This window comes from Rattus norvegicus, chromosome Y (genome assembly GCF_021556685.1).
Source record: "Rattus norvegicus strain SHRSP/BbbUtx chromosome Y, alternate assembly SHRSP_T2T, whole genome shotgun sequence".
NCBI lineage: Eukaryota > Metazoa > Chordata > Mammalia > Rodentia > Muridae > Rattus > Rattus norvegicus.
Window position 1 is genome coordinate 30,090,434 of NC_141555.1, and position 72,089 is coordinate 30,162,522.

Sequence of the window (72,089 nt, forward strand, 5' to 3'; positions counted from 1 at the left end):
GTGCTTATGACACCCAGCAATATGTCTCCTGTTTCCCAGTGGTTTTATGTCCCTGCACTCAGCCATTCAATGTCAAAAAAAAAAAAAAAAACAACACTCTAACATATAGAATCCATACACAATTCCTTGTCTTTATAGGTTTTCAGGAAATAGTAAAGATAATATGCCAAAGGAGTGAGCTGCTTATTAGATTTAATCCATAATTCTCAATTCACAATGACAAATAGCAGAATGATCAGGAGAGACAAAGATAGACAACACTTGAACAAATAAATTAATATAAGAGCAAATTAATGATGACTACAATACACTCATACACTTAGGTAAAGGGTCATTTGGTGACATCTCACTAGAACCTTGATGTCTTTTACCAGCAGCAAAAATTGACCATCACTATGAGTTCAAACAGAAGGTGCTATATCCAGTATTGCTTCTGGAAATGACTAAATAGTTCGCAATTTCTATAGGAAATTTAGACCAGAGTATCAGAGGGTCTCAAACTCTGATTTGAGTTTCTTTGCTTGCTTCCTAGTGGAATGAGTCAGGTTGCTCTCTTGGAAGAAATCTGCACATATCAGGGTCAAAGTCCATGATTAAATGTATAAGTTGCTCAAACTGGTTAGTATTACAAATAGATGATGTTGTGGCTTCACAATCTTATAGGGTAAAAATCGAAAGACGACTTAATATGACCAAGGCTTGGAGGGAAACATTTTGAATAGACTAATTCTAAATGGAAATTACCAGATTTCATTTAAAGACAAAGTATACAAGAAAAAAAAAAACACATCCTGGTTGACGGATGCAGGGGGAAACAAGAATGCAGTTTAACAAGAGTAAAGAACATGCAGTTAACTAGGTCATTTTGACTCTCATTTTCTAGAAGAGAGTTGTGTGCTCTCTCAAAAAACTTTTCAGAACAAGAGGTAGAAACCAGAGACAGCTTCATGTGGGAAAAGGTGGAGAAATCTTTGCCCACATACTCAATATAAAAAGAAAATAACTAAACCCAGGCAAAATGTCAAAGGATGCAAATCCATCAGGTATGGAGATTGGTATCTAATGAGGTGCTTCTTATGGGTGAAGAAAATAGGACAGGGTAATGAAGAAGGTATTTTACACATGGTAGTCTTTATAACCATAACCAGTTGTAGAAAAATGATTAATAATTGAAATCAATAATTCCTTTGTATTTTGTTAACAAAGTGTTTCTATAGGTTTTTGTGTTTTCTTTCATCAATTTGTCAAGCAATATAATATCAATTACGACAATACCAAAGGTTTTCATATTCATTTCAAATTTGAGATCCTAAAAGAATGTGTCGTAGAACACATTTACAACGATTCTAAATATATAATGTGTTTGAGATTGTAGACTTGATGATTACATCACATCACTACATCTATGTTTGGGTTAAATATATGTTGCATTTCTATTTGTATGTAGGATCATTCTATTTTATCAAGGCACCATTAAGCTCTTTTTATTATTTTCTTTACAAATTATTCACAACATAAGGTAATATGATGTTGTTTCAAGTTGACAAGAAGTAGACTATTTTTGGTTGCCTACTTGACTACAACTGGAATTATCTAAAATCTATAAAATAATGGGTATACCTTTGAGGGACTTCCACTTTCATTGAAAGTGAGAAGATCTACTTCTAGTCTGAATTTTTAAAATAAAAACACACTCCTTGAATCCAGGTATTTAATTCAGCTACAATGTGTGCAATTCCTCCTATTGGAAGCCTATATAATGACATGGAAGAAATAACTTATTGCTCTTATCCTGTTTGCTCTTTCTAGCAAGTCTATTTCATTACTGTCATTAAATCTTTTTTGACCTTTATTAACATGAGTATTTCTTATTTACATTTTGATTATTATTCCCCTTCCCAGTTTCTGAGCCAACATCCCCCTAACGCCTCGCTCTCCCCTTCTATATGGGCTTCCGCTACCAACCCTCACCCCATTATTACTCTCCCCCCCAACAATCACGTTAACTGGGGGTTCAGTCTTAGCAGGACAAGGGTTTTCCCTTCCACTGGTGCTCTTACTAGGCTATTCATTGCTACCTATGAGTTTGGAGCCCGAGATCATCCCATGTATAGTCTTTGGGTAGTGGCTTAATCCCTGGAAGCTCTGGTTGGTTGGCATTGTTGTTCATATGGGGTCTTGAGGCCCTTCAATCTCTTCCAGATCTTTCTCCAATTCCTTAAACGGGGGTCCCGATCACAGTTCAGTGGATTGCATTGCTGGCATTCGCCTATGTATTTGCTGTATTCTGGCTGTGTCTCTCAGGAGAGAACTACAAACAGGCTGTGTCACCCTGCATTTCTTTGCTTTAACCATCTTCTCATAATTGGGTGTCTGTATATGTATTGGCCACATGTGGTGCAGGCTCCGAATGTGTGTTCCTTCTCCCTTTGTTCTAAATTTTGCCTCCCTATTACCTGCCAAGGCCATTCTTGTTCCCCTTTTAAAGAAGGAGTAAAGTATTCACATTTTGATCATCCGTCTTGAGTTTCATGTCTTCTGTGCATCTAGGGTAATTCAAGCATTTGGGTTAATAGCCACTTATCAATGAGTGCATATCATATGTGGTTTTCTGTGATTAGGTTACCTCACTCAGGATGTTATTTTCTAGTTTCATCCATTTGCCTATGGATTTCATAAAGTCATTGTTTTTGATAGCTGAATAGTATTCCGATTTGTAGATATACCACATTTTCTCTATCCATTCTTCTGTTGAAGGGCATCTGGTTTCTTTCCACCTTGTGACTATTAAAATAAGGCTGCTTTAAACATAGTGGATCATGTGTCTTTTTTATATTTTGGGGTATCTTTTTGTTACATGCCCAAGAGGGGTATTGCTTGGTCCTAAAGTACTGTAATGTCCAACTTTCTGAGGAACCTCAAGACTAATTTCCAGTCTGCAATCCCACCAACAATGGATGAGTTTTCCTCTTTCTCCACATCCTCGTCAGACTTTGCTGTCATCTGACTTTTTGATTTTAGCCATTCTGACTGGTGTGAGGTGAAATCTCAGGGTTGTTTTGGTTTGCATTTCCCACATGGCTAAAGATGTTGAACATTTCTTTAGGTGTTTCTCAGCCATAAGCCATTCCTCAGCTATGAATTTTTGTTTAGCACTGAATCCTATTTTTTAATAGGGTTACTTTTCTCCCTGCGGTCTAACTTCTTGAGTTCTTTGTATATTTTGGATACAAGCCCTCTATCTGTTGTAGTATAGGTAAAGATCTTTTCCCAATCTGTTGTTTGCCGTTTTGTCCTAACCACAGTGTCCTCTGTCTTACAGAAGCTTTGCAGTTTTATGAGATCCCATTCGTCGATTCTTGATCATAGAGCATAAGCCATTGGTATTTTGTTCAGAAAATTTTCTCCAGTGCCCACGTGTTCAAAGCTCTTCCTCATATTTTCTTCTATTAATTTAAGTATATCAAGATTTAAGTAGAGGTCCTTGATCCATTTCAACCTGAGCTTTGAACAGGGGGATAAGAATGACTCAATTTGCATTCCTGTATATGCTGACTTCCAGTTGAAAAATTTCTTGAAAATGCTAAATATATTTTTTTTGCCATTGGATGGATTTAACTCCTTTGTTAAAGCCCATGTGAGTATAGGTGTATGGGTTTATATCTGTTTCTTCAATACTTTTCCATTGATCATACTGCCTGTCCTTGTATGACGTCATACAATTTTTATCACTATTGCTCTGTAATATGACTTGAGGTCAGGAATGGTTATTCCCCCAGGACTTCTTTTATCGTTGTGGATAATTTTTGTTCTCCTGTGTTTTTGTTTTTCAAAATGAATTTGTAAATTGCTCTTTCTAACTCTGTGAAGAACTGAGGTAAAATTTTGATGTGGATTTCATTGAATCTGGAGATTGCTTTTGTCAAGTAGCCACTTTTCAATATTAAACCTCCAAGTCCATTTTCATGGTATATCTTTCCATTTTTTGAGACCTTCTTCAATTTCCTTCTTTCAGACATTTGAAATTGTTGAAATACAGATTCTTTGTTTGCTTGTTCAGAGTCACACTGTGGTTTTTGCATTATTTGTGGCTACTGTGAAGGGTGTCATTTTTCTAACTTATTTCTCAGACCCTTTATCCTTTGATAGAGGAAGCCTACTGATTTGTTTGAGTTAATTTTATTTCAAGTCACTTTGCTGAATTTGTTGATCAGGCTTAGTAGTTCTCTGGTTGAACTTTTCAGGTCATTTAATTATACTATCATATGATCTGAAAATAATGATATTTTGACTTCTTCATTTCCAATTTCTATCCCTTTGACCTCCTTTTGTGGTCAGATTGCTCTGGCTAGGACTTCAAGGAGTATATTCAAATAGTAGGGAGAGAATGTGTAGCCTTGCCTATTTCTTTGATTTAGTGGGATTGCTCAAGTCACTCTCCATTTCGTTTAATGTTGGCAACAGGTTTGCTGTATATTGCTTTTACTATGTTTAACTATAGGCCTTCAATTGTAGTTCTTTCCTAGACTTTTAACATGATGTGGTGAAGAATATTGTCAAATGCTCTCAGCATTTGATGAGATGATCACGTGGTTTTATTCTTTGAATTTTTTCATATAATGGATTTCTTTGTTACGTTTCCATACATTTAGCCATCCTTGCACTCCTGCGATGAAAATACTGGATCATCCCATAAGGGTTGTTTCGGTGTGTTCTTGGATTCAGTTTGTGAGAACTTTGTAGAGTATTTTCTCCTCAATATTCATAAGGGATTTTTTTCAGAAGGTGTCTTTCTTTGTTGCAATTCTTATATGGTTTATGTATAATCATATTTGTGGCTACATAGAACGATTTCGGTAGTGTTCCTTCTATTTCTGTGGCTGTTTTGTGGAATAGTTTAGACAGTATTGCTGTTAGGGTTCTATGAAAGTCTTTTACTATTCTGCACAAAACCCATCTGGTCCTGGGCGTTTTTTCATTGGGAGATTTTTAATAACTGCTTCTATTTCTTTAGGAGTTGTGGGATTGTTTACACAGGTTAAATTATCCTGATTTAACTTTGGTACCTTGTATTTGTGTAGAAAGTTTATCCATTTCCTCCAGATTTTCCAGTTTTACTGAGTATGGGATTTTGAAGTAGGATGTGATGATTTTTTTTTAATTTCCTCAGTATCAGTGATTATGTCTCCTTTTTATTCCTGATTTTGTTACTTTGGATAAACACTCTGTGCCCTCTGTTTAGTCTAGCCAAGGGTTTATCTGTCTTGTTGATTTTTTCAAAGAACCAGATCTTGGTTTTGATGATCCTTTGTATGGTCCTTTTTGTTTCTACTTGTTTGATTTCAGCCCTGAATTTGATTATTTCCTACCTTCTATTGTATTTGCTTTTGTTCTGTTCTACAGATTTTAGGTGTGCTGTCCAATTGCTAATATATGCTCTCTCCAGATTTTTTTTGGAGGCACTCAGAGTTTCGAGATTTCATCTTAGCACTGCTTTGATTGTGTACCATAATTTTGTGCCTTCATTTTTACTAAATTCAAAAAAAATCTTTAATTTATTTCATTATACTTCCATGACCAAGTTATCATTGAACAAAATTTTGTTCAACTTCCATGTATTTGTGGGCTTTCTCTAATTATTTTTCTTATTGAAGACAAACCTTAGTCTTCTTGTATCTGTTGAGGCCTATTTTGTGACTGACTATATGGTGAATTTTAAAGAAGCTACCATGAGGTCCTGAGAAGAATGTGTGTGTGTGTGTGTGTGTGTGTGTGTGTGTGTGTGTATTTGTGTGTGTATGCTTGTTTTAGGATGAAATGTTCTATAAATATTTCTTAAATCCATTTGGTGAATGACCATTGTTAGTTTCTCTATGTGTCTTTGTTTCTGTTTCCATGATTTGTACATTGATGAGAGTGTGGTGTGGAAATCTCTTACTATTATCATGTAAGATGCAATGCGTTCTTTCATCTTTAGTAAGGTTTCTTTTATAAATATAGGTACCCTTGCATTTACAGCATTGATATTGAGGATTGAGAGTTCATGGTGGTGGATTTTTCCTTTGATGAATATGAATGTCCTTCCTAATTTTTATGGATATCTTTTAGTTGATAGTTAATATTATTTGATGTTAGAATGACTACTTCATCTTCTTTCTTTGAACCATTTCATTGGAAAATTGTTTTCCATCATTTCACTCTGAAAAATATCCTGTATTCAGAAAAATGTTGGGTCCTCTTTATATATCTTTTCTGCAGTTAGTCTATTTTTTTGGGGGGGGGAATTGAGTCCATTAATGTTGAGAGATATTAGGGAGCAACAATTATTGTTTTCCATTATTTTTGTTGTTAGAGCTGGAGTTATGTTTGTGTGGCTATCTTCTTTTGGGTTAGTCAAAATTACTTTCCTGAGGTTTTGGGTGTATTTTCTCACCTTGTGTTGAAGTTTTCCATCTACTATCCTTTTTAGAACGATATTGTGTAAATTTTGTTTTGTCATGCAATATCTTTGTTTCTCCATCTATGCTATTTGAGATTATTGCTGAATATAGTAGACTGATTTGGTATTTGTTTTCTCTCAGGGTTTTTTGTCATATATGAACAGGATCTTCTGGCTTTCATTTTCTCTGGTACGAAGTCCGGTGCCATTCTGATAGTTCTGCCTTTATAGTTTCCTTGACCATTTTCTCTTACTGCTTTTAATATTTGTTCTTTGCTTTATGTATTTGGTGTTTTCTCTATTATGTGAGAGGAGGACTTTCTTTTCTTCTCCAATCTATTTGGAATTCTGTATAATTCTTTTAATATTTATAGGCCATTTCCTTCTTTAGGTTCTGGAAGCTTTCTTCTATAATTTTGGTGAATATATTTATTGCCCCTTTAACTTGATAATCTTCCCTCTCTTCTACACTTACTATCCTTAGGTTTGATCCTGTCGTTGTACCTCAGATTTACTGGATGTTTCGTGTTAGGGGCCTTTTGTGTTTCACATTAGCTTAGATGGTTGTTTCAATATTTTCTAAGGTATCTTCTGACCCTGACATTTACTCTTCAATCTCTAGTATTCTTTGAGTATTGCTTCAACTCCTACCTATGTTTTCTATATTTAGGGTTTTCTCCCTTTGTCCCTTTTTATTGTTTCTATTTCCGTTTTTAGGGTCTGGATTATTTTTTCCATTTCCTTCACCAGTTTGGTTGTGTTTTCCTGTAATTCTTTAAGGAATTATTGTGTCTCCTTTTAATGGGCTTCTCCTTGTTTTCCTGTGTTGTCAGTATTTCTTTAAGGTCCTTCAAGTCTTCTAACATCACGATGAGCTGTGATTTTAAATCAAAATTTTGCTTTTCCAGTATGCTGACCCCCATCTAAGGCTTGCTGTGGTGAGGGAACTTGGTTCTGATTTTGTCAAGTGTACATGGATTCTGCTAGTTAGTTTCATAACCTTGCCTCTCGCCCTTGTTTTATCTGTGGTGTTAGCTTGTCTTGCTGTCTATGACAGTGGCTAGAGACTCCTGTAATTCTGTCTGTGGGCACTCTGGAGACTGTTTTTTTTTTTCCAGTGTGATTTGTGTGTGAGAGAGACCTGTGTCAGAGGGTCAGCTATTGGCACAGGCAGAAACCAGACAGATCCTTTCCTGGACTGCTCATAGGTTCCTGGAGCTCATAGGGCTCCAGGCAGGTAATTCTTGGGCTATGAATGTGAGCAGAACTGGTGGTCTCCACTGTGCTCTCAGGACTGTTTGCACTCTGGGAATCCCACTTTCTTCCTACGTGTTGGTTTTTTTTTTCTTTTTTCATACATTCTTTAACTAACTAGCTAAATAAGTAATTAATGTATGCATGTATGTATGTATGTATGTATGTGCTGTGCCCAACCTCGACCAGTAAGGAAGACAAGACCACAGGAGAGATCTTCTTCATGCAGTTTTACTCAGGAACCTTGATACAACCTTCTGACCTCTATATATTCTGATTCTCTCTACTCTGACTCTCTCTCTCCTCTCTCTCTCTCTCTCTCTCTCTCTCTCTCTCTCTCTCTTTCTCTTGACTCTCTCTCTCTGTCTCTCTCTTTCTTCTGACTCTTTCTCTCTTCAGGGAACGCCCTGCACCATACTTAAATAGCTACCACTGGCCATTCCTAGCAAGCCACATGGGTCATGTAGATAGGCTTTCACTATGGGGAAGCTAGCGCGCCAGGCAGACATAGCCAAATAAGGACTTGTTTACTGCAAGGAGCACTCACCATTGGGAGGGTGGAAGGCAGAAACCAGCGCCATCTTTGAGGTGCGGCCTGTCGCAGTTCTCTACATGTATGTATGTATGTATGTATGTTTGTGTATATGAATGTATTAATTTATTCACTTTACATCATAGTTGCTTCCCCCTCTTGGAGTTCTCCTTTCATATATTCTTTTTTAAAGTATTAATTAATTAATTTATTTATTTATTTATTTATTTATTTATACACTCCAGATTTTATTCCAGTTCTGTTCTATTCCCTGGAGAGTTCTACATCTCATAATGACTAAACACTGCCCACCCCATCACACCTCTAAACTTCTTGGAGTTTCCAGTGTCTTGAGGGTTAGGAGCATTTTCAGCTCTCCACATTTCCTCCATCATTTTGAGAAAGGGTAGGATACCCTATGAATATTCAGTCACCTTGATACATCAAAAGTCTGTAGGTCTAGCTACTTCCTCTCCCACTGAGTACAAATAACATAGCCTAGTCAGGGATGGTGCCAGGGTTGCAGCATTAGGAAGATTGAAATTCGCTCCTTTTATTTAACCACAGATAGGTATACCTACCAACATCCAAATACAGCTACATCGTAGTTACTTTGTCTTTGACTCATGGAACCTAATTGAGGAGGCAGTGGAAAGAATACCAGATCATCTACTGTAAATCATAGTCCCCTAGAAAATGACAAAATAGACAAAAGCAATAACTGTAATATCAATGTACTTATGAACATGAAAAGGAAGAAATTTTATGTGGAAACATGTTTACACCCCCACATAAAGCAGAAAACTACCAAGAACTAGGGACAGAAGAAAATTGACCTATCTTTCAGAATCAGAGGGCTAATTACTGGCTGTAGAATGCAATGTGTTCAACCTTGAAATCAAACACAAACCAACACATATTTGTCATTTTAGAGCAGTGGTTCTCCATCTTCCTAATGCCATGAATATTTAATACAATTTCTATAATAATGAGTCGCACTAAAACATTTTCAGTTTCTCCTTCCGAAGTCTAATTTTTCCACTGAAGGACCAGTCCAACATGGGATCCATCCAACATGGCCACCAAACCCTGACACTATTATTGATGCCTTGTTGTGTTTGCAGACAGGAGACTATCAGGGCTGTCTCTTGTGAGTCTATACTCAGAGCTGACTGAGACAGATACTTATAGTCAATCATTGGACTGAGACACTGATCACTGACAAAGACTTAGAGAAAGGATCGAAGGAGATGAAGGTTGTGGAAAGCCCATAGGAAGAAAAACAGTGTCAACTAATGTACATCGCTGAGAACTACCAAAATCGAATACACTATCCATTGAACATTTATGAGCTGGCCTGTTTCCCCCAGCACATATGTTTCAGAGGAGAACATTGTTTGTCTCCTGTAAGAGAAGATGTGCCAAATTCTGTAGAGACTTTATGTCACAGGGAAAATTGATGCAGGAGAGGGTGAGGAATGTGTCATTCATGAGCACCAGTAATATTTGGGGGAATACCCTGTCAAGGCATATGCTAGAGGTGATGGGTGAATAACTCCCAGAAAGTGGATCATGGAGAGCAAAGTTTGGAATTTAAGTAAATGAAATAATTTAATGAAAAATTTCATCCTGATGTACTAGCCACAGGTTGACAATTTGTTTTAAAGCCTTTTGCCAAAACTTAGAATCTAATCTGACAATGTAGAAGAGAATTAACAATTTAGAGATATGCTATAAAGAATAAATTTTGAAACAAAAAAGTATAGTTTATTTTTTTAAATGGAAACCTGTAGGTTTTTTTTTTATTTTAATTCAAATACACGTGGTCATAACTCAGGGAACAAGTGATAGTGTTGATTCTAGAAGATTCCAGAAGCCACCAAACTTCATAATCAATATTGACTCTAGGAAAAAAAAGGTTTCAAATCTGAGAGAATCTTTGTTTTTACTTGTAAGATATTCTCTAATCTCTCATGTTAGTCATATGTTCACTGTTTAGCAGAAGATTTTTTTTGATGAACTTACAGGCCTCCCATATGCCTTCTTCTTACAGAGATTACAGGCATTTGGCAGCAACTGAACCCAGCTTCCTAGAGAACACTTATGTATTTGTGGCTGCTGCTTTTTTTCTTCTTATGTGATTTATACATGGTATTGTTTGTTCACGTTAGGAAGTACACCTGTGCAGTGTGCAGTTTCAGGCCAGAATTAGTTAAGGATGTTTGGGTAGAAAAATTGAATGTTTAAGATTAGTATGAGTTCTTGAATTTGAGCCTAAATTTGAATAGTAGAACTTAACTTTGGAGAAAAAAGAAGTAAATCAGAGAACTTATTCATAGAATTTTGGTTGTTTTTTTATTTATTTTCTTTTCCCTATAATTTTAAATCATGTATATGTTGTGGAGAGAGATTGATGTGTCCATGGGTACATGAGGATTAAAGTGGAAAATGATAACTAAGAAGTGTATTAATAGAATCTTGTGAGCCCGCTAAAAAATTCCCTTCATTACCAAACTATCTCCCCAACCCAAAACAGGAAACATTTGAAAATATTTCTATTCATATTAAAGGTACAGATGCTCACAATTACTAAATGGATCTAGCATCTCTCAGCTCAATTTTTACATTGTTTCTCATTACCCATCCTTGCCTCATCCTTCCAATTGAGAAAATTATGATCAAGTACTGCCTTGCCTTCATTGATCATTGTGCTTCAATTATAAGGAAATTAAGAAAACACGTCAATCATATTATTTTGTGCTTAAGACTCAGTCCTTAATTTGAATCAAATTTGTCAGCAAGTTTGAAGTCAATTTCTGTTGGTGAGCTAAAACACTAACCAAAGCAATTTGGGGAATTTTAGTGTTCATTTGGCTTCCTACTTATACTATGATGTAGAGAAAAGTTTGTTTGGAACTATACACTACCATGGAGGAATAAAAATCCCTGTTCAGCCTGCTTTTCTATACTGCCCAGGGCTAATGGACTACAGGGAGCATTACCAACATTTGTTTGTTTATCTACTGCATTTATCATTGTTCAAATAAATACCCTAAAATTAAGTACACAGTCCCTCCTCTCAAGTAAGTCTAATTTGTATCAAGGTGAAAAAATTAGCCAACACAATATTTTGCTTATGCTTTATCAAATGAACCTGTGTGGATACATGATATGAAATTCACAAAGCAGAAATAAAAAGGTATTAAGTTAAATTAAAATCAATGAAAAATAAGAACTTGGTAAAAAAGGCATCTGAGGAAGAGACGTTTGGATAGATCTTTAAAATATGTAGAAATGTTTTGAGAATAATTGCATCCCGTGTGAATGTTCATCAAAAGTTGAACTTGGGGACAATATGCTAAATGATTAAGTACAGTTCCCCAAGAAGTTATTTAACACAGTTATGGATCAAACTAACAAACTTACTTTCAGCCAGGGACGTGTGACAGTGGCAGAAAATGGGGATTACATTTTATATCTGTATGTACAACTTGTGTTAGTCTCCAACTAGAAACATTACCTCTAAAGACTAGAATTGAACTAGTTAGAAATTATATTACATACAACTAGAGGAAAGATGAAAGGAATAAAGATGAATGTATGCTCTCAAATGTTTTTCCTTCATCCAAGGCACAGGGAAAAGTGCAACAATTGAAGGGAAAGATCTTGAAAATCAAAGAATGAGGAAGTTGGCTGTAAATACAAATATTCTGAAAGGATCATATGTAAAACAAAAAACTTTAGGAATATGTCTCAAAAAGTACAATCTAATGAAGAATCATTACGCTGTGTATGCCTGTTTGGAAGGTAGTAAGCTCAAAAAATTTATCTTAAATAACAATTAATAGGGAAATATATATATATATATTATGCATATATATATATATATATATGGTAGCATTTGTCATTGCAAAGGAAAAGAACAAATATTTTTCATGTAGTACCAAGTAATGAGTTATCACAATATAAATGCAAATTTAGATGTTATCTACAGCTTATATTTTAAAATGTATATGTATATAAGATACATATATGCATTCAGTAATATTGATTGATATATGAGCCCCTGTGCATTGTAGGAGTGCGGGGAGAATTACAAATGATAAGTTGGAATCATGAAATATAAAGAAAAATGCAATTAAATTACAGCCTCAAAAATAAAGTATCAAATCAGTGTTAAAAATAAAGGAACAAGCAATATTTTGTGAAAAATGACGCCGTACATCACCAAATAATGTTGGCAAATAGCAATGGGTTTATGTTTGTATTTAACTCTTTGTGTATGTAATATTAAACTGAATAGTATTTTGTTACTCCTATTTTGATACAATGTGTAATGAGATTCTTCATGTAAAGTGACTTATTTGTTCCTCGACTTCGGTAACCTAATAGTGATAAAGTTATTGTGCATTACTATATTTTCATTATTGTTTTTTCGCATAGTGAAATGCTGCTTTCATTTAACGTTCAAGAGCCTTATAGATCAGACATAATCTGTACATCACAATACTTTTCATATACTGTACTCTTCTTAGTATGTTATTGGATATTCTGAACATCTTTATAGTACAGTTTAACGGTATTCCAGTAAGTCAGGACTCTGTGATATCCATCAAGAATATCCAAAGCTGTAACTGTGCTCCACACTGTACTATGATTCAACCTTGTTTCTGTTTTTAAATCAATGCCTTTTATTGCATTAGTGATCTAAGATACTCCTATTCCCATCTAAGGCAAATTATTAATTTGCTGATGTCTTAGTTTCTGTTGCTGTAACAAAACACCATGGTCAAAAGGTTATGAGACAAGTGTTATTTCCTTCTATCTCTTGGCCACATATAATTGAACAATGCCAAGATAAGAACATGGATGCAAGGAATCAACAATATTCCATGGAATAATGCTGATTACTGGCTTTATCTCCATCCTATCTACAGTCTTCTTTCTTATAATTCACAGAACAACTTGCTTGGAGTTGGCATTGCCTAGAGGCAGCAGGGTCACTTTATAATAATCCTTAATTAGGAACATGCCTTAAACACATAACTACAAGTCAAAGAGATAGTAGCTATTCCTCAATTGATATTTCCTGTTCTCAATATGTTTAGGTTTGTGAGAGCTCATTTGCCACCAAATCTTACTAATTGGTATCATTTTAAGCAATACTGCCCTGCGGTTTAAATACTGTCTGTAGGTATACTGCTTAAACTTTTTTTATGATTAAGGAATACCTTTGTTAAGACAAAGTAAAACAGATAAGTTGAGTATCATCTAATATTTTGAAAGTATCAAACTTTAGATAAAGCAATTTATCTTTTTATTTCTGAAGAAAATTTAAATCTGGTCAAACTAAAAGAACATAACATTTGGGACAAAGGTACAACCTAGCAACACTGTGCTAGAAGCCAAAATAGAGAAAACCTCCACAATTATCATAACCTTCCCCCGCCTGCTGTGGTAGACAGGGAGGAAGGTGATCCAGACACTGTAGAACACCAACATACTGAATGTTAGGAAGTTGTCTTCATTGAATCTGTCAGGAAGGTTCCTAGCCAAGAAAGCCACAGTGAAACTCCCCAGACCCAAGGAGCCCAAACATCCCGAGACAAAGTAGAAGGCAATGATTGTGGTTTTTTTTTTTTTTTTTTTTTTTTTTTTTTTTTTTTTTTTTTTGCAAATAATGATGACTTTCCCATGTACTGATAGTATATCTCTGTCAATAAAGGGAGGACATGTCACCAACTAGATACCACAGAGAGCTAGTTGGATTAGTATCCAAATGGGAAATGAGAAAGTTATTTGCCCCTGTTATCATCATTCTTCTTACCCTTTTCCCTGGAGTAGTGAGCTTGAAATCTGTAACCACAGTTATTGTTTTGGCCAACACAGCGGAAATAACCACTGTGAAAAATACTCCAAAAGTGGTCTGCTGTAAGATGCAGATGGTCTGGTTGAAATGTCCAATGAAGAGCAATGAGCAGAGAAAACAGAAAGCTAGAGAGATGAGCAGGATGTAGCTGAGAATGTGGTTATTGGCTTTCACAATGGGAGTATCCTTGTACTTCACAAAAGTGACTAGGACTCGAATTGTGATGGCCGAGAAGGACAGGGCCATGCAGCCTAGAGCCATCCCCAGTGTATCTTCATAAGCTAGAAATGACACAGTTCTTTGGAGGCACTGTGTTTGCTCTAAATTTATGTATGAATCATCTGGACATCACACACACTGTTCCATATCTGCTGGCAAACAACGATAAACTCTTATATATTATCATATTCTGTAGTTAATATTTTTGTTTGTATTATTCAGAGGATATATAAATAAATAATTTGATGTTGAGCATCTATTACATTTCTTACTGATATAGGGACCATTAACTTAATATGGATTTCTGTTCACCTATGCTTTTAGATGGAACAGATTATCATCACAGAGAATGGAACAAAAATGCTTATTAAACCAAGAAGAAAGAAAAATGTGATTAATAATATTTATAATCTCAGATTATATTATTCTTCAAACCATAAATTTACTACAGACAGACAAAATAATTTGCAGATATAGTTGTTGATGCCATTTCATGTAAGACACTATGTACTGTGCTTTGAGAGTTGTGCACTGTGTCTGTACCTATGCATAGGCACCAGAGCATATAATTACTTATGCAAAACCCATTCACATAAGGGAATATTGTCCTTGAAGAAGACCAAAGAGAGATCTCATAGATCTGTGCATATCCCTCTTGTTGTATAATCTCTTTTTTCCCAACTACACAGTCCATGGTTATGGATATTGATGGATAAGGTGTGAAGGTTATGGGTATTGATATTCATCCTTATTTCCTTAGGTAGACAGTGATTACTGATAAGCACTATCCCATGTGTTGCTGCATTCTTGAAATATCTGCCCTTGTTCAAACTTTTAGAAGAAGTCTTAATCCTTTAAGCCATGTAAGGTATTAAAATATATTTCATTAAAGAACAACTGTTATCCTGAGCATCTGGTCTTTGTCAGGTAATAACTTGTGTTATAGAGAGAAAGATTGTGTACTGATAATATAGTCAATATTCTTTGTACAAACGATCAAAGAAGAATAAAGATCTGCAAAGATTATGGTTAAAATTATTGTTTTTAAAAGTGTTACACTGGGTTGGGTATTTAGCTCAGTGTTAGGGCGCTTGCCTAGCAAGAGTAAGGCCCTAGGTTACGTTTCCAGCTCCAAAAGTAAGAAAAAAAAAAGTGTTACACATGTATGATACCCTAAACATTTTCTGCATAATATAAAATCAGTAGTCACTATATTATGAGAAAAATGAGATTTTTGTATAAGAAATTGCAGTTTATTTCCTAGGGTGCAAAATATATTGACATTATTCAATCATTATATTCTGAAAACTGGAGTTTTAGGTATTCATGTAGGCCATATCATATTTCTTGTTTTGAAAGAGACTATATTTTTTGTCTATTTTTAAAAAAGTATTTTCAATACTTTTATTGAACAATTTTATCTTTCATGTAGACATGTACCTTTATCGTTGGAACCGTCGTTATCTGGGCACTGGACACAATCAAAGCAGCAGTCTCCTGTTTCATTCTGATGGATTTTCCTGAATCAAGCAGTACATGTCACACTACACATGGAGCAGGGATCCTGAGGCAATGCACACACACACATACACAAACACACACACACACATATACACACAAACGCACACAAACACACACACACACAAAAGTGTGTGTCAGTGTAGTTAATGTATATATAATATATACAATGACACATAGATTGATAGATATGACATTATCTGTCTTGGCTATAAATATTCCTCTGATTATTATCATATATTACTTTCCAGTGCACTGGAATTTACACAATATTTACCATATCATGTAATATTATATGTAGCATGTCAGTTATAGCAATTAAATTATTTTTCTTCTTAAACTGGTTAATAGAAATGAAAGGTATTTGGCATCAGTTTCTCTCTCAAGATTTATAAGTAAAAAATAAATTAGAGCAGTGAGTTGTATTGAGAGAGAAGGTACGCTTCACCAAGAAAGAGTTGTTCAAATGAATAAGAACAAAGTATGTTATGTAAGACTCTCATACAATTAATGGACTTTTTCTAAGTTTAAATGAAAATCTTGAATCTCCATCCCATTCCCCTCTCTCAGCTTTTATGAGGGAGCTTCAACACCAACCTTCCCACTTTGGCATCCCTACTCTAATATTCCCCTATACTAGGGCATCCAACTTCCACAAGATCCCTCCCACTGATTACAGAAACAGCAATCTTGTGCAGAGGAAGGGAAACTGGGAATGGGGATAACATTTAAAATGTAATAAAATATATTGAACAATAAAATATATAAATTAAAAGTAGCATTTGGTCTTCATCTCATGTTTACTATTTCAGTGCCTCATGTTTTAAATATATATAGATTGAAAAAATAACCATTGTGGCATATCTACCAATGTTCCTACTGTGGCCCATTCCAAGTCTTCAGATATATGAAGTTGTTGAGTCTGTGTGAAATAAGGAAAATAACTTCCTATTTTGACTTTTAATCCAAGGCCTTGTGGAAAATTACAAATGATGTAAATGTCATATTCTACACACTGATTTTCCCTGTGATTCATGTTTACCAGTTCTCCAACGGGGTTACTGAATACACTGGTTTTCACTGAGGAAGCCACCTAAATGAGATGCATCATTAGATGATTACATATGCATATCAATGTAGGCAAAGCTGAATTGAGAATGTACCATATTTTTTAATGTCTTTCAAACAAGACAGGTGTGTGAAACTAATCACATGTAGTAAAATACATTATACCTCCTGAATCATTAAAAATTAATATACTAATTAATGTTTGATTTTAAAACATGCTCGAAAAAATAATTACCAGAAAACAAGTAACATGGTGTGTGTGTGTGTGTGTGTGTGTGTGTGTGTTTATGTGTGTGTGTGCATGTTTGTCAAAATATTATTTAGGAACTGAAGCCACCTATGTAAGAAATAAGTAGAAGTCTAAAATTCTAGAAGTTGTGGAAATAAAGAATGGTAGTAGGTATTTTATATGCATACTGTATACATATATTAAATAAACAGAAACTTAATAAAATGTGTACTCATAGTCATTTGCGATTTCATAAATAATTATTAATTTAAAAGAATAACTATTAATCAAAGCACATGTACTTATTCTTGAGAAACTATTCTTGAGAAAAATTTTCTACCGTAGTCAATACTTAAGGTTTTCACTCATCTCCTATTTTAAATTTGACGTCATGTGGAAAAATGTTGAAACACATTTTCACAAAATACACTGATATTCATAAAAATATATTGTCTCCTATTAAAAGATCACTGTGCATGATATATGTACATGTAAAAGATTCATTTGAGAGTGTTGCAGTGTTGAGATCTTTAGTCTAATAGAATAATCTCTAAAATATATGTGAGCTTTTCAGGGGCATGAGAGAGCATATTGATATATCTAATTATAATGAATACATGAAGCTTTACCTGCTGACAGTCAATGAACAATCCTTTGGCTTTTGCCAATTTCTGAGACTGTACTTGTAGTAAAATGAATTCATGGTAAGTGTGGGCCACAGCATACACAACATTATACAAATTGTAACCATCTTCACTCAGGACCATGTCAAATGTGCGCTGTGCTAAGCAATGTATTGTTGAAAGTAAAATAATCCATTTTAACATTGTTCTTTGAGATTGCACAGTTAAAATGATTACACACCAGCATAGACTGTGAAATGTCTACTGGATTCATAGACGTGTTTATTGTTTGCATAAAATTTCTGAACTCAGCAACGTCACTGTGGTGGTGTACAAAAAGGACAATCCCATGAAAGTAATCAAAGATGAAATCTTGTATATTTGTGATAACATCCCATTGCGAGGTTGTGATACAGATTCTCTGAGCACCTAAGTTTCCCCATCTCCTATAGCTGACTTCTAGAGTAGAGTTCATTTCATCATAAATGATAACAATTTTTGCTTTAGATGTCATAAGTTGTTGGTCATAAACCTTAACCCTTGCCATGTATAGTTGCATGTTTTCTGGGATCATATTCACAAAAGCTAAACAGACCGCATGCCTTTGCATTTCTTTTCTCAAGTCTGAGAGAAACTGAGTACCTTGGTCATCATCTGTAATGGCCATTCCTATCCAATTCCATTTACAATGAAGCATCAGGGATGTCATGCCATGGGACAAACACTTGTCCTTTGATGCCAACTGATGGAAATAGGGAAACTTGTCATTGCCACTCAGGTTAGGGTTAAATGGTCCAAAGAAAATCAGAAAAGTCTGTAAGAGAGGATGAAATATCCCCTGAGAAATATTATTGTTAGGATGTTTGGAGTCATGTACAATTAATGTTACTCACCATTCATAACTTAGTTTAAGGATAGAATGATTACATTACAAATATTATATATTTTCCTATTATATTCTAGACTATTCTTCACAAGTCTGAGTATTCAGTTTTGCCTGTTAGATCAGTAATTTGAACAACAGATTATTAATATATATATATATATATATATATATATATATATATATATATATATTTGTATGTGTGTTTATGTATGTGTGTGTGTGTGTGTGTGTGTGTGTTGTGTTCGTGTGTGTAACAGCATACTCAAAAATGCATGGGGTCCAAGTTTTCTTGTAGGCACATGTAAAGGTAGTTTTAAAGTTGTTAATTCATACAGTGTCTCACATTCTTACCCTTGGAGCTTTGGAATTAATTGCCAGTTTTAAGAATGTTTTCCATAATGGTCCTGTAAGCTATACATACATGTTGTCTCCAATCTACAGATAAAATTAGTAAAATCCAAATCTTTGCTTGATTGTGAATATACTTAATTCACAATTCACAATGTATCTTCACACATACCAAAAATGATTTAAAATAACAAAGACATGTTGGATAAAAGATGAGGATTCTTGTTGATCTCATCAGTAGCAAAAAAACATAACCAGAAAAAACTCCTATTTTCTTTCTGGTATTCAAAAACTAAGCATAGTGATGATTAAAGAGGTGTTAGAAACGTAAAATTTCAATTGTACTATGATAAATATATTTGTCCTCCTAGATTTTCTCTGTTATATTGATCAAAAAAGTAAAAGAAATAGTAAACATCAATATCATACTGTTAATAAGTTTAATATGTGACTGAGTATTTGCATGACTAGACCAAAAAATATTCTAGTAAAAAATAGAATGAAGCTAGGCAGGCTATTTCCCTATTCAGTGACAACTTCAGAATGACAGGAGGGGCTCATTTAAATAGCATTTATAAAGCACAATATATGCATATTCATAAGTGTATATGTAATAATAATAAGTGGAAGCAAGTACAACAGACCTCCCTACTCCCACCCATATATATTTCAGTATATGAATTTATGCACAACTTTTAAGACCAAAATAAGATAACCTTTCAATAGAGGCCTTTGATGCGTGCTCAGACAGGAATCATCGACAGATATTGGAGGATAGGCAGTGGTGCAGTTTCATCGCACTTAAATTTTGCCAAAGGTGGGAAATGCGAATTCAGGGCAAATGAGAACTCATATTTCACCATATGTTATCCACAGAGTCAACAGATATTTTATTTTCCAGCTTTGTGAATTAGAACGCAGTTTAGTAACACTAAGCTAAACTGTGACATATTTGAAAGTATTAAAATAGTGATTGATGTTATAATTATTTTTCAGTGGTTCCCTAGGTTACAGGGAGAAAAACACAATGGAATCTGACAATTTTTTGTCAGAGCTATATATTTCTAATTCATGACATTGAAAGAGACAATGTTAATGACTTACCTAAAATTAATGTAATTAAGAAGTTTATTATAAAATTTTTCTTCAATAGGTCCTTCGATTGTAAAATGTATAAAACCACAGTCATTTTGCAAATCTCCATCATTATCTTCACTATTCTTTATCCTCCAAAAGCAATTGGGTTCAGTCAAACTGCACAAGAATAGCGAAAACTTCAGGAACCAAAAGGCAACAGTGAACCCACACAGCATCTTCATGTCTGCTAGGATCTAGCCTGGAGCAGCTGTGAAACCTGTTTTTTATGTGTACAAACATAACACCCACATTTACATGTATGTGTTTATTCTAAGACTTCTGCTGTCTGGAGATTCACTCAATTATATTCAAGAGTTCCTTCCCATTCATCCTATGTTCTGCTCCCTGGATATAGTGGGAAAATTCTGGCCTCAAGCTCTACTAGATCTGAGTTCTGAAAACTTTTGATCAAAACATTTCCAAAACCATGTTTTGAAGATCATGTTCTCCATCAAAACCGCCATGATTTCATTCATATCTGTGACACAAATCTTCCAAGGGAAAATATTCTTTTGGACAGCTTGAACCAGATCACGTGTAAACAGCCGTATTTGTGAACCCAATTGATTTCATCAGAACTTCTATAGTAAGACTAGAATTGAGAAGTTATAAATGTTCCATATCATTAAGGGTTTGACTTGAATCATGGGACATTTTGCCTTCCATTTTCTATTGAAGGGAATCACAGTCTCACAGGGAACAATGAGTCAGGAGTAGACCATTTTCTCTCTTCATTCCCTATTGTATGAAATTCATGTTTCCAAAATCTCCTCAATCTTCCTATGGTTCCTTTTATCTGGAAAATGTGTAATTATGTTAAATCCAATAATGCCTGGAATTATACAGATTCAATATCCATGCTGTCCGATATCTGTTCCAGTGCAGACATTTAATGAGTTTTAATGCTGATCGATTGCCTGATAATCAGTCCTTGACAGTCAATGCCATTTGCTAAAACATTTTTTTTTTGGTTGAGTCTGTTCATACCTCATTATGATGAATGAGAACAATTGCATATGTTTTATTTGAAGGAATGAAACAATTTATGTGTCATTTATGACAGAGAATTTTATTGCTAATATTAATAAATACATTATATCATATTTATTTTTGTCTAGTTGGTATTTGTTTTGATATAGTCCTGTCATATTTGATATTGCAACAACACAGATTTATGTCTGATATGTTCACATATGTAAATTGTTTACATTACAATGAGTGACACGACTGGAGAATTGATGTGCTTTATAATTTTTGAACTGCCTTATTCTTATGTCCATAAGAGCCACACTGAATTCTATTCCAATAGAAATAAAGTGGAAATTTTACTCTATTTTCAGGATAATTTTTACTTCCCTGGTTTACAATAAAATCTTATTATGGGGTTTATTAACTTTACTACTCACTATGGATTTAAATTTGTTCCATATTTTGGTAAATTATGTCTTTGACAGTATAAGTATTTTTTCAGTACCTTAGCACACCTAAAAATGGGTAAATAGAATGTCCTAATGGGAATTTCTGTCCTTTTCTATACTGGGTGGTAATGCCATGTTAAATGATTTGGGAACATGCATGGAGGCTGACTCTTTCACTCTGTTGTGACTGCAATTAAAATGCCATCCTGAGCCATGTGACCACTTTGGAACTTATTTGGTGCTCATATGCATTGGACTGAGATCCATACTGTTGTGATTATATCAAGCATAGTGGTGAAATATGCAGATTTTTTAGTAATATCGAATTTGCTTTTGTCAAGTTTGACAGGTGAAGCTCCATATTGTTTTCACAAGATACAATCTTTATGTTATTTGGAACACAAATAGTACTTCAGAAATCTCTTTCTCGGGGTTGGAGATTTAGCTCAGTGGTAGAGCGCTTGCCTAGGAAGCACAAGGCCTTGGGTTCGGTCCCCAGCTCCGAAAAAAAGAACCAAAAAAAAAAAAAAAAAGAAAGAAATCTCTTTCTCTTTTTGCCTAAATCACATGTTATAGGCTTGATAGGATGAAAAGAATGCACTCACACACTACAGTGTCCCTCTTGATTATTAAGGATATCTTTGGTTCATTTGTTTCCTTTATGTCATACTATTGGATGGCCATCTTAATATTTGCACTATAATATTTGATTGGTATATAAAATAAAAATTTGCTTTCATATTTAAGAGAGAATATTCCATTGTCTCCTTCTAGTTTGTTGTCCCTTTATTTCTTGTGGAATTATATATCTGATTCCTTGCTATGTTACGTAGAACATGTGACAGCCTCTATTTAATTTCATTTCCTAGAATAATATTACAAGTATTTATGAAGTTCTTTCATTAAATGTTTGATATTATTCATTAGAAAGACGTTCTTTTGCTGCTTGTTGCCCATAAATCCTATGCTGATTTTTGTTTCTTCAATCACTTAGAACTTAGTTTGATACATTACTGAGATAAGAGGTAGTCAAGCATTGAAGAAATTTTGAGTATCTGAACTGAATTTTGTCCATGGATAGAAAGGCTTCTTCTTTCATGACAAAAGTATGAAATAACAAAGATCATTGATTAAGCACAAATATTTGCAAGGCACTGTGATGTCCCTTGTATATGCATGCACCAATAAATATAACTTCAGTATCTTCATTGAAATGGAAGAGCATGTCAGTCAAATATAATGACCCTGATTTATGTAGGAAAGAAACATTCCATTTAGTTTATTGAAACAAATGTAACTAGTTATTGCTCAATTAAAATAGGATTTTTAACACAATGCATCATAACTGATATGACATATTACTTATGTAACACTAAAAGTACATAGTTAGGCAGAGTTATGCTGATGATTTTTCCACGTTGTCCCATTATAAACTTTTTTTTCTCTCTTTAATGATTTTTCCATTTTTTTTTTTGGTTATTTTATTTACTTACATTTTTCCCTACATCTTAATTGAATTGGGTATTTCTTTTTGTTCATCTTTATTAACTGAGTATTTGTTGTTTACACTTTTATTGTTATCCCCTTTCCCAGTTTCTGAGACAACATCCCCCTAGCCCTTCCCACTCCCCTTCTCCTTGTGTGTTCCCCTCCCCATCCTCACCCATTTACTGCCCTCCCTGCAATAATCACGTTCACTGGGGCTTCAGTCTTGGCAGGACCAAGGGCTTCCTCTTCTACTGGTGCTCTTACTAGTCTATTCATTGCTACCTATGAGGTTGGAGACCAGGGTCAGTCCATGTATAGTCTTTGGGTAGAGGCTCAGTCCCTGGTAGCTCTGGTTGTTTGGCATTGTTGTTCACATGGGGTCTCAAACCTCTTCAGCTCTTCCCCTCCTTTCTCTGGTTCCTTCAACGGGGGGTCTCTTCACACTTCAGTGGCTTGCTACTGGCATTCATCTATGTATTTTCCATATTCTGGCTGTGCCTCTCAGGAGAGATCTATATCCGGTTCCTGTCGGCCTCCACTTCTTTGCTTCATCCATCTTGTCTAGTTTGGTGGTTGTATATGTATGGGTCACATGTGGGGCAGGCTCTGGGTGTTCCTTCTGCCTCTGTTCTACAATTTGCCTCCCTATTCCATGCCAAGCGTTTTATTGCTCCCCTTTTAAAGAAGGATTGAAGCATTCGAATTTTGGTCATCATTCTTGAGTTTCATGTGTTCTGTGCATCCAGGGCATTTCAACCGTTTGGGCTAATAGCCACTTATCAATGAGTACATACCATGTTTGTTTTTCTGTGATTGGGTTACCTCACTCAGAATGATATTTTCCATTTCCTTCCATTTGCCCATGAATTTCATAAAGTCATTGTTTTTGATAGCTGAGTAATATTCCATTGTGTAGATATACCACATTTTCTGTATCCATTCTACCTTTGAAAAGCACCTGGGATCTATCCGCTTCTGGCTATTATGTATTAGCCTGCTATAAACATAGTCGAGCGTGTGTCTTTGTTGTATGTTGGGGCATCGTTTGGTATATACCCAAGAGAGGTATAGCTGGGTTCTCAGGTAGTTCAATGTCCAATTTTCTGAGGAACCTCCAGACTGATCTCCAAAATGCTTTTACCAGTCTGCAATCCCACCAACAATGGATGAGTTTTCCTCCTATTCTACATCCTCGCCAGCATCTGCTGTGACCTGAGTTTTTGATTTTAGCCATTCTCACTGATGTGAGGTGAAATCTCAGGTTTGTGTTGATTGGCATGTCCCTCTTGGATAAAGATGTTGAAAATTTTTTTAGGTGTTTCTCAACCATTCATCATTCCTCAGTTGTGAATTCTTTGTTTAGCTCTGAACCCCATTTTTTAATAGGGTTATTTGTCTCCCTGCAGTGTAACTTCTTGTGTTCTTTGTATATTTTGGATATAAGCCCTCTATCTTTTGTAGGATGGGTAAAGATCTTTTCCCAATCTGTTGGTTGACATGTTGTCCTAACCAGAGTGTCCTTTGCCTTAGAGAAGCTTTGCAGTTTTATGAGGTCCCATTTGTCAATTCTTGATCTTAGATCATAAGCCATTGGTGTATTGTTCAGGAAATTTTCTCCAGTGCCCATGTGTTCGAGATAAGTTCATTATTTTTACACAGTTCTTTTTGTTTGTGTGTGTACACAGTTCCTTGTCGACAACAACTTTTTTGTTTTCCTCAATGAGGACTGTTGCTCATTTGTGAGTCTTCATGAACTCAATGTGAAATGGTTAAAAATATTTATCCTGTTAGAATAAGCTGCATCTTTTTAACAACTCTTTAAAAAGAAGAAAAACGAAAGCAAATCTCTGACTTTAAAGATGACTTACATGAATTCACATTGTTTACCAAGTTGTGGTTTAAGAACACCACTTAAGAGGCAAAATAAACTTGGTTTATATTAAAAAAAAAAAGTTTTCGGAGCTGCAGAGGAACGGCCTTGAAAGATGCTACTGACATGGAGCCTCAGCCCATGAGGAAGACAACAGAATACAGAAATCTTCTTGTTCCTGCTAGAGCTATGGCAGCGCATCCCTGTGCTCCTGATACTTGGGGAACTGACATAAGAGAGCCTGGAGTTTGAGGCTACAAAGGGAGGCATTGTGGTTTCTCATTACCAAGCCCAGTGAAACACAAAACAGTACAACTCAGAAATTCATCTCTCCTGCTCTTGCAGTTGCAAGGGGAAAAGGGATGTAACTTTGGACAGTTCTCAAGTTTCTTATGAGTCTCCATTCTCCAGCTCTGAGCCCAGTCTCACCAGTTTGTTGGATGTGAATTGTATGATCCTAAATTGATGTGCAAAAACTTTTTCCTATAATCCAGCTTTTCATCAAAGCCACATCAGAACCAAAATGTAAACAAAAAGCCACGGCTTCTTAAAAACTTTTACTGCTTTCATTTTCAAGGGCTCAGGCCACCATCAAGGTGAATAAAGCTGGGGTGAGCATGCAAAAGTCTCAGAGGTATTGGTCCTGTACTGGGAAGATCTTTTCAGATACCCCTGTAAGATTCTGGACTCATTTGCAGGGGATATACAGGTGGGACTCTTTATCCTAGTATCTAGATGTGAAAATGGCACTTCCAACTCCTGTTTGGGGATGGCTTTCCCAGGGAGATTGGCTCAGTGGTCGAGAGTATTGGCTGTTCTCACAAAGGACCCAAGTTCAATTCTAATAAGTACCTGTCAACTCACAACAGAGATGATCTGACACCTTCTTTGGCTTTTTAAGCATCAGACATTCATGTGGACACCACATACATTCAGACAAAATACCCACTCACATTACATACATAAAAACTGACCATCAAATAAATAAATATAATGTGTGCAACCTGAAAAAAAAAGTGGCTGTTTAAAATAAAGAGAAATCCAATGATAAAGTATATCCCTACCATTGAGAAGTTACTGCTATGGACACTTTATCTGAGCTCCTCCTCAGTAGTGAAGGGTGAGATGTCACTGAAGTATGACAATGTTTTGTTTCCTACTTGCTTCACTCAACCTTCTGTAACTTTCCATACAGCACAGTTCCACCTGTTAGAATTGATGTTTGATAAAAAGTGTAGAGAACCTTTCCATGCTACTTGCTTCAAGACACTTGGCAGGAATCTCACATTATCAGAACAAAAGAAAAATCCTGGGGAAGAAATCTTGCTTTGGTCTTGAACTAAGAAAATAGGCCCTGATTAAGAACATTTACATTTGAGTTAATGCAAAGCTCAGAGCAGGCTCAGCTGAAGTTTGTGTGGCTGTCCTTTAGTATTAGTCATCCTGATTAGTCCCTAATGGATTTTACAGGATTTTATCATCTCAACTCAGAATTGATCTGGTAATTCTGCATGTAATTAAAGTGACATAAAAGCAGACTGATTAAAATAAAGCTATTTCAGCCTCAGAACTGGCTGGAGTAATGTTAAATGTTGTCTATTTGTCTTTTTTCTTTTTATTCCTCAACCCTGCCCTCGAGAACTTGTTGAATGACTGAGATGGCTTGGTCATAAAAGCCAAGGATATGATTTATAGAGTGTACAGGGAGGGCATACATCAGCTGGCACATGCAGAGGCATCCTCCCCTGCACACTCAGACACCAGTCATATGATGGGTACTAGTATAGAATAAAGTTTAATTAGGGGCATGTGAAGGGGAGTTGAGATGGGAGGACAGGCAGAGAAAAGGAGGAGACAGAGAGAGCAGAGGAGGGGTGAAAGACTAAAGACTTAGGCGGGGAGGGAAAGAGAGAGAGAGAGAGAGAGAGAGAGAGAGAGAGAGAGAGAGAGAGAGAGAGGGAAGAGAAGAGGAGAGGATGCTGGCTGGGAACATGTGAAGAGAGATGGGTGAGGGGAAGGAGAGAAAAGTTAAAGGGGTCTGGGAGAGCATGGGGGTTAGAGAATCAGAGAAAGGAAGAGAGTCCAAATAGTCCCTTTTATAGCAAGCCAGGTCTACCTGGCTGTTGCTAGGTAACTGTTGGGTGGAGTGTAGAATGAATGCCAACATTAACATTAATTCTGGTCCCAGTGCAAATGTCTGCATCAAGTTCTCAAAATATCCTTTGATGATCCATTTGTTCAGACACACCCAGATTCCAAATCTTGTTTTGCCTCAGGACACAGCTCCTTAGAAACATGCAAGACTTGTCCTGCTGCTGCTGCTGAATGGCCTGCTTCTACCTTCTCTTCTGCAACACTGACTAGAGGCTAAGATTCATTCTTAGGCATTGTGACGATTGAGTCTTTACAAAATATATTATTTATTCACCTTTACCTGATGAGCTTGTTGGTCCAGTCTGAGCTTTCACTGAACCCTTAGTCACTCTTTCACCACCAGTCACAAGAAAACAATCTCTGCAGTGTTACTTTAGGTCCTACGTGACTTTCTAGTTCCCAATAACTAAACATTTTAACTAGAATTCAACATAATAACTAAATTGCTAAATTTAATAGGAATTACAGAATGTGAGCTTCTCTGATTCTATCTTGCTTTCCATATTCTTAATTAACCGTCTTCTCTACAGTAGAATGGTCATCATTTGAATCTATTTGGTTTTCTTAAGATACATTTTTAGCAAGATTTTAGGAAGTTTGGATGTTTAATTTGCTCCTCAAATACCAATATTCAAACTAGGAAGTGAGTGTTCTATAAACTTCAAATGAGAACTCACTCAATAGATTTTTTAAAAATGCTTTTGAATAATTCAAAAGGTGTTTCTACCTCCTTCTTTGAAGGCCTCAGAATTCTTGGGAGGCCTTTTATTTTCCTAATGAGAAGCAGACTATGGTGTAGCAGTGGATTCACTGACACTGTCTCTCTCTCCTCTTGCTGTACCTTTGATGCAGATACCTGAAGCTTTGAAGGAGCTGAATTGTAGAGTTTCCTGTGTCTTTCAGAGGAGAAGAAAATACCATCCAGAATCCTTGTTCAATCACAGGCGAGTGCTTGTCACAAGTGTCATGCTGGTTTTCATCTGAAAGGCAGCAGAAAAGCATCATCATGGTGTCCCTACTCTAAAGACAAAATGCAAGTCTGGACATGCTGGTTACATCCCACACTCCCCCTGCTGGCTTATCCTGCTGCATAGGACATCATCTGTAATTGGAACACCTCAGTCTCCAGTAATGGTTCTTCACGTCTCATGTCATGTACTTTTCAGATCATCAAGCTCCTCTTCAGGATACTAAGGCTGGAGACTGTAAGGCATGTGCACATCCACTGTATCCTCAAAGGCTTCAGTCCTTCATGAGTTCTAGGTTACCTTCATGGTTCTCATTTTTCTTGTTATCCTCTATGACTGGAGATATACTCTGATTGCCATTCTAGCAGATCTTTAATAAGGTTCAGGCTCAAAACGAGAACCAAGGAAAGTGACTGATGGTGCTGGTGGATAGGAAATATCCAATAGCCAGCAACATAGAAACTTCACAGGACTCTGTGGACTGTGTGGATGACAGTGCACATCCTTTAAATCTAATCCCCAAGTTTCAGCTACTTCTGTTTGCTATAGTGAATGGTGTGAGCTTTGTCTAGTTTACTACCAGGCACAGATGGAATACTTAGAAAACTCTCTTAGAAAACATTTAGACATGTGTAGAAATCAAGAAGTAAAGATTGAGTGTTTTGAAAGATAGGAATCCTGCCAATGGAATGATGCAAGCCCAGTGTTTGCTTCCTCCATGTAGTTCTCCTTTCCTTCACGATTATCTCTGCCTTCCTTTGAAGTGTGACCTACAGCAAGTAATTTGCCTTCCAAAGCCTCTGACTTACAGATCAATGAAGGAAAACTATGAATTTTAGTTTCAAGTAATAAGTATTAGACTTCTTCAAAGAAAAATAACCAATTGTATATGTCTCTCTCTGGCTGTGTGCTCTGTATACACAGTCATATGATGCACAATGTTTTTGTCTATAGTGTATTTCACAATTAATCTACAAAACAGCCTAGGAACAGCTTTCTCTGTCTTTATTCCAACCCTTGACTTACATATGGCTCTCTATGTGTGTCTACATGTAAAGCGAGTGTTATGTTTGAAAGAAATTTCAAAACTGAAGAGCTCACAGTTCAGATTGTAGTCTGCCTAACAAACTGAGAATCAAAAATATCACTGACAGATCAATCACCCAAATCAATCTAGGAATCAACCTTCATCTTTATTCCTCATTCTATTAAGCCAGCAACTGACCAGCTGTCTCTCACACACACACACAGACACACACACACACACACACACACACACACACACACACACACACACACACACAGGATCTTTTATGTGCTTCATTTAGTCCACCAGTGTGGATGCTACGCTCTTTAGGACACTCTTCCAGATACAGTCAGACATACTGTTTAGTCAACTCCTGGGTATCCCATGCCTGACCAAGTTGACATGAAATTACTAATCACAGGATATTCCCCAAACATAATGGTCTCAAGAACAGGAACTGAAAATTAGCAAAGCTTTATGTCTCAATTCTAAAACTGATGGTATCAATAAGTTTTCTGTTAAATTCTAGACTATGTATAAACTAAACTTGTACTGAGATGCTGATGCTGCAATTAGAAGTGGGAAGAAGAGGGTTGGGGATTTAGCTCAGCAGTAGAGCACTTGCCTAGCAACTGCAAGGCCCTGGGTTCGGTCCCCAGCTCCAAAAAAAAAAAAAAAAAGAAGAAGTGGGAAGAAGTCATTTTTGAATCACAAAATGAGGATTTAAATTTACTAAGCCAACCTGACGGTCTAACTGCAGAAGTAGAGACTAAGAATCAACCATCCAGTCATATGTCTGAAACACAGAACACAGTAGAACTGCTACCTCTCTCTGTCCAATACTAGAAACAAACAAACAAAAATGGTAACTTGAATATGTGGCAACTGAAAGCACGAAGCCCAGAAGTGTAATTGATAAGATATGAAGTTCTAAGTATTGTAAGACTCAGCTCTGGTCTCTTTCTTGTGAGCAGTCCACCTTTAAGTAGGGATTACTCACGGATACCCAAAGTGACCTGTCCTGTAGACAAACTTCCCTGCACCTGAGATCAGGGGAAGCCCTGCTTAAATGTTTGCCCTAAGCAATGGTTAGGGGCTTCATACAGGCTGTCTCACATAGCTAGGATGCATATACTAGGGTTTGAGGGGCTGTCATTGAAGAAGTGATGGAGACAGAACTGGTTCATCAGAAACTAGATTGGCCACACACCTCTGTGAGAATCCTCTCACAGAGCACTACGGCGTTGGGGTGGAGACTTGTAAGATAATGGCAGAGGGTGTGAGGATGTGAGTCTCAAATTTTCTCTGTTATCTATTGAAGTCAGCAGAGTCTGGCCACCATGTACTCATGTAGTTAAGAGATAGAGACAATTACATAGAAATAGTGTCACAGAAGCTTTTGTTATAAGGGGAACATGAAAACAGAAAGGGTATAAAAGCATTTGGAAAGAAAACACAGTGGAAAGTGCATCAGAGCCTGCGTGTCCTTCTCATTCCCCAAACCACATGTGATGAAATGGTATAAGATGAAGATGTCACTTTGGGAGGCAGCATTGAGGATGCTACTTGCCTGCAGTTTACATCTTGAAAGAAAAATAGAGGAGTTTCATATCCAATCCTTCTATGCTATACAGAGTTTAGCAGTGGAGCGGATAGCTACTGCTGTGGGAATTGTGCCTGCAGGCTTCATAAATAAATTCTGCTTGCATTATACTGCTAGAAAACCCTCTGCACTCCAGTCCCCAGGCAATGAAACATAGAAACAAATAGTCTAAACTTTTTAATAAAATTGGTTCTTCTTCTCTCCCTCCCTCTCTCCCTCTCCCTCTCCCTCCCCCTCTCCCTCCCACCTTCCCTCTCTTCCTCTCTTCTGCCTCCCCCCCTTTTGCTGGAGGCTGGATTTTTCAGTGATGTAAGAACTTTTCCTGAGTATAGATCAGCCTGGTTTCAAAGTCAAGCAATCTGCCTACCTACCTCTGACTCCAGAGTGCTTGGCTGAAAGATTTATTATCATTTCTTGTTCTTTAACATTATTTTATTGTTGTCAAAAGATAAAATAGAATTCATATTTATTTTTTGAGTGAAATTTTGATGCTTGGCAAAATTCGTTTGACTTTCTAAGTAGTTTCTCTGTAAGTCTAGAATGAAATAAAAATGAGTTGTTGAAAATGAGAAAGCTACAGATGCCTTTCCTTCCCTAGGTGTTGCTTTGATGTTCTACTGGAAATACAATTGTGGTGATGAGAGTACTTACCAGGGCTTCCTTAATGCAGACAGGAAAACCCTAAAGATCTCAAGGAAGTCTGTATTGTTTTCAGCGTTCAGGAATGAGAGGTGTCTTATTATCTTTAGTGTGATGTTTTCTCCCATTTTGTACTAGGAGTTTTCCTACATGTTATATTCTGGTTCTCAAGTTGGAGTGTAGTTTTACTTAGCCTTTGCTCTTGGCAAATGGTGTTTTTTAATTCCATTTATATCTCAGTCTCTACCTTAAATCATAGGATTGAAAGCCTTTGCCTCACACTTAAAAATGAACGTGAAACACTACTTGTTTTTTAAGATTTGTTCCAAAATTTAATAATAGTTGGTAAATTACTGTGTATAGACTATACTCGTGGACTCTTTGAAAAGTAGTTTCCCATTAACATCCCAGCACTGTTTAAATTTGGCAAATGATAAAGGAACAGGTTTGCAGAGATTACAATACTTAATTGTCTCACATGGTTTAAAAGGAACCAGAATTTTTACTTCCCTTTGATTCATGACCCAGGTCTTAAGGCTTGTGAGCTTCATTTTAAACAGACAAATTTTGCATTTCTGCCATTTATTTGTAAGTGTGTGTTCCTCAAACTACTGGCAGTATTATATTATTTCTGCTTAAGAGGATGTTGTCTGATTCCTGGCAGCTGCAGTGACTGGTGTTTGCAGGATGCTGGGATTTGGACTCCAGGCCTTACGATGCCACAGCAAATTTTTTCAACCAGGGAAACATCTTTCTAGTCATCAGAGCTGCAGTTTATAAAGAGACAAACATATATTTAAACATGGAAACTAAGGAAGGGGAAACACACGTGCAAGCATGACAGGCATGAGAGAAGGAGAGGCATATGTGGGGAAGTGAGCCGTGTAAACACAGGACAGAAGTAAGTGGGTCAAAGAAGGTGATTTGATAAACCTTTAATTAATTAATTAATTAATTAATCTGTTAATTAATCTGTTAATGCATTATCGTATTCACTGTGCATATGTCTATATGTGTTAGTGTGCATTTATGGAGGTCAGAGGCCAATGACTGAGGAGGTCATCCTCCTACCACATGGATTTTAGTGATAGAAATTGGATCCCCATGGTTGATGACAAGTTCCTTATCCCCCTTTTAAAAATTACATTTATTATTTGTGTGTGTAGGGGGCAGGAGTTGTGTTTATAGATGTTGTAGATATTATTTAATCCAAACCCAGGGTTTCTCCCCTTTCTCTGACCACTCAGTTTCCAGATAAAAGACATCCACAAGCTTTATGTTTACATTAAGCCTTAATCAGCACAGGAGCTGGGCAGATATGGAATCTCTGGCTGTTATGTCTGTTTCCCAGCTAATGTTCACACTTTATAATTTGCTGTGTTTCATCTGGATTACTCTTAACTCCAATTAGCCAACCCACGTCGCTTCACCTATTTTACCACTTGTGGTTCTTCTCTGATGCCAGAAGTCCTGGGATGCTAAACCCTGCCTGTGTGTCTTCTGCCCAGTTGTTGACTGTTGGCCTCTTTATTCACCTATTCTCCAAAATAATTTGGAGACACAAGTTTACATAGTATCACCTGGGTCTACATGTGAACTCTCTGGTCTCTGGGACAATCAGGCCTTGCAGGTCTGCAGTTAGCATTACAATACAGAGCAGCAGAGAAACCCCAAAGAATGGAGGTCAGGGGTGTCTGGTACGAGTCAGGTTCCCATGTATGTCCCAGGTATTGAACTGATTATGTCAGGCTGTGCCACACAAGAACCCTTACCCATTGAGCTATCTTCCACGCTCATGAAAAACCTTTTACAGGCTAACTTGGTATATGGCTCTGCATATTTGAGCTTGCATGTGTGGAGGCCAGAGGACTACTTTAGGTGTTACTCTTCAGGTGCCATCCACCATTTTTATAAAACAGGAGTATTCATTGACTTGCCACCAAATCAGGTTTCTTTATTGTTGTTGTTATTTTAATTGGCTTACTTTGTCTGGACTGAAGTTTATCATCTGAGTTTCTGTCTCCATGACTTTCCATGTGAGTAGCAGAGGACAAAAGAAAATGTCTGTGATTTATGTGTGTATTGTATATGATTGTGCGTGAGTCTAGTATACAAGTGAACCGGAATGTTGCTTTCTGGCTCAGTCTTGCTTGGTCACACTCAAGGTTTAAGGGGAACTTCTTGAAGGTTCAGTTATAAAACAAAGGTTGTATAGTTCTCTAAAGTCCCTGACTCTTACCTCTGAGATTACTAAGAATTTACTTCCTTTCAATTATCCCATTTTAGGCACAGTCTGAATTATGTAGCTGAAATGTGGAACAACTTACTAATACTAAATTACTAAGTGTTCTTAAGTTAATTTGGGCACAGACCAAGGTATTGGAAAAGACTAGATCTGGTGTAAATACTGAGACTTTTTCCTTGCCTGTGAAAGCCCAAAAGTAGGCAGCCAATCCACAGAGGGCAGCATTTCTCTGGCTATTCATGGCCAATGGTCCCTCTGTCTGCTAGCCATTTTCTAGGGATAAGGGTTGACACTATTTTTCTTTAATTTAGAGAAATGTCATGAGGCAACTGCTCCTAGCTTGCCAGCTGCAGTGCACCCTAAGATGGTAAGATCATTCTCACCACACTGAGATACTAAGGAGGGATACTGAGGAGGCAACTTCCTCAAGCAGAGGATCCTCATGCTCTGCCTGCCAAATCAGCTGTAAACCTGAGGACATGGACTTCCTGGTCATTTTCTCATGAGAAAGTAACTTTGTTTATAGACTAATTAGACAGCAGCAACTCTAATACATCTAAGAGTTGGACTGTTGACAGATTTCTCAGTCTCCACGGAGGTTCGGGTCACTTTGATAAAAGATGTTCTATTGCTAGAGAAATAGTTTCTGGTGACAACTAGAAACAGTGGGAATCTTTTATCATTCTTTTCCTTTAAAAGAAGTTGAAACTGAATAAACTATACATTGGATGACTGGGCTGTATAACCACTGTGTCCAGGTTAATGCAACCCTCACTTGGGACCTCAATGTACCAGACTGTAGTGAATTAATTAATCATCTTTGGCTCCATAGTACAGTCATGGCACCTGCCCAAGAGTTCTCTGGCTTCAAGAATGAAAGACAGACAGACAAACAGACACACACACACACACACACACACACACACACACACACACATATTCAATGTCAGGACATTTCTAACCTTCCTGACAGCTACCATCTCCCTTCTACCCAGCATCCCAGGTTTAACACCTTTTACATCTGTTATATCTTTGGTGCCCTGTTACCTTCTGGGAAACACCCCACTCCCCAATAGGGTTCTATTCCCTTTCATCTACATTGTAGGCTGCTTTCTCTCCTTAGCTCTTCACTCTGATCCTTCTAACCCTGGATCATGGTGATTCTCTTCATCCTCCCCTCTCTCCTCATCCCTTGCCCTGTCTTTCTCTCTTTCTGCCCAGCTATTGGCTATGGCAACTCTTTATTATCAGTTGTAGCTCTCAGGGACTGTCATGTCTGGAAATGTGGAATTTTGGGAGCCAAAATAAAACAATTCCCAACACCAGATATTGTTACTTTACACATACATTCTTGATATTGAATAAAGAAACTATATTTAAGAATATAGGAATTCGATCCTCAGTTCTAGGGAGTGTAAACATAAACAAGAAAATGGCAGACATTTTGACTGTGGCCTCTGTTCATATGTTGCTGGCTAGAAATTAGTCACATGCATACACTTGTTTAGTGAGCCATATTGAATTTGGACCTGGTGTTTTGGGACTGTTTAGATCAAAGTGGCTACGTGACACTTGGCCACACATACTCCTCTAAGACCCTCTCCCAGGAAGACCCTGGAAGCAATGACAGGATGTTTCAGACTGAGCAAAACACTGGATGTCCCTGAGCAGATTCCTGAGAAGGGTTCGACCTTTTCAAAGAACATGTCCCCGGAAGACTGTAACCTCTTTGTTATAGTAGGATATCTTGCAGTGTAGTGATTTACCTTATATCCTTTGGCCCTTCACAAACTCCCCCACCCTAAGCTTCAGTTCCCGCTTCTATTCCTGCCTCAGAGCTTTAAATGGTGTACATTTCTCTCAATAAACGAGACCTTGACAACAGAAATTTTGCTTGATCTCCTTCTTCTTTCGCCCCCCATTGACGGCCAAGGGTAGCGCCCCTTCGGGACCCTGAATAACTGGGTCCTCGCTGGTGGGGACACTCTTGATTTGATAGTTACTTAGGAAATTTAATCCACAGTTCCCAATTCTGTAACCTATTAAAGATATAGGAAATATGAAAGGAAGATAGAAAATAACAGTACAGACTCTCTTAAAATTATGTTAGGCCTCTGGGTTTCTATTCCATTTATTTAACCATTCCTGAGTGCTCTGTATTCTCTTAGTGGCCAATCTCTGATCCACATTTTTATTTTTAAGCCATTAAATACAGCATTTAAAACTGTGGTGAAGTGCTAAAATGCTGAAAACATTAAAATGTAACATGTTGATGATCCTTTTTTTATTTTTTTTGTTTTATGTATAAAGGTGTTTTTGTATGCTTGCATGTCTCTACCACATTCTTGCCTGGTAACTACAGAAACTAGAAGACAGCATTGGGTACTCCCGGTACTAAAGTTAAAGAGAGTTGTGAATCACCATGTGGGTGATGGCAATGGAGCCACCACAGTCCTCTGAGAGAGAAGCCAGATCCCTTGGCATCTCAGCCATCCCTTTGGTCAAAACCATTTTTACATGGGTTGTTCAGTAACATTGCAGCAAAATCATGAACGTTTTCAATACTTAAAAACTGAGCAGTAAATAACGTCAGCTAGCTTTATTTTTAATTTGCCTTATTTATTTATTTATTTATTTATTTATTTATTTATATTTAATGTCTATGAGGACATTGTCACTCTCTTCAGGCAAACCAGAAAAAGTCATCAGACAAAATGCAGATGGATGTGAGCCACCATACACATATGTACATATATACATACATACATACATACATACATACATACATACATACATACAACATACATACATACATAAATACATACATACATACATACATACATATGTGTGTAGACATAATATGTATATGTTTTTCAAGTGATTTCTTTGGTTGGAACAAAATTGCTGACAAGAAGAAAATAAAAAGAAGAGAACTTCCTTTGGCTCATCCTGGTGAAAACATGGTGGCAGGAGCTTAAATGAGTGCAGGATGTAGAATTCACAGTCAAGGAGGAGAAAGAAATGAATATGGCCACTCCTCTGGATTTATCTTCCTCTCTTTTTCAGTTCAGCCTATGTGCCTACTCCATGTCAACAATCATGTTGAATTTTCCTTTTTCAGCTAGACTTCTGGGGAAATCCTCAAAGATAGGTCCAAGTTGATGATGGTCAAGTGGATCATGTATATTAATAGTCACACTTTATGAGGAAGAAACAAACAAGGGTGACTAACTTTCAAATTATGTTTAATAAAGACTATTTCCTGTACTATCTAAGTAACAAAATATTACTATGTGTACTTTTTGTTTCTTTGTTTTTAGTTTTAATTTTTTTAAGATTTATTTATTATTTTTGAGTTACAGTGCATCAGATTTCATTACAGATGGTTGTGAGCCACTATGTGGTTGCTGTGATATGATCTCAAGATCAATGGAAGAGCAGTCAGTGTTCTTAACCATTGAGCCATCTCTCCAGCACTTGTTTTAATTTTTTGAGACTGAGTTTCTCTGTGAATCATTGTTTGTTGTGGAACTTACTCTGTTAACCAGGCTGGCATCACACTGCCAGTCATCCACCTGCTTCTGCCTCATAAATACTGTGATTAAATGCATGTACAACTACTGCCTACTGAAGTGGATTATTTTTAAAACTATTTTATTGTTGTTCTAATTGTATGCATGTGCATCTCAGTGTATACATACATATGCTTTAAAGTGCATGTGGAAGACAGAGATGTACATATAAAGACAGACCTTTCAGAATAACACCAGACTTCTCACCAGAGATTATCAAAGCCAGAAGATCCTGGACAGATGTCACATAGACCTTAAGAGAACACAAATGTCAGCCCAGGTTACTGTATGCTGCAAAACTCTCAATTAATGTAGATGGGGAAACAAAGATATTCCATGACAAAACCAAATTTACACAATATCTTTCTACTAATCCAGCCCTACAAAAGATAAGAAATGGTAAAGACCAACATAAGGAAGAAAGTTCAATCCTAGGAAAAACAAGAAACTAATCGTCTTGGCAACAAAACAAAGAGAAGAAAAGCACACAAACTTAACCTCACATTCAAATATGAATATAACAGGAAGCAAAAATCCCTATTCCTTAATATCTTTCAATATCAATGGTCTCAACTACCCAATTATAAGACCTTGATGAAGAAACTGGATACGCGGCGGCACAGGTCTTCCTTGTTGCTGCCGCTGCAGAGAGCCCGTGGGCAGCACCCCACGAGCGAACCTGAGCCTCGGGACCACAGGTAAGACCAAATTTTCTGCTGCCATAAAGCTGCCTGGTGAGCTTGGACACACGGAAGCAGAATTTCTCTAGGACCGGGCACGTTCTGTGTTTCCCAGAAGTCCCACACCCGCGGATCCCGGCCCGCAGCAGCTCTCTGCTCCCAGACCCGGTGAGAGAGAGACCCAACCGCCTGGTCAGGTGGGCACTCCTGAGGCTGCAGAGCAGAAGAGACCACCAACACTGCTCACCCCTGCCCACATCCCTAGCCCAAGAGGAAACTGTATAAGGCCTCTGGGCTCCCGTGGGGGAGGGCCCAGGAGCGGCAGGACACCTGCCTGAGACACCGCCGGAACCTGAAAGAAACAGACCGGATAAACAGTTCTCTGCACCCAAATCCCGTGGGAGGGAGAGCTAAACGTTCAGAGAGGCAGACAAGCCTGGGAAACCAGAAGAGACTGCTCCCTGCACACACATCTCGGACGTCAGAGGAAAAAGCCAAAGACCATCTGGAACCCTGGTGCACTGAAGCTCCCGGAAGGGGCAGCACAGGTCTTCCTGGTTGCTGCCGCTGCAGAGAGCCCCTGGGCAGCACCCCACGAGCAAACCTGAGCCTCGGGACCACAGGTAAGACCAAATTTTCTGCTGCAAGAAAGCTGCCTGGTGAACTCAAGACACAGGCCCACAGGAACAGCTGAAGACCTGTAGAGAGGAAAAACTACACACCCGAAAGCAGAACACACTGTCCCCATAACTGACTGAAAGAGAGGAAAACAGGTCTACAGCACTCCTGACACACAGGCTTATAGGACAGTCTAGCCACTGTCAGATATAGCAGAACAAAGTAACACTAGAGATAATCTGATGGCGAGAGGCAAGCGCAGGAACCCAAGCAACAGAAACCAAGACTACATGCCATCATTGGAGCCCAATCCTCCCACCAAAACAAACATGGAATATGCAAACACACCAGAAAAGCAAGATCTAGTTTCAAAATTATATTTGATCATGATGCTGGAGGACTTCAAGAAAGACATGAACACTTAGGGAAACACAGGAAAACATTAATAAACAAGTAGAAGCCTACAGGGAGGAATCGCAAAAATCCCTGAAAGAATTCCAGGAAAACACAATCAAACAGTTGAAGGAATTAAAAATGGAAATAGAAGCAATCAAGAAAGAACACATGGAAACAACCCTGGATATAGAAAACCAAAAGAAGAGACAAGGAGCTGTAGATACAAGCTTCACCAACAGAATACAAGAGATGGAAGAGAGAATCTCAGGAGCAGAAGATTCCATAGAAATCATTGACTCAACTGTCAAAGATAATGTAAAGCGGAAAAAGCTACTGGTCCAAAACATACAGGAAATCCAGGACTCAATGAGAAGATCAAACCTAAGGATAATAGGTATAGAAGAGAGTGAAGACTCCCAGCTCAAAGGACCAGTAAATATCTTCAACAAAATCATAGAAGAAAACTTCCCTAACCTAAAAAAAGAGATACCCATAGACATACAAGAAGCCTACAGAACTCCAAATAGATTGGACCAGAAAAGAAACACCTCCCGTCACATAATTGTCAAAACACCAAACGCACAAAATAAAGAAAGAATATTAAAAGCAGTAAGGGAAAAAGGTCAAGTAACATATAAAGGGAGACCTATCAGAATCACACCAGACTTCTCGCCAGAAACTATGAAGGCCAGAAGATCCTGGACTGATGTCATACAGACCCTAAGAGAACACAAATGCCAGCCCAGGTTACTGTATCCAGCAAAACTCTCAATTAACATTGATGGAGAAACCAAGATATTCCATGACAAAACCAAATTTACACAATATCTTTCTACAAATCCAGCACTACAAAGGATAATAAATGGTAAAGCCCAACATAAGGAGGCAAGCTATACCCTAGAAGAAGCAAGAAACTAATCGTCTTGGCAACAAAACAAAGAGAATGAAAGCACACAAACATAACCTCACATCCAAATATGAATAGAAAGGGAAACAATAATCACTATTCCTTAATATCTCTCAATATCAATGGCCTCAACTCCCCAATAAAAAGACATAGATTAACAAACTGGATACGCAACGAGGACCCTGCATTATGCTGCCTACAGGAAACACACCTCAGAGACAAAGACAGACACTACCTCAGAGTGAAAGGCTGGAAAACAACTTTCCAAGCAAATGGTCAGAATAATCAAGCTGGAGTAGCCATTCTAATATCAAATAAAATCAATTTCCAACTAAAAGTCATCAAAAAATATAAGGAAGGACACTTCATATTCATCAAAGGAAAAATCCACCAAGATGAACTCTCAATCCTAAATATCTATGCCCCAAATACAAGGGCAAGTACATACGTAAAAGAAACCTTACTAAAGCTCAAAACACACATTGCACCTCACACAATAATAGTGGAGATTTCAACACACCACTCTCATCAATGGACAGATCATGGAAACAGAAATTAAACAGTGATGTCGACAGACTAAGAGAAGTCATGAGCCAAATGGACTTAACGGATATTTATAGAACATTCTATCCTAAAGCAAAAGGATATACCTTCTTCTCAGCTCCTCATGGTACTTTCTCCAAAATTACCATATAATTGTTCAAAAAACGGGCCTCAACAGGTACAAAAAGATAGAAATAATCCCATGCGTGCTATTGGACCACCACGGCCTAAAACTGGTCTTCAATAACAATAAGGGAAGAATGCCCACATATACGTGGAAATTGAACAATGCTCTACTCAATGATAACCTGGTCAAGGAAGAAATAAAGAAAGAAATTAAAAACTTTTTAGAATTTAATGAAAATGAAGATAAAACATACCCAAACTTATGGGACAGAATGAAAGCTGTGTTAAGAGGAAAACTCATAGCGCTGACTGCCTGCAGAAAGAAACAGGAAAGAGCATATGTCAGCAGCTTGACAGCACACTTAAAGCTCTAGAACAAAAAGAAGCAAATACACCCAGGAGGAGTAGAAGGCAAGAAATAATCAAACTCAGAGCTCAAATCAACCAAGTAGAAACAAAAAGGACCATAGAAAGAATCAACAGAACCAATAGTTGGTTCTTTGAGAAAATCAACAAGATAGATAAACCCTTAGCCAGACTAACGAGAGGACACAGAGAGTGCGTCCAAATTAACAAAATCAGAAATGAAAAGGGAGACATAACTACAGATTCAGAGGAAATTCAAAAAATCATCAGATCTTACTATAAAAACCTATATTCAACAAAATTTGAAAATCTTCAGGAAATGGACAATTTCCTAGACAGATACCAGGTATCGAAGTTAAATCAGGAACAGATAAACCAGTTAAACAACCCCATAACTCATAAGGAAATAGAAGCAGTCATTAAAGGTCTCCCAACCAAAAAGAGCCCAGGTCCAGACGGGTTTAGTGCAGAATTTTATCAAACCTTCATAGAAGACCTCATACCAATATTATCCAAACTATTCCACAAAATTGAAACAGATGGAGCAATACCGAATTCCTTCTACGAAGCCACAATTACTCTTATACCTAAACCACACAAAGACACAACAAAGAAAGAGAACTTCAGACCAATTTCCCTTATGAATATCGACGCAAAAATACTCAATAAAATTCTGGCAAACCGAATTCAAGAGCACATCAAAACAATCATCCACCATGATCAAGTAGGCTTCATCCCAGGCATGCAGGGATGGTTTAATATACGGAAAACCATCAACGTGATCCATTATATAAACAAACTGAAAGAACAGAACCACATGATCATTTCATTAGATGCTAAGAAAGCGTTTGACAAAATTCAACACCCCTTCATGATAAAAGTCCTGGAAAGAATAGGAATTCAAGGCCCATACCTAAACATAGTAAAAGCCATATACAGCAAACCAGTTGCTAACATTAAACTAAATGGAGAGAAACTTGAAGCAATCCCACTAAAATCAGGGACTAGACAAGGCTGCCCACTCTCTCCCTACTTATTCAATATAGTTCTTGAAGTTCTAGCCAGAGCAATCAGACAACAAAAGGAGATCAAGGGGATACAGATCGGAAAAGAAGAGGTCAAAATATCACTATTTGCAGATGACATGATAGTATATTTAAGTGATCCCAAAAGTTCCACCAGAGAACTACTAAAGCTGATAAACAACTTCAGCAAAGTGGCTGGGTATAAAATTAACTCAAATAAACCAGTTGCCTTCCTCTATACAAAAGAGAAACAAGCCGAGAAAGAAATTAGGGAAACGACACCCTTCATAATAGACCCAAATAATATAAAGTACCTCGGTGTGACTTTAACCAAGCAAGTAAAAGATCTGTACAATAAGAACTTCAAGACACTGAGGAAAGAAATTGAAGAAGACCTCAGAAGATGGAAAGATCTCCCATGCTCATGGATTGGCAGGATTAATATAGCAAAAATGGCCATTTTACCAAAAGCAATCTACAGATTCAATGCAATCCCCATCAAAATACCAATCCAATTCTTCAAAGAGTTAGACAGAACAATTTGCAAATTCATCTGGAATAACAAAAAACCCAGGATAGCTAAAGCTATCCTCAACAATAAAAGGACTTCAGGGGGAATCACTATCCCTGAACTCAAGCAGTATTACAGAGCAATAGTGATAAAAACTGCATGGTATTGGTACAGAGAAAGACAGATAGACCAATGGAATAGAATTGAAGACCCAGAAATGAACCCACACACCTATGGTCACTTGACTTTTGACAAAGGAGCCAAAACCATCCAATGGAAAAAAGATAGCATTTTCAGCAAATGGTGCTGGTTTAACTGGAGGGCAACATGTAGAAGAATGCAGATCGATCCATGCTTATCACCCTGTACAAAGCTTAAGTCCAAGTGGATCAAGGACCTCCACATCAAACCAGACACACTCAAACTAATAGAAGAAAAACTAGGGAAGCATCTGGAACACATGGGCACTGGAGAAAGTTTCCTGAACCAAACACCAATGGCTTATGCTCTAAGATCAAGAATCGACAAATGGGATCTCATAAAACTGCAATGCTTCTGTAAGGCAAAGGACACTGTGGTTAGGACAAAACGGCAACCAACAGATTGGGAAAAGATCTTTACCAATCCTACAAAAGATAGAGGCCTTATATCCAAAATATACAAAGAACTCAAGAAGTTAGAGCGCAGGGAAACAAATAACCCTATTAAAAAAATGGGGTTCAGAGCTAAACAAAGAATTCACAGCTGAGGAATGCCGAATGGCTGAGAAACACCTAAAGAAATGTTCAACATCTTTAGTCATAAGGGAAATGCAAATCAAAACAACCCTGAGATTTCACCTCACACCAGTGAGAATGGCTAAGATCAAAAACTCAGGTGACAGCAGATGCTGGCGAGGATGTGGAGAAAGAGGAACACTCCTCCATTGTTGGTGGGATTGCAGACTGGTAAAACCATTCTGGAAATCAGTCTGGAGGTTCCTCAGAAAATTGGACATTGAACTGCCTGAGGATCCAGCTATACCTCTCTTGGGCATATACCCAAAAGATGCCTCAACATATAAAAGAGACACGTGCTCCACTATGTTCATCGCAGCCTTATTTATAATAGCCAGAAAATGGAAAGAACCCAGATGCCCTTCAACAGAGGAATGGATACAGAAAATGTGGTACATCTACACAATGGAATATTACTCAGCTATCAAAAACAACGAGTTTATGAAATTCGTAGGCAAATGGTTGGAACTGGAAAATATCATCCTGAGTGAGCTAACCCAATCACAGAAAGAAATACATGGTATGCACTCATTGATAAGTGGCTATTAGCCCAAATGCTTGAATTACCCTAGATCCCTAGAACAAACGAAACTCAAGACGGATGATCAAAATGTGAATGCTTCACTCCTTCTTTAAATGAGGAAAAAGAATACCCCTGGCAGGGAAGGGAGAGGCAAAGATTAAAACAGAGACTGAAGGAACACCCATTCAGAGCCTGCCCCATATGTGGCCCATACATATACAGCCACCCAATTAGACAAGATGGATGAAGCAAAGAAGTGCAGACCGACAGGAGCCGGATGTAGATCGCTCCTGAGAGACACAGCCGGAATACAGCAAATACATAGGAGAATGTAAGCAGCAAACCACTGAACTGAGAATAGGTCCCCTATTGAAGGAATCAGAGAAAGAACTGGAAGAGCTTGAAGGGGCTCGAGACCCCAAAAGTACAACAATGCCAAGCAACCAGAGCTTCCAGGGACTAAGCCACTACCTAAAGACTATACATGGACTGACCCTGGACTCTGACCTCATAGGTAGCAATGAATATCCTAGTAAGAGCACCAGTGGAAGGGGAAGCCCTGGGTCCTGCTAAGACTGAACCCCCAGTGAACTAGTCTATGGGGGGAGGGCTGCAATGGGGGGAGGGTCGGGAGGGGAACACCCATAAGGAAGTGTAGGGGGGAGGGGGATGTTTGCCCGGAAACCGGGAAAGGGAATAACACTCGAAATGTATATAAGAAATACTCAAGTTAATAAAAAAAAAAAAAAAAAAAAAAGAATGTGCGATTTAGACTGGGAAACTCATGTTTTGTCTATGTAGAAAAGTATACTTTTTACTGTCTAGAGCCACTTATAACTAAGTTTACTCGCCTAGAAAAAGCAATTCACTTTGTGAAACACTGGCTGTGTTTTCCTGTGTAAACGTAAATATCCTACAAGCTTTTCCCTCTTGGAACGAACAGAATTCTTAAAAGAATGTGTGAATCAGACTGGGAAACACATGTTTGTCTATCCAGAAGTGTATGCTTTTTACCGTCTAGTACCACTTCAAACTAAGCTTATTCGCCAAGTAACAGCAATTCACTTTGTGAAACACAAGGTTTGTGTTTATCTGATTTGTAAACTTCCTACACGCTTTTCCCAGTCGGAAGGAACAGAATTTGCCTAAGAATGTGTGATTTAGACTGGGAAACGCATGTTTTGTCTATATAGAAAAGTATGCTTTTTACCGTCTGGAAGCACTTAAAACTAAGCTTACTCGCCAAGAAAAAGCAATTCACTTTGTGAAACAGTAGCTGTGTGTTCATGGGTAAAAGTAAACATCCTACTAGCTTTTCCCACTTGGAACGAACAGAATTTGCAAAAGAATGTGTGAATGAGACTGGGAAACACATGTTTTGTCTATTCAGAAAAGTATGCTTTTTACTGTCTAGTACAACTTAAAAGTAGGCTTATTCGCCAAGTTCGCCTACACGTTTTACGCAATTGGAACGAACAGAATTCGCCTAAGAATGTGCGATTTAGACTGGGAAACGCATGTTTTGTCTATGTAGAAAAGTATACTTTTTACTGTCTAGAGCCATTTATAACTAAGTTTACTCGCCTAGAAAAAGCAATTCACTTCGCGAAACACTGGCTGTGTTTTCCTGTGTAAACGTAAATATCCTACAAGCTTTTCCCTCTTGGAACGAACAGAATTCGCAAAAGAATGTGTGAATCAGACTGGGAAACACATGTTTTGTCTATCAAGAAAAGTCTGCCTTTTACCGTCTAGTACCACTTAAAACTAAGCTTATTCGCCAAGTAACAGCAATTCACTTTGTGAAACACAAGGTTTGTGTTTATCTGATTTGTAAACTTCCTACACGCTTTTCCCAGTCGGACCGAACAGAAATTGCCTAAGAATGTGTGATTTAGACTGGGAAACGCATGTTTTGTCTATATAGAAAAGTATGCTTTTTACTCTCTGGAAGCACTTAAAACTAAGCTTACTCGCCAAGAGAAAGCAATTCACTTTGTGAAACACTAGCTGTGTGTTCATGGGTAAACGTAAACATCCTACTAGCTTTTCCCACTTGGAACGAACAGAATTCCCAAAAAAATGTGTGAATGAGACTGGGAAACACATGTTTTGTCTATCCAGAAAAGTATGCTTTTTACCGTCTAGTACCACTTCAAACTAAGCTTATTCGCCAAGTAACAGCAATTCCCTTTGTGAAACACAACGTTTGTGTTTATCTGATTTGTAGACTTCCTACATGCTTTTCCTAGTCGGAATGAACAGAATTTGCCTAAGAATGTGTGATTTAGACTGGGACACGCATGTTTGTCTATCCAGAAAAGTATGCTTTTTACCGTCTAGTACCACTTAAAACTAAGCTGATTCGCCATGTAACAGCAATTCACTTTGTGAAAGACAAGGTTTGTGTTTATCTGAAATGTAAACTTACTACAAGCTATTCCCAATTGGAACGAATAGAATTTGTATAGGAAAGTGCGATTAAGACTGGGAAACGCATGTTTTGTCCATATAGAGATGTATTATTTTACTGTTTAGAACCACTGAAGTCTAAGCTTACTAGCCATGTAAAAGCAATTCAGTGTGCGAAACACTAGCTGTGTGTTTATCGGTAAAGTAAAGGTCCTACAAGCTTTTCCCACTTGGAAGCAAAAGAATTCGACAAAAATGTACGATTCAGAATAGGAAACACATGTTTTTTCTACACAAAAAAGTATGCTTCTTACCGTATAGTATCACATAAAAGTAGGCTTATTCGCCAAGTTTGGCTACACGCTTTTCCCAAATGGAACGAACAGAATTCACCTAAGAATGTGCGATTTAGACAGGGAAACGCATGTTTTGTCTATCCAGAAAAGTATGCTTTTTACAGTCTAGGACCACTTAAAACTAAGCTTATTCGCCAAGTAACAGCAATTCACTTTGTGAAACACAAGGTTTGTGTTTATCTGATTTGTAAACTTCCTACATGCTTTTCCCAGTCGGAACGAACAGAATTTGCCTAAGAATGTGTGATTTAGACTGGGAAATGCATGTTTGTCTATATAGAAAGGTATGCTTTTTAACGTCTGGAACCACTTAAAACTAAGCTTACTCACCAGGAAAAAGCAATTCACTTTGTGAAACACTAGCTGTGTGTTCATGGGTAAAGTAAATATCCTACTAGCTTTTCCCACATGGAACGAACAGAATTCGCAAAAGAATGTGTGAATGAGACTGGGAGACATATGTTTTGTCTATACAGAAAATTATGCTTTTTACCGTCTAGTACCACTTAAACCTAAGCTTATTCACCAAGTAACAGCAATTCACTTTGTGAAACACAAGGTTTGTGTTATCTGATTTGGAGACTTCCTACATGCTTTTCCCAGTCGGAATGAACAGAATTCGCCTAAGAATGTCTGATTTAGACTGGGAAACACATGTTTGTCTATATGGAAAGGTATGCTTTTTACTGTCTGGAACCACTTAAAACTAAGCTTTCGAGGGGCGGCACAGGTCTTCCTTGTTGCTGCCGCTGCAGAGAGCCCCTGGGCGGCACCCCACGAGCGAACCTGAGCCTCGGGACCACAGGTAAGACCAAATATTCTGCTGCAAGAAAGCTGCCTGGTGAGCTTGGGACACACGGAAGCAGAATTTCTCTAGGACCCGGCACGTTCTGTGTTTCCCGGAAGTCCCACACCCGCGGATCCCGGCCCGCAGCAGCTCTCTGCTCCCAGACCCGGTGAGAGAGAGACCCAACCGCCTGGTCAGGTGGGCACTCCTGAGGCTGCAGAGCGGAAGAGACCACCAACACTGCTCACCCCTGCCCACATCCCTAGCCCAAGAGGAAACTGTATAAGGCCTCTGGGCTCCCGTGGGGGAGGGCCCAGGAGCGGCAGGACACCTGCCTGAGACACCGCCGGAACCTGAAAGAAACAGACCGGATAAACAGTTCTCTGCACCCAAATCCCGTGGGAGGGAGAGCTAAACCTTCAGAGAGGCAGACAAGCCTGGAAAACCAGAAGAGACTGCTCCCTGCACACACATCTCGGACGCCAGAGGAAAAAGCCAAAGACCATCTGGAACCCTGGTGCACTGAAGCTCCCGGAAGGGGCAGCACAGGTCTTCCTGGTTGCTGCCGCTGCAGAGAGCCCCTGGGCAGCACCCCACGAGCGAACCTGAGCCTCGGGACCACAGGTAAGACCAAATTTTCTGCTGCAAGAAAGCTGCCTGGTGAACTCAAGACACAGGCCCACAGGAACAGCTGAAGACCTGTAGACAGGAAAAACTACACACCTGAAAGCAGAACACACTGTCCCCATAACTGACTGAAAGAGAGGAAAACAGGTCTACAGCACTCCTGACACACAGGCTTATAGGACAGTCTAGCCACTGTCAGAAATAGCAGAACAAAGTAACACTAGAGATAATCTGATGGCGAGAGGCAAGCGCAGGAACCCAAGCAACAGAAACCAAGACTACATGCCATCATTGGAGCCCAATTCTCCCACCAAAACAAACATGGAATATCCAAACACACCAGAAAAGCAAGATCTAGTTTCAAAATCATATTTGATCATGATGCTGGAGGACTTCAAGAAAGACATGAACACACTTAGGGAAACACAGGAAAACATTAATAAACAAGTAGAAGCCTACAGGGAGGAATCGCAAAATACCCTGAAAGAATTCCAGGAAAACACAATCAAACAGTTGAAGGAATTAAAAATGGAAATAGAAGCAATCAAGAAAGAACACATGGAAACAACCCTGGATATAGAAAACCAAAAGAAGAGACAAGGAGCTGTAGATACAAGCTTCACCAACAGAATACAAGAGATGGAAGAGAGAATCTCAGGAGCAGAAGATTCCATAGAAATCATTGACTCAACTGTCAAAGATAATGTAAAGCGGAAAAAGCTACTGGTCCAAAACATACAGGAAATCCAGGACTCAATGAGAAGATCAAACCTAAGGATAATAGGTATAGAAGAGAGTGAAGACTCCTAGCTCAAAGGACCAGTAAATATCTTCAACAAAATCATAGAAGAAAACTTCCCTAACCTAAAAAAAAGAGATACCCATAGACATACAAGAAGCCTACAGAACTCCAAATAGATTGGACCAGAAAAGAAACACCTCCCGTCACATAATTGTCAAAACACCAAACGCACAAAATAAAGAAAGAATATTAAAAGCAGTAAGGGAAAAAGGTCAAGTAACATATAAAGGGAGACCTATCAGAATCACACCAGACTTCTCGCCAGAAACTATGAAGGCCAGAAGATCCTGGACTGATGTCATACAGACCCTAAGAGAACACAAATGCCAGCCCAGGTTACTGTATCCAGCAAAACTCTCAATTAACATTGATGGAGAAACCAAGATATTCCATGACAAAACCAAATTTACACAATATCTTTCTACAAATCCAGCACTACAAAGGATAATAAATGGTAAAGCCCAACATAAGGAGGCAAGCTATACCCTAGAAGAAGCAAGAAACTAATCGTCTTGGCAACAAAACAAAGAGAATGAAAGCACACAAACATAACCTCACATCCAAATATGAATAGAAAGGGAAACAATAATCACTATTCCTTAATATCTCTCAATATCAATGGCCTCAACTCCCCAATATAAAGACATAGATTAACAAACTAGATACGCAACGAGGACCCTGCATTCTGCTGCCTACAGGAAACACACCTCAGAGACAAAGACAGACACTACCTCAGAGTGAAAGGTTGGAAAAAAAATTTCCAAGCTAATGGTCAGAAGAAGCAAGCTGGAGTAGCCATTCTAATATCAAATAAAATCAATTTCCAACTAAAAGTCATCAAAAAAGATAAGGAAGGACACTTCATATTCATCAAAGGAAAAATCCACCAAGATGAACTCTCAATCCTAAATATCTATGCCCCAAATACAAGGGCACCTACATACGTAAAAGAAACCTTACTAAAGCTCAAAACACACATTGCACCTCACACAATAATAGTGGGAGATTTCAACACCCCACTCTCATCAATGGACAGATCATGGAAACAGAAATTAAACAGTGATGTCGACAGACTAAGAGAAGTCATGAGCCAAATGGACTTAACGGATATTTATAGAACATTCTATCCTAAAGCAAAATATATACCTTCTTCTCAGCTCCTCATGGTACTTTCTCCAAAATTGACCATATAATTGGTCAAAAAACGGGTCTCAACAGGTACAGAAAGATAGAAATAATCCCATGCGTGCTATCGGACCACCACGGCCTAAAACTGGTCTTCAATAACAATAAGGGAAGAATTCCCACATATACGTGGAAATTGAACAATGCTCTACTCAATGATAACCTGGTCAAGGAAGAAATAAAGAAAGAAATTAAAAACTTTTTAGAATTTAATGAAAATGAAGATACAACATACTCAAACTTATGGGACAAAATGAAAGCTGTGCTAAGAGGAAAACTCATAGCGCTGAGTGCCTGCAGAAAGAAACAGGAAAGAGCATATGTCAGCAGCTTGACAGCACACCTAAAAGCTCTAGAACAAAAAGAAGCAAATACACCCAGGAGGAGTAGAAGGCAGGAAATAATCAAACTCAGAGCTGAAATCAACCAAGTAGAAACAAAAAGGACCATAGAAAGTATCAACAGAACCAAAAGTTGGTTCTTTGAGAAAATCAACAAGATAGATAAACCCTTAGCCAGACTAACGATAGGACACAGAGAGTGCGTCCAAATTAACAAAATCAGAAATGAAAAGGGAGACATAACTACAGATTCAGAGGAAATTCAAAAAATCATCAGATCTTACTATAAAAACCTACATTCAACAAAATTTGAAAATCTTCAGGAAATGGACAATTTCCTAGACAGATACCAGGTATCGAAGTTAAATCAGGAACAGATAAACCAGTTAAACAACCCCATAACTCCTAAGGAAATAGAAGCAGTCATTAAAGGTCTCCCAACCAAAAAGAGCCCAGGTCCAGACGGGTTTAGTGCAGAATTCTATCAAACCTTCATAGAAGACCTCATACCAATATTATCCAAACTATTCCACAAAATTGAAACAGATGGAGCCCTACCGAATTCCTTCTACGAAGCCACAATTACTCTTATACCTAAACCACACAAAGACACAACAAAGAAAGAGAACTTCAGACCAATTTCCCTTATGAATATCGACGCAAAAATACTCAATAAAATTCTGGCAAACCGAATTCAAGAGCACATCAAAACAGTCATCCACCATGATCAAGTAGGCTTCATCCCAGGCATGCAGGGATGGTTTAATATACGGAAAACCATCAACGTGATCCATTATATAAACAAACTGAAAGAACAGAACCACATGATCATTTCATTAGATGCTGAGAAAGCATTTGACAAAATTCAACACCCCTTCATGATAAAAGTCCTGGAAAGAATAGGAATTCAAGGCCCATACCTAAACATAGTAAAAGCCATATACAGCAAACCAGTTGCTAACATTAAACTAAATGGAGAGAAACTTGAAGCAATCCCACTAAAATCAGGGACTAGACAAGGCTGCCCACTCTCTCCCTACTTATTCAATATAGTTCTTGAAGTTCTAGCCAGAGCAATCAGACAACAAAAGGAGATCAAGGGGATACAGATCGGAAAAGAAGAGGTCAAAATATCACTATTTGCAGATGACATGATAGTATATTTAAGTGATCCCAAAAGTTCCACCAGAGAACTACTAAAGCTGATAAACAACTTCAGCAAAGTGGCTGGGTATAAAATTAACTCAAATAAACCAGTTGCCTTCCTCTATACAAAAGAGAAACAAGCCGAGAAAGAAACTAGGGAAACGACACCCTTCATAATAGACCCAAATAATATAAAGTACCTCGGTGTGACTTTAACCAAGCAAGTAAAAGATCTGTACAATAAGAACTTCAAGACACTGAGGAAAGAAATTGAAGAAGACCTCAGAAGATGGAAAGGTCTCCCATGCTCATGGATTGGCAGGATTAATATAGTAAAAATGGCCATTTTACCAAAAGCAATCTACAGATTCAATGCAATCCCCATCAAAATACCAATCCAATTCTTCAAAGAGTTAGACAGAACAATTTGCAAATTCATCTGGAATAACAAAAAACCCAGGATAGCTAAAGCTATCCTCAACAATAAAAGGACTGCAGGGGGTATCACTATCCCTGAACTCAAGCAGTATTACAGAGCAATAGTGTTAAAAACTGCATGGTATTGGTACAGAGACAGACAGATAGACCAATGGAATAGAATTGAAGACCCAGAAATGAACCCACACACCTATGGTCACTTGACTTTTGACAAAGGAGCCAAAACCATCCAATGGAAAAAAGATAGCATTTTCAGCAAATGGTGCTGGTTCAACTGGAGGGCAACATGTAGAAGAATGCAGATCGATCCATGCTTATCACCCTGTACAAAGCTTAAGTCCAAGTGGATCAAGGACCTCCACATCAAACCAGACACACTCAAACTAATAGAAGAAAAACTAGGGAAGCATCTGGAACACATGGGCACTGGAGAAAGTTTCCTGAACAAAACACCAATGGCTTATGCTCTAAGATCAAGAATCGACAAATGGGATCTCATAAAACTGCAATGCTTCTGTAAGGCAAAGGACACTGTGGTTAGGACAAAACGGCAACCAACAGATTGGGAAAAGATCTTTACCAATCCTACAACAGATAGAGGCCTTATATCCAAAATATACAAAGAACTCAAGAAGTTAGAGCGCAGGGAAACAAATAACCCTATTAAAAAATGGGGTTCAGAGCTAAACAAAGAATTCACAGCTGAGGAATGCTGAATGGCTGAGAAACACCTAAAGAAATGTTCAACATCTTTAGTCATAAGGGAAATGCAAATCAAAACAACCCTGAGATTTCACCTCACACCAGTGAGAATGGCTAAGATCAAAAACTCAGGTGACAGCAGATGCTGGCGAGGATGTGGAGAAAGAGGAACACTCCTCCATTGTTGGTGGGATTGCAGACTGGTAAAACCATTCTGGAAATCAGTCTGGAGGTTCCTCAGAAAATTGGACATTGAACTGCCTGAGGATCCAGCTATACCTCTCTTGGGCATATACCCAAAAGATGCCTCAACATATAAAAGAGACACGTGCTCCACTATGTTCATCGCAGCCTTATTTATAATAGCCAGAAAATGGAAAGAACCCAGATGCCCTTCAACAGAGGAATGGATACAGAAAATGTGGTACATCTACACAATGGAATATTACTCAGCTATCAAAAACAACGAGTTTATGAAATTCGTAGGCAAATGGTTGGAACTGGAAAATATCATCCTGAGTGAGCTAACCCAATCACAGAAAGACATACATGGTATGCACTCATTGATAAGTGGCTATTAGCCCAAATGCTTGAATTACCCTAGATCCCTAGAACAAACGAAACTCAAGACGGATGATCAAAATGTGAATGCTTCACTCCTTCTTTAAATGAGGAAAAAGAATACCCCTGGCAGGGAAGGGAGAGGCAAAGATTAAATAGAGACTGAAGGAACACCCATTCAGAGCCTGCCCCACATGTGGCCCATACATATACAGCCACCCAATTGGACAAGATGGATGAAGCAAAGAAGTGCAGACCGACAGGAGCCGGATGTAGATCGCACCTGAGAGACACAGCCAGAATACAGCAAATACATAGGAGAATGTCAGCAGCAAACCACTGAACTGAGAATAGGTCCCCTATTGAAGGAATCAGAGAAAGAACTGGAAGAGCTTGAAGGGGCTCGAGACCCCAAAAGTACAACAATGCCAAGCAACAGGAGCTTCCAGGGACTAAGCCACTACCTAAAGACTATACATGGACTGACCCTGGACTCTGACCTCATAGGTAGCAATGAATATCCTAGTAAGAGCACCAGTGGAAGGGGAAGCCCTGGGTCCTGCTAAGACTGAACCCCCAGTGAACTAGTCTATGGGGGGAGGGCTGCAATGGGGGGAGGGTCGGGAGGGGAACACCCATAAGGAAGGGGAGGGGGGAGGGGGATGTTTGCCCGGAAACCGGGAAAGGGAATAACACTCGAAATGTATATAAGAAATACTCAAGTTAATAATAATAAAAAAAAAAAAAAGAATGTGCGATTTAGACTGGGAAACGCATGTTTTGTCTATGTAGAAAAGTATACTTTTTACCGTCTAGAGCCACTTATAACTAAGTTTACTCGCCTAGAAAAAGCAATTCACTTTGTGAAACACTGGCTGTGTTTTCCTGTGTAAACGTAAATATCCTACAAGCTTTTCCCTCTTGGAACGAACGGAATTCGCAAAAGATTGTGTGAATCAGACTGGGAAACACGTTTGTCTATCCAGAAATGTATGCTTTTTACCGTCTAGTACCACTTTAAACTAAGCTTAATTCGCCAAGTAACAGCAATTCACTTTGTGAAACACAAGGTTTGTGTTTATCTGATTTGTAAACTTCCTACACGCTTTTCCCAGTCGGAACGAACAGAATTTGCCTAAGAATGTGTGATTTAGACTGGGAATCGCATGTTTTGTCTATATAGAAAAGTATGCTTTTTACCGTCTGGAAGAACTTAAAACTAAGCTTACTCGCCAAAAAAAGCAATTCACTTTGTGAAACACTAGCTGTGTGTTCATGGGTAAAAGTAAACATCCTACTAGCTTTTCCCACTTGGAACGAACAGAATTTGCAAAAGAATGTGTGAATGAGACTGGGAAACACATGTTTGTCTATCCAGAAAAGTATGCTTTTTACCGTCTACTACCACTTAAAAGTAGGCTTATTCGCCAAGTTCGCCTACACGTTTTTCACAATTGGAACGAACAGAATTCGCCTAAGAATGTGCGATTTAGACTGGGAAACGCAGGTTTTGTCTCTGTAGAAAAGTATACTTTTTACTGTCTAGAGCCATTTATAACTAAGTTTACTCGCCTAGAAAAAGCAATTCACTTCGCGAAACACTGGCTGTGTTTTCCTGTGTAAACGTAAATATCCTACAAGCTTTTCCCTCTTGGAACGAACAGAATTCGCAAAAGAATGTGTGAATGAGACTGGGAAACACATGTTTTGTCTATCCAGAAAAGTATGCTTTTTACAGTCTAGGACCACTTAAAACTAAGCTTATTCACCAAGTAACAGCAATTCACTTTGTGAAACACAAGGTTTGTGTTTATCTGATTTGTAAACTTCCTACATGCTTTTCCCAGTTGGAACGAACAGAATTCGCCTAAGAATGTGCGATTCAGACTGGGAAACTCATGATTTCTGTATATAGAAAAGTATGCTTTTTATCGTCTAGAACCACTTAAAACTAAGCTATTCGCCAAGAAAAAGCAATTCACTTTGTGAAACAGTAGCTGTGTGTTCATGGCTAAACGTAAACATCCTACTAGGTTTTCCCACTTGGAACGAACAGAATTCGCAAGAATGTGTGAATGAGACTGGGAGACACATGTTTTGTCTATCCAGAAAATTATGCTTTTTACTGTCTAGTACCACTGAAACCTAAGCTTATTCGCCAAGTAACAGCAATTCACTTTGTGAAACACAAGGTTTGTGTTATCTGATTTGGAGACTTCCTACATGCTTTTCCCAGTCGGAATGAACAGAATTCGCCTAAGAATGTCTGATTTAGACTGGGAAACACATGTTTGTCTATATGGAAAGGTATGCTTTTTACTGTCTGGAACCACTTAAAACTAAGCTTTCGAGGGGCGGCACAGGTCTTCCTTGTTGCTGCCGCTGCAGAGAGCCCCTGGGCGGCACACCACGAGCGAAGCTGAGCCTCGGGACCACAGGTAAGACCAAATATTCTGCTGCAAGAAAGCTGCCTGGTGAGCTTGGGACACACGGAAGCAGAATTTCTCTAGGACCCAGCACGTTCTGTGTTTCCCGGAAGTCCCACACCCGCGGATCCCGGCCCGCAGCAGCTCTCTGCTCCCAGACCTGGTGAGAGAGAGACCCAACCGCCTGGTCAGGTGGGCACTCCTGAGGCTGCAGAGCGGAAGAGACCACCAACACTGCTCACCCCTGCCCACATCCCTAGCCCAAGAGGAAACTGTATAAGGCCTCTGGGCTCCCGTGGGGGAGGGCCCAGGAGCGGCAGGACACCTGCCTGAGACACCTCCGGAACCTGAAAGAAACAGACCGGATAAACAGTTCTCTGCACCCAAATCCCGTGGGAGGGAGAGCTAAACCTTCAGAGAGGCAGACAAGCCTGGAAAACCAGAAGAGACTGCTCCCTGCACACACATCTCGGACGCCAGAGGAAAAAGCCAAAGACCATCTGGAACCCTGGTGCACTGAAGCTCCCGGAAGGGGCAGCACAGGTCTTCCTGGTTGCTGCCGCTGCAGAGAGCCCCTGGGCAGCACCCCACGAGCGAACCTGAGCCTCGGGACCACAGGTAAGACCAAATTTTCTGCTGCAAGAAAGCTGCCTGGTGAACTCAAGACACAGGCCCACAGGAACAGCTGAAGACCTGTAGACAGGAAAAACTACACACCTGAAAGCAGAACACACTGTCCCCATAACTGACTGAAAGAGAGGAAAACAGGTCTACAGCACTCCTGACACACAGGCTTATAGGACAGTCTAGCCACTGTCAGAAATAGCAGAACAAAGTAACACTAGAGATAATCTGATGGCGAGAGGCAAGCGCAGGAACCCAAGCAACAGAAACCAAGACTACATGCCATCATTGGAGCCCAATTCTCCCACCAAAACAAACATGGAATATCCAAACACACCAGAAAAGCAAGATCTAGTTTCAAAATCATATTTGATCATGATGCTGGAGGACTTCAAGAAAGACATGAACACACTTAGGGAAACACAGGAAAACATTAATAAACAAGTAGAAGCCTACAGGGAGGAATCGCAAAATACCCTGAAAGAATTCCAGGAAAACACAATCAAACAGTTGAAGGAATTAAAAATGGAAATAGAAGCAATCAAGAAAGAACACATGGAAACAACCCTGGATATAGAAAACCAAAAGAAGAGACAAGGAGCTGTAGATACAAGCTTCACCAACAGAATACAAGAGATGGAAGAGAGAATCTCAGGAGCAGAAGATTCCATAGAAATCATTGACTCAACTGTCAAAGATAATGTAAAGCGGAAAAAGCTACTGGTCCAAAACATACAGGAAATCCAGGACTCAATGAGAAGATCAAACCTAAGGATAATAGGTATAGAAGAGAGTGAAGACTCCTAGCTCAAAGGACCAGTAAATATCTTCAACAAAATCATAGAAGAAAACTTCCCTAACCTAAAAAAAAGAGATACCCATAGACATACAAGAAGCCTACAGAACTCCAAATAGATTGGACCAGAAAAGAAACACCTCCCGTCACATAATTGTCAAAACACCAAACGCACAAAATAAAGAAAGAATATTAAAAGCAGTAAGGGAAAAAGGTCAAGTAACATATAAAGGGAGACCTATCAGAATCACACCAGACTTCTCGCCAGAAACTATGAAGGCCAGAAGATCCTGGACTGATGTCATACAGACCCTAAGAGAACACAAATGCCAGCCCAGGTTACTGTATCCAGCAAAACTCTCAATTAACATTGATGGAGAAACCAAGATATTCCATGACAAAACCAAATTTACACAATATCTTTCTACAAATCCAGCACTACAAAGGATAATAAATGGTAAAGCCCAACATAAGGAGGCAAGCTATACCCTAGAAGAAGCAAGAAACTAATCGTCTTGGCAACAAAACAAAGAGAATGAAAGCACACAAACATAACCTCACATCCAAATATGAATAGAAAGGGAAACAATAATCACTATTCCTTAATATCTCTCAATATCAATGGCCTCAACTCCCCAATATAAAGACATAGATTAACAAACTAGATACGCAACGAGGACCCTGCATTCTGCTGCCTACAGGAAACACACCTCAGAGACAAAGACAGACACTACCTCAGAGTGAAAGGTTGGAAAAAAAATTTCCAAGCTAATGGTCAGAAGAAGCAAGCTGGAGTAGCCATTCTAATATCAAATAAAATCAATTTCCAACTAAAAGTCATCAAAAAAGATAAGGAAGGACACTTCATATTCATCAAAGGAAAAATCCACCAAGATGAACTCTCAATCCTAAATATCTATGCCCCAAATACAAGGGCACCTACATACGTAAAAGAAACCTTACTAAAGCTCAAAACACACATTGCACCTCACACAATAATAGTGGGAGATTTCAACACCCCACTCTCATCAATGGACAGATCATGGAAACAGAAATTAAACAGTGATGTCGACAGACTAAGAGAAGTCATGAGCCAAATGGACTTAACGGATATTTATAGAACATTCTATCCTAAAGCAAAATATATACCTTCTTCTCAGCTCCTCATGGTACTTTCTCCAAAATTGACCATATAATTGGTCAAAAAACGGGTCTCAACAGGTACAGAAAGATAGAAATAATCCCATGCGTGCTATCGGACCACCACGGCCTAAAACTGGTCTTCAATAACAATAAGGGAAGAATTCCCACATATACGTGGAAATTGAACAATGCTCTACTCAATGATAACCTGGTCAAGGAAGAAATAAAGAAAGAAATTAAATCTTTTTAGAATTTAATGAAAATGAAGATACAACATACTCAAACTTATGGGACACAATGAAAGCTGTGCTAAGAGGAAAACTCATAGCGCTGAGTGCCTGCAGAAAGAAACAGGAAAGAGCATATGTCAGCAGCTTGACAGCACACCTAAAAGCTCTAGAACAAAAAGAAGCAAATACACCCAGGAGGAGTAGAAGGCAGGAAATAATCAAACTCAGAGCTGAAATCAACCAAGTAGAAACAAAAAGGACCATAGAAAGTATCAACAGAACCAAAAGTTGGTTCTTTGAGAAAATCAACAAGATAGATAAACCCTTAGCCAGACTAACGATAGGACACAGAGAGTGCGTCCAAATTAACAAAATCAGAAATGAAAAGGGAGACATAACTACAGATTCAGAGGAAATTCAAAAAATCATCAGATCTTACTATAAAAACCTACATTCAACAAAATTTGAAAATCTTCAGGAAATGGACAATTTCCTAGACAGATACCAGGTATCGAAGTTAAATCAGGAACAGATAAACCAGTTAAACAACCCCATAACTCCTAAGGAAATAGAAGCAGCCATTAAAGGTCTCCCAACCAAAAAGAGCCCAGGTCCAGACGGGTTTAGTGCAGAATTCTATCAAACCTTCATAGAAGACCTCATACCAATATTATGCAAACTATTCCACAAAATTGAAACAGATGGAGCCCTACCGAATTCCTTCTACGAAGCCACAATTACTCTTATACCTAAACCACACAAAGACACAACAAAGAAAGAGAACTTCAGACCAATTTCCCTTATGAATATCGACGCAAAAATACTCAATAAAATTCTGGCAAACCGAATTCAAGAGCACATCAAAACAATCATCCACCATGATCAAGTAGGCTTCATCCCAGGCATGCAGGGATGGTTTAATATACGGAAAACCATCAACGTGATCCATTATATAAACAAACTGAAAGAACAGAACCACATGATCATTTCATTAGATGCTAAGAAAGCATTTGACAAAATTCAACACCCCTTCATGATAAAAGTCCTGGAAAGAATAGGAATTCAAGGCCCATACCTAAACATAGTAAAAGCCATATACAGCAAACCAGTTGCTAACATTAAACTAAATGGAGAGAAACTTGAAGCAATCCCACTAAAATCAGGGACTAGACAAGGCTGCCCACTCTCTCCCTACTTATTCAATATAGTTCTTGAAGTTCTAGCCAGAGCAATCAGACAACAAAAGGAGATCAAGGGGATACAGATCGGAAAAGAAGAGGTCAAAATATCACTATTTGCAGATGACATGATAGTATATTTAAGTGATCCCAAAAGTTCCACCAGAGAACTACTAAAGCTGATAAACAACTTCAGCAAAGTGGCTGGGTATAAAATTAACTCAAATAAACCAGTTGCCTTCCTCTATACAAAAGAGAAACAAGCCGAGAAAGAAACTAGGGAAACGACACCCTTCATAATAGACCCAAATAATATAAAGTACCTCGGTGTGACTTTAACCAAGCAAGTAAAAGATCTGTACAATAAGAACTTCAAGACACTGAGGGAAGAAATTGAAGAAGACCTCAGAAGATGGAAAGGTCTCCCATGCTCATGGATTGGCAGGATTAATATAGTAAAAATGGCCATTTTACCAAAAGCAATCTACAGATTCAATGCAATCCCCATCAAAATACCAATCCAATTCTTTAAAGAGTTAGACAGAACAATTTGCAAATTCATCTGGAATAACAAAAAACCCAGGATAGCTAAAGCTATCCTCAACAATAAAAGGACTGCAGGGGGAATCACTATCCCTGAACTCAAGCAGTATTACAGAGCAATAGTGTTAAAAACTGCATGGTATTGGTACAGAGACAGACAGATAGACCAATGGAATAGAATTGAAGACCCAGAAATGAACCCACACACCTATGGTCACTTGACTTTTGACAAAGGAGCCAAAACCATCCAATGGAAAAAAGATAGCATTTTCAGCAAATGGTGCTGGTTTAACTGGAGGGCAACATGTAGAAGAATGCAGATCGATCCATGCTTATCACCCTGTACAAAGCTTAAGTCCAAGTGGATCAAGGACCTCCACATCAAACCAGACACACTCAAACTAATAGAAGAAAAACTAGGGAAGCATCTGGAACACATGGGCACTGGAGAAAGTTTCCTGAACCAAACACCAATGGCTTATGCTCTAAGATCAAGAATCGACAAATGGGATCTCATAAAACTGCAAAGCTTCTGTAAGGCAAAGGACACTGTGGTTAGGACAAAACGGCAACCAACAGATTGGGAAAAGATCTTTACCAATCCTACAACAGATAGAGGCCTTATATCCAAAATATACAAAGAACTCAAGAAGTTAGAGCGCAGGGAAATAAATAACCCTATTAAAAAATGGGGTTCAGAGCTAAACAAAGAATTCACAGCTGAGGAATGCCGAATGGCTGAGAAACACCTAAAGAAATGTTCAACATCTTTAGTCATAAGGGAAATGCAAATCAAAACAACCCTGAGATTTCACCTCACACCAGTGAGAATGGCTAAGATCAAAAACTCAGGTGACAGCAGATGCTGGCGAGGATGTGGAGAAAGAGGAACACTCCTCCATTGTTGGTGGGATTGCAGACTGGTAAAACCATTCTGGAAATCAGTCTGGAGGTTCCTCAGAAAATTGGACATTGAACTGCCTGAGGATCCAGCTATACCTCTCTTGGGCATATACCCAAAAGATGCCTCAACATATAAAAGAGACACGTGCTCCACTATGTTCATCGCAGCCTTATTTATAATAGCCAGAAAATGGAAAGAACCCAGATGCCCTTCAACAGAGGAATGGATACAGAAAATGTGGTACATCTACACAATGGAATATTACTCAGCTATCAAAAACAACGAGTTTATGAAATTCGTAGGCAAATGGTTGGAACTGGAAAATATCATCCTGAGTGAGCTAACCCAATCACAGAAAGAAATACATGGTATGCACTCATTGATAAGTGGCTATTAGCCCAAATGCTTGAATTACCCTAGATCCCTAGAACAAACGAAACTCAAGACGGATGATCAAAATGTGAATGCTTCACTCCTTCTTTAAATGAGGAAAAAGAATACCCCTGGCAGGGAAGGGAGGGGCAAAGATTAAAACAGAGACTGAAGGAACACCCATTCAGAGCCTGCCCCATATGTGGCCCATACATATACAGCCACCCAATTAGACAAGATGGATGAAGCAAAGAAGTGCAGACCGACAGGAGCCGGATGTAGATCGCTCCTGAGAGACACAGCCAGAATACAGCAAATACATAGGAGAATGTCAGCAGCAAACCACTGAACTGAGAATAGGTCCCCTATTGAAGGAATCAGAGAAAGAACTGGAAGAGCTTGAAGGGGCTCGAGACCCCAAAAGTACAACAATGCCAAGCAACCAGAGCTTCCAGGGACTAAGCCACTACCTAAAGACTATACATGGACTGACCCTGGACTCTGACCTCATAGGTAGCAATGAATATCCTAGTAAGAGCACCAGTGGAAGGGGAAGCCCTGGGTCCTGCTAAGACTGAACCCCCAGTGAACTAGTCTATGGGGGGAGGGCTGCAATGGGGGGAGGGTCGGGAGGGGAACACCCATAAGGAAGGGGAGGGGGGAGGGGGATGTTTGCCCGGAAACCGGGAAAGGGAATAACACTCGAAATGTATATAAGAAATACTCAAGTTAATAATAATAAAAAAAAAAAAAAGAATGTGCGATTTAGACTGGGAAACGCATGTTTTGTCTATGTAGAAAAGTATACTTTTTACCGTCTAGAGCCACTTATAACTAAGTTTACTCGCCTAGAAAAAGCAATTCACTTTGTGAAACACTGGCTGTGTTTTCCTGTGTAAACGTAAATATCCTACAAGCTTTTCCCTCTTGGAACGAACAGAATTCGCAAAAGAATGTGTGAATCAGACTGGGAAACACGTTTGTCTATCCAGAAAAGTATGCTTTTTACCGTCTAGTACCACTTCAAACTAAGCTTAATTCGCCAAGTAACAGCAATTCACTTTGTGAAACACAAGGTTTGTGTTTATCTGATTTGTAAACTTCCTACACGCTTTTCCCAGTCGGAACGAACAGAATTTGCCTAAGAATGTGTGATTTAGACTGGGAATCGCATGTTTTGTCTATATAGAAAAGTATGCTTTTTACCGTCTGGAAGCACTTAAAACTAAGCTTACTCGCCAAGAAAAAGCAATTCACTTTGTGAAACACTAGCTGTGTGTTCATGGGTAAAAGTAAACATCCTACTAGCTTTTCCCACTTGGAACGAACAGAATTTGCAAAAGAATGTGTGAATGAGACTGGGAAACACATGTTTGTCTATCCAGAAAAGTATGCTTTTTACCGTCTACTACCACTTAAAAGTAGGCTTATTCGCCAAGTTCGCCTACACGTTTTTCACAATTGGAACGAACAGAATTCGCCTAAGAATGTGCGATTTAGACTGGGAAACGCAGGTTTTGTCTCTGTAGAAAAGTATACTTTTTACTGTCTAGAGCCATTTATAACTAAGTTTACTCGCCTAGAAAAAGCAATTCGCTTCGCGAAACACTGGCTGTGTTTTCCTGTGTAAACGTAAATATCCTACAAGCTTTTCCCTCTTGGAACGAACAGAATTCGCAAAAGAATGTGTGAATGAGACTGGGAAACACATGTTTTGTCTATCCAGAAAAGTATGCTTTTTACAGTCTAGGACCACTTAAAACAAAGCTTATTCACCAAGTAACAGCAATTCACTTTGTGAAACACAAGGTTTGTGTTTATCTGATTTGTAAACTTCCTACATGCTTTTCCCAGTTGGAACGAACAGAATTCGCCTAAGAATGTGCGATTCAGACTGGGAAACGCATGATTTGTGTATATAGAAAAGTATGCTTTTTATCGTCTAGAACCACTTAAAACTAAGCTATTCGCCAAGAAGAAGCAATTCACTTTGTGAAACACTAGCTGTGTGTTCATGGCTAAATGTAAACATCCTACTATGTTTTCCCATTGGAACGAACAGAATTCGCAAAAGAATGTGTGAATGAGACTGGGAGACACATGTTTTGTCTATCCAGAAAATTATGCTTTTTACTGTCTAGTACCACTGAAACCTAAGCTTATTCGCCAAGTAACAGCAATTCACTTTGTGAAACACAAGGTTTGTGTTTATCTGATTTGTAGACTTCCTACATGCTTTTCCCAGTCGGAATGTACAGAATTCGCCTAAGAATGTGTGATTTAGACTGGGAAACACATGTTTGTCTATATGCAAAGGTATGCTTTTTACTGTCTGGAAGCACTTAAAACTAAGCTTAGGAGGGGCGGCACAGTTCTTCCTTGTTGCTGCCGCTGCAGAGAGCCCCTGGGCGGAACCCCACGAGCGAACCTGAGCCTCGGGACCACAGGTAAGACCAAATTTTCTGCTGCAAGAAAGCAGCCTGGTGAGCTTGGGACACACGGAAGCAGAATTTCTCTAGGACCGGGCACGTTCTGTGTTTCCCAGAAGTCCCACACCCGCGGATCCCGGCCCGCAGCAGCTCTCTGCTCCCAGACCCGGTGAGAGAGAGACCCAACCGCCTGGTCAGGTGGGCACTCCTGAGGCTGCAGAGCGGAAGAGACCACCAACACTGCTCACCCCTGCCCACATCCCTAGCCCAAGAGGAAACTGTATAAGGCCTCTGGGCTCCCGTGGGGGAGGGCCCAGGAGCGGCAGGACACCTGCCTGAGACACCGCCGGAACCTGAAAGAAACAGACCGGATAAACAGTTCTCTTCACCCAAATCCCGTGGGAGGGAGAGCTAAACCTTCAGAGAGGCAGACAAGCCTGGGAAACCAGAAGAGACTGCTCCCTGCACACACATCTCGGACGCCAGAGGAAAAAGCCAAAGACCATCTGGAACCCTGGTGCACTGAAGCTCCCGGAAGGGGCAGCACAGGTCTTCCTGGTTGCTGCCGCTGCAGAGAGCCCCTGGGCAGCACCCCACGAGCGAACCTGAGCCTCGGGACCACAGGTAAGACCAAATTTTCTGCTGCAAGAAAGCTGCCTGGTGAACTCAAGACACAGGCCCACAGGAACAGCTGAAGACCTGTAGAGAGGAAAAACTACACACCCGAAAGCAGAACACACTGTCTCCATAACTGACTGAAGGAGAGGAAAACAGGTCTACAGCACTCCTGACACACAGGCTTATAGGACAGTCTAGCCACTGTCAGAAATAGCAGAACAAAGTAACACTAGAGATAATCTGATGGCGAGAGGCAAGCGCAGGAACCCAAGCAACAGAAACCAAGACTACATGCCATCATTGGAGCCCAATTCTCCCACCAAAACAAACATGGAATATCCAAACACACCAGAAAAGCAAGATCTAGTTTCAAAATCATATTTGATCATGATGCTGGAGGACTTCAAGAAAGACATGAACACACTTAGGGAAACACAGGAAAACATTAATAAACAAGTAGAAGCCTACAGAGAGGAATCGCAAAAATCCCTGAAAGAATTCCAGGAAAACACAATCAAACAGTTGAAGGAATTAAAAATGGAAATAGAAGCAATCAAGAAAGAACACATGGAAACAACCCTGGATATAGAAAACCAAAAGAAGAGACAAGGAGCTGTAGATACAAGCTTCACCAACAGAATACAAGAGATGGAAGAGAGAATCTCAGGAGCAGAAGATTCCATAGAAATCATTGACTCAACTGTCAAAGATAATGTAAAGCGGAAAAAGCTACTGGTCCAAAACATACAGGAAATCCAGGACTCAATGAGAAGATCAAACCTAAGGATAATAGGTATAGAAGAGAGTGAAGACTCCCAGCTCAAAGGACCAGTAAATATCTTCAACAAAATCATAGAAGAAAACTTCCCTAACCTAAAAAAAAGAGATACCCATAGACATACAAGAAGCCTACAGAACTCCAAATAGATTGGACCAGAAAAGAAACACCTCCCGTCACATAATTGTCAAAACACCAAACGCACAAAATAAAGAAAGAATATTAAAAGCAGTAAGGGAAAAAGGTCAAGTAACATATAAAGGGAGACCTATCAGAATCACACCAGACTTCTCGCCAGAAACTATGAAGGCCAGAAGATCCTGGACTGATGTCATACAGACCCTAAGAGAACACAAATGCCAGCCCAGGTTACTGTATCCAGCAAAACTCTCAATTAACATTGATGGAGAAACCAAGATATTCCATGACAAAACCAAATTTACACAATATCTTTCTACAAATCCAGCACTACAAAGGATAATAAATGGTAAAGCCCAACATAAGGAGGCAAGCTATACCCTAGAAGAAGCAAGAAACTAATCGTCTTGGCAACAAAACAAAGAGAATGAAAGCACACAAACATAACCTCACATCCAAATATGAATAGAAAGGGAAACAATAATCACTATTCCTTAATATCTCTCAATATCAATGGCCTCAACTCCCCAATAAAAAGTCATAGATTAACAAACTGGATACGCAAGGAGGACCCTGCATTCTGCTGCCTACAGGAAACACACCTCAGAGACAAAGACAGACACTACCTCAGAGTGAAAGGCTGGAAAACAACTTCCCAAGCAAATGGTCAGAAGAAGCAAGCTGGAGTAGCCATTCTAATATCAAATAAAATCAATTTCCAACTAAAAGTCATTAAAAAAGATAAGGAAGGACACTTCATAATCATCAAAGGAAAGTCCACCAAGAGGAACTCTCAATCCTAAATATCTATGCCCCAAATACAAGGGCACCTACATACGTAAAAGAAACCTTACTAAAGCTCAAAACACACATTGCACCTCACACAATAATAGTGGGAGATTTCAACACCCCACTCTCATCAATGGACAGATCATGGAAACAGAAATTAAACAGTGATGTCGACAGACTAAGAGAAGTCATGAGCCAAATGGACTTAACGGATATTTATAGAACATTCTATCCTAAAGCAAAAGGATATACCTTCTTCTCAGCTCCTCATGGTACTTTCTCCAAAATTGACCATATAATTGGTCAAAAAACGGGCCTCAACAGGTACAGAAAGATAGAAATAATCCCATGCGTGCTATCGGACCACCACGGCCTAAAACTGATCTTCAATAACAATAAGGGAAGAATGCCCACATATACGTGGAAATTGAACAATGCTCTACTCAATGATAACCTGGTCAAGGAAGAAATAAAGAAAGAAATTAAAAACTTTTTAGAATTTAATGAAAATGAAGATACAACATACTCAAACTTATGGGACACAATGAAAGCTGTGCTAAGAGGAAAACTCATAGCGCTGAGTGCCTGCAGAAAGAAACAGGAAAGAGCATATGTCAGCAGCTTGACAGCACACCTAAAAGCTCTAGAACAAAAAGAAGCAAATACACCCAGGAAGAGTAGAAGGCAGGAAATAATCAAACACAGAGCTGAAATCAACCAAGTAGAAACAAAAAGGACCATAGAAAGTATCAACAGAACCAAAAGTTGGTTCTTTGAGAAAATCAACAAGATAGATAAACCCTTAGCCAGACTAACGATAGGACACAGAGAGTGCGTCCAAATTAACAAAATCAGAAATGAAAAGGGATACATAACTACAGATTCAGAGGAAATTCAAAAAATCATCAGATCTTACTATAAAAACCTATATTCAACAAAATTTGAAAATCTTCAGGAAATGGACAATTTCCTAGACAGATACCAGGTATCGAAGTTAAATCAGGAACAGATAAACCAGTTAAACAACCCCATAACTCCTAAGTAAATAGAAGCAGTCATTAAAGGTCTCCCAACCAAAAAGAGCACAGGTCCAGACGGGTTTAGTGCAGAATTCTATCAAACCTTCATAGAAGACCTCATACCAATATTATCCAAACTATTTCACAAAATTGAAACAGATGGAGCCCTACCAAATTCCTTCTACGAAGCCACAATTACTCTTATACCTAAACCACACAAAGACACAACAAAGAAAGAGAACTTCAGACCAATTTCCCTTATGAATATCGACGCAAAAATACTCAATAAAATTCTGGCAAACCGAATTCAAGAGCACATCAAAACAGTCATCCACCATGATCAAGTAGGCTTCATCCCAGGCATGCAGGGATGGTTTAATATACGGAAAACCATCAACGTGATCCATTATATAAACAAACTGAAAGAACAGAACCACATGATCATTTCATTAGATGCTGAGAAAGCATTTGACAAAATTCAACACCCCTTCATGATAAAAGTCCTGGAAAGAATAGGAATTCAAGGCCCATACCTAAACATAGTAAAAGCCATATACAGCAAACCAGTTGCTAACATTAAACTAAATGGAGAGAAACTTGAAGCAATCCCACTAAAATCAGGGACTAGACAAGGCTGCCCACTCTCTCCCTACTTATTCAATATAGTTCTTGAAGTTCTAGCCAGAGCAATCAGACAACAAAAGGAGATCAAGGGGATACAGATCGGAAAAGAAGAGGTCAAAATATCACTATTTGCAGATGACATGATAGTATATTTAAGTGATCCCAAAAGTTCCACCAGAGAACTACTAAAGCTGATAAACAACTTCAGCAAAGTGGCTGGGTATAAAATTAACTCAAATAAACCAGTTGCCTTCCTCTATACAAAAGAGAAACAAGCCGAGAAAGAAACTAGGGAAACGACACCCTTCATAATAGACCCAAATAATATAAAGTACCTCGGTGTGACTTTAACCAAGCAAGTAAAAGATCTGTACAATAAGAACTTCAAGACACTGAGGGAAGAAATTGAAGAAGACCTCAGAAGATGGAAAGGTCTCCCATGCTCATGGATTGGCAGGATTAATATAGTAAAAATGGCCATTTTACCAAAAGCAATCTACAGATTCAATGCAATCCCCATCAAAATACCAATCCAATTCTTTAAAGAGTTAGACAGAACAATTTGCAAATTCATCTGGAATAACAAAAAACCCAGGATAGCTAAAGCTATCCTCAACAATAAAAGGACTGCAGGGGGTATCACTATCCCTGAACTCAAGCAGTATTACAGAGCAATAGTGTTAAAAACTGCATGGTATTGGTACAGAGACAGACAGATAGACCAATGGAATAGAATTGAAGACCCAGAAATGAACCCACACACCTATGGTCACTTGACTTTTGACAAAGGAGCCAAAACCATCCAATGGAAAAAAGATAGCATTTTCAGCAAATGGTGCTGGTTCAACTGGAGGGCAACATGTAGAAGAATGCAGATCGATCCATGCTTATCACCCTGTACAAAGCTTAAGTCCAAGTGGATCAAGGACCTCCACATCAAACCAGACACACTCAAACTAATAGAAGAAAAACTAGGGAAGCATCTGGAACACATGGGCACTGGAGAAAGTTTCCTGAAAAAAACACCAATGGCTTATGCTCTAAGATCAAGAATCGACAAATGGGATCTCATAAAACTGCAATGCTTCTGTAAGGCAAAGGACACTGTGGTTAGGACAAAACGGCAACCAACAGATTGGGAAAAGATCTTTACCAATCCTACAACAGATAGAGGCCTTATATCCAAAATATACAAAGAACACAAGAAGTTAGAGCGCAGGGAAACAAATAACCCTATTAAAAAATGGGGTTCAGAGCTAAACAAAGAATTCACAGCTGAGGAATGCCGAATGGCTGAGAAACACCTAAAGAAATGTTCAACATCTTTAGTCATAAGGGAAATGCAAATCAAAACAACCCTGAGATTTCACCTCACACCAGTGAGAATGGCTAAGATCAAAAACTCAGGTGACAGCAGATGCTGGCGAGGATGTGGAGAAAGAGGAACACTCCTCCATTGTTGGTGGGATTGCAGACTGGTAAAACCATTCTGGAAATCAGTCTGGAGGTTCCTCAGAAAATTGGACATTGAACTGCCTGAGGATCCAGCTATACCTCTCTTGGGCATATACCCAAAAGATGCCTCAACATATAAAAGAGACACGTGCTCCACTATGTTCATCGCAGCCTTATTTATAATAGCCAGAAAATGGAAAGAACCCAGATGCCCTTCAACAGAGGAATGGATACAGAAAATGTGGTACATCTACACAATGGAATATTACTCAGCTATCAAAAACAACGAGTTTATGAAATTCGTAGGCAAATGGTTGGAACTGGAAAATATCATCCTGAGTGAGCTAACCCAATCACAGAAAGAAATACATGGTATGCACTCATTGATAAGTGGCTATTAGCCCAAATGCTTGAATTACCCTAGATCCCTAGAACAAACGAAACTCAAGACGGATGATCAAAATGTGAATGCTTCACTCCTTCTTTAAATGAGGAAAAAGAATACCCCTGGCAGGGAAGGGAGAGGCAAAGATTAAATAGAGACTGAAGGAACACCCATTCAGAGCCTGCCCCATATGTGGCCCATACATATACAGCCACCCAATTAGACAAGATGGATGAAGCAAAGAAGTGCAGACCGACAGGAGCCGGATGTAGATCGCACCTGAGAGACACAGCCAGAATACAGCAAATACATAGGAGAATGTCAGCAGCAAACCACTGAACTGAGAATAGGTCCCCTATTGAAGGAATCAGAGAAAGAACTGGAAGAGCTTGAAGGGGCTCGAGACCCCAAAAGTACAACAATGCCAAGCAACAGGAGCTTCCAGGGACTAAGCCACTACCTAAAGACTATACATGGACTGACCCTGGACTCTGACCTCATAGGTAGCAATGAATATCCTAGTAAGAGCACCAGTGGAAGGGGAAGCCCTGGGTCCTGCTAAGACTGAACCCCCAGTGAACTAGTCTATGGGGGGAGGGCTGCAATGGGGGGAGGGTCGGGAGGGGAACACCCATAAGGAAGGGGAGGGGGGAGGGGGATGTTTGCCCGGAAACCGGGAACGGGAATAACACTCGAAATGTATATAAGAAATACTCAAGTTAATAATAAAAAAAAAAAAAAAAAAGAATGTGCGATTTAGACTGGGAAACGCATGTTTTGTCTATGTAGAAAAGTTTACTTTTTACCGTCTAGAGCCACTTATAACTAAGTTTACTCGCCTAGAAAAAGCAATTCACTTTGTGAAACACTGGCTGTGTTTTCCTGTGTAAACGTAAATATCCTACAAGCTTTTCCCTCTTGGAACGAACGGAATTCGCAAAAGATTGTGTGAATCAGACTGGGAAACACGTTTGTCTATCCAGAAATGTATGCTTTTTACCGTCTAGTACCACTTTAAACTAAGCTTAATTCGCCAAGTAACAGCAATTCACTTTGTGAAACACAAGGTTTGTGTTTATCTGATTTGTAAACTTCCTACACGCTTTTCCCAGTCGGAACGAACAGAATTTGCCTAAGAATGTGTGATTTAGACTGGGAATCGCATGTTTTGTCTATATAGAAAAGTATGCTTTTTACCGTCTGGAAGAACTTAAAACTAAGCTTACTCGCCAAAAAAAGCAATTCACTTTGTGAAACACTAGCTGTGTGTTCATGGGTAAAAGTAAACATCCTACTAGCTTTTCCCACTTGGAACGAACAGAATTTGCAAAAGAATGTGTGAATGAGACTGGGAAACACATGTTTGTCTATCCAGAAAAGTATGCTTTTTACCGTCTACTACCACTTAAAAGTAGGCTTATTCGCCAAGTTCGCCTACACGTTTTTCACAATTGGAACGAACAGAATTCGCCTAAGAATGTGCGATTTAGACTGGGAAACGCAGGTTTTGTCTCTGTAGAAAAGTATACTTTTTACTGTCTAGAGCCATTTATAACTAAGTTTACTCGCCTAGAAAAAGCAATTCACTTCGCGAAACACTGGCTGTGTTTTCCTGTGTAAACGTAAATATCCTACAAGCTTTTCCCTCTTGGAACGAACAGAATTCGCAAAAGAATGTGTGAATGAGACTGGGAAACACATGTTTTGTCTATCCAGAAAAGTATGCTTTTTACAGTCTAGGACCACTTAAAACTAAGCTTATTCACCAAGTAACAGCAATTCACTTTGTGAAACACAAGGTTTGTGTTTATCTGATTTGTAAACTTCCTACATGCTTTTCCCAGTTGGAACGAACAGAATTCGCCTAAGAATGTGCGATTCAGACTGGGAAACTCATGATTTCTGTATATAGAAAAGTATGCTTTTTATCGTCTAGAACCACTTAAAACTAAGCTATTCGCCAAGAAAAAGCAATTCACTTTGTGAAACACTAGCTGTGTGTTCATGGCTAAACGTAAACATCCTACTAGGTTTTCCCACTTGGAACGAACAGAATTCGCAAGAATGTGTGAATGAGACTGGGAGACACATGTTTTGTCTATCCAGAAAATTATGCTTTTTACTGTCTAGTACCACTGAAACCTAAGCTTATTCGCCAAGTAACAGCAATTCACTTTGTGAAACACAAGGTTTGTGTTATCTGATTTGTAGACTTCCTACATGCTTTTCCCAGTCGGAATGTACAGAATTCGCCTAAGAATGTGTGATTTAGACTGGGAAACACATGTTTGTCTATATGCAAAGGTATGCTTTTTACTGTCTGGAACCACTTAAAACTAAGCTTAGGAGGGGCGGCACAGGTCTTCCTTGTTGCTGCCGCTGCAGAGAGCCCCTGGGCGGACCCCACGAGCGAACCTGAGCCTCGGGACCACAGGTAAGACCAAATTTTCTGCTGCAAGAAAGCAGCCTGGTGAGCTTGGGACACACGGAAGCAGAATTTCTCTAGGACCGGGCACGTTCTGTGTTTCCCGGAAGTCCCACACCCGCGGATCCCGGCCCGCAGCAGCTCTCTGCTCCCAGACCCGGTGAGAGAGAGACCCAACCGCCTGGTCAGGTGGGCACTCCTGAGGCTGCAGAGCGGAAGAGACCACCAACACTGCTCACCCCTGCCCACATCCCTAGCCCAAGAGGAAACTGTATAAGG

General features: G+C 38.8%; 1 pseudogene; it reads right to left on the reverse strand.

Moving 5' to 3' along the window:
• On the reverse strand, positions 13,542–20,303 carry LOC103694650 (vomeronasal type-2 receptor 116-like; annotated as a pseudogene).